This window comes from Urocitellus parryii, chromosome 3 (assembly GCF_045843805.1).
Source record: "Urocitellus parryii isolate mUroPar1 chromosome 3, mUroPar1.hap1, whole genome shotgun sequence".
In the NCBI taxonomy this organism is placed as follows: domain Eukaryota; kingdom Metazoa; phylum Chordata; class Mammalia; order Rodentia; family Sciuridae; genus Urocitellus; species Urocitellus parryii.
This window is the reverse complement of record NC_135533.1, coordinates 200290361-200351308: the sequence shown is the minus strand read 5'-3', so window position 1 is coordinate 200351308 and position 60948 is coordinate 200290361. Positions and strand designations below refer to the sequence as shown.

Genomic DNA, 60948 nt, shown 5'->3' with positions numbered 1-60948 from the left:
AGTAGAGTTGGGGAAGGTATTAGGTGGATAAAGTTTCAGGAGAAATCCATGAGTTGATGTATGCACAGTTGACTTTGAAATGTCACTAGGTGTCCAAGTGCAAATGATTCCACATCTTTGCTCTTTGACTTGATTTATCACTTCCCACTAGAATGAGGAAGCCTGATGTCAGTCCCTTTCAGCTCTCATTTCAGCATCTCTGGTGCGCAGCACAGTGCCTGGACCACAATCATCTCAGAAAATAGCATTTGAGTGAATGGATGAAAAAAAAAATGTATACTGCAGAGGTTCCAATTGAGGCCAAAGTTTGTCTTATTCAAGCTCCAACTCCACACTTGTTTTCCAGTCAGGAAGAGAATAACCATTTGGTTCTGTAAACTGCAGCGTCTAGTGTTCACTGGAAACCCATCTTCCTAGCTCATCACTTGTAAGTTGAAGTCCTTCTTCCCCAAAGTAGAGAGAAACCTCTCAGAGAGAGACACAGGAGCGTTCTGTCCTTCTTTTATAAGTGTGGCCCAGCCTGGATTCTGCTGGAGACTTATTCAGTCAGAAGACAGGGCTTTGACAACATCTCAGCTCTAGGAGGGGCCGAGGGACTGAGGTGGAGCAGGAGATGCCTCCTCCTGGCTTCTTTCTTTGTGTGTGGATGTGCTGTTTGTGTTGTGCCCCCATCTCCTAGGAAACCTGAAGAACATTCTAGAACAAGTTTTCTGGGAGCTTCCCTCTCTGCTCAAGTTCAAATCCAAGTCATTACAGACTGTCTGTTGGACACTTGTCAGGGGACCACAGCCAGGTGCCTCCTTTGCCTGGTGTCCAGCACAGAATAGGAGGAGCCCTTCTGGACACTCTGTACTTTCACCTTAATTCAGCCAGCTCGGCCTTCTGCACCAGTGTGACTCTATAATGAGCTGCCTATCCAGCACCTGACCTCTGGTGTCACCTTCTTCATGGAGGTTTCCTTAACTAAAGATTGCCAAACAAACCTTAAAGCATCACTTGTTGTAAGGTGATCATTAGTTAGTGGCTCATGCCACCTGCAACTCCACCCAAGTGTTCCATGACACTTGAGCGGACCCACATGCTTGGTCATGTGCTTGGACTTCATGACAATGTTAATTGTCCAAAATGCATCTAACCATTTACTCTCAATTTCCCTTCTTATCTCATTGTGGACAGTTTGCAGCCTGACATGAGCCCTCAGACCATTCTTCAGGTAGTGCTGGTGTGGGGACTTCCATGGTATAAAGCACCTTTTTGTTAAATATAATGAATTTCTGGTTAAGTGATGAAGCTTTTAAACATAATTTGTTATTTTTTGCTTCTAGAAAAATCCCCCTCATGGCACAGAGCAGTGGGGAGAAGTTGATGCCTTGGGATGGGCCCTTCGTCTCTTATTTAACCTCAAAACAAACATCATCAGTGAACATTTCCACTTGATGATACAGCCACCCCTCATGCAAAGAAACATAAATGCATGGTTTTCTTCAAACAGAAGTCCAGGATCTATAGGAGATGTCCAGGCCACATCTTGTCCTTCTTGACCCTGACTTGATGAACTAGAATCTGTGGTTGCATTGTAGTGTTAACTGTGGAATTGTTTAAGTAGGGGATGGAAGATTGAAAAAGCAAAAGAGAAAATTGAAAAAGCAATGGTACTGATAACCACGGGAATCAGAGCCCTCAATTCTGTAGGACTGGGGGAGCAAAGGAAATATGTGGCATTGTTTAGACAAACAAAAAATCAGGGGAAAATCTAATGATTAAGTTACTGTCTCTTAGCTCTGAATTCGCCATTATATACCCTGCTGAGGCTTCTGTGTCAGGTGCTGCAGATAGGGAGACCCCTGAGGGCAGGAGGAGAAGCAGGAGACCTGTTTCTTCCTGCCTGTGAGCTGTCTCCCTCAGCAGTGCTTCTCCACCCTGGCAACAGCATCGCTCTCCCTCATCCTAGACCTGCCTCAGCACAACACTCCTTCCTCCTGCTCAGGGAGGGAAGTGGAGACGCACCCTCCCCTCAGAGCTCTGGGTTCCCCTGCTCAGGACCCCCTGCTACGGCCTTCTCAGTTTATTTTATTCTAACCTGTTTCCTTTGCTCCCCAAGTCTTACAGAAGTGGGGGCTCTGATTCCTGTGGTTATCAGCACTATGTTTTCCCAACGTTCCCTTTTGCTTTTTCAATCTTCCATCCCCTTCTTAAGCAATTCCCCATATTCTCTCTGTTGAAAAAAAAAGCCAGTCCTTCCTACTGGTTGATAATTGTGATGACATTCCTCCAGCACCTAGTTCAACTTTGTCCTCTGTTGGTCGGAATTCTTTGTGAGAGTAATGAAAATTTTCATTTTAGCAAGATCCAAACCATATGTGGCCAGGCCTATTAGACGGGCTTTCCAGGGTGGAAAATTCAGAGAAGGAAGGAAATCGTGATGATAAACCATAGCTCTGAGGCCTGTTTAGAAACAAAGATCCTAGCACATTGCTATGATGATGCATATAAACTCTAGAATAGAGGCGGTCATATCAATTGGGGGGCTAGCACAATCATCCAGGAGACGGATAGTTGGTGGCTCCATCCCAGGTGGTGGTGGAGAAAGAGGTGAAGAGAGGGTTAATTCTAAATGCATTTTGAAGCGAATCTGACAAAGAGGTTTGCTGAGGATTAGATGGAAAGTTGAGAGGAGTCAAAGATCGTCCCAGGGCTTTTGACCTAAGCAGCTGGAAGGATGGAGTTGCCATCAGTTGAGTTGGGGAAGGTATTAGGTGGATAAAGTTTCAGGAGAAATCCATGAGTTGAAGTATATGCACAGTTGACTTTGAAATGTCACTAGGTGTCCAAGTGCAAATGATTCCACATCTTTGCTCTTTGACTTGATTTATCACTTCCCACTAGAATGAGGAAGCCTGATGTCAGTCCCTTTCAGCTCTCATTTCAGCATCTCTGGTGCGCAGCACAGTGCCTGGACCACAATCATCTCAGAAAATAGCATTTGAGTGAATGGATGAAAAAAAAAATGTATACTGCAGAGGTTCCTATTGAGGCCAAAGTTTGTCTTATTCAAGCTCCAACTCCACACTTGTTTTCCAGTCAGGAAGAGAATAACCATTTGGTTCTGTAAACTGCAGCGTCTAGTGTTCACTGGAAACCCATCTTCCTAGCTCATCACTTGTTAGTTGAAGTCCTTCTTCCCCAAAGTAGAGAGAAACCTCTCAGAGAGAGACACAGGAGCGTTCTGTCCTTCTTTTATAAGTGTGGCCCAGCCTGGATTCTGCTGGAGACTTATTCAGTCAGAAGACAGGGCTTTGACAACATCTCAGCTCTAGGAGGGGCCGAGGGACTGAGGTGGAGCAGGAGATGCCTCCTCCTGGCTTCTTTCTTTGTGTGTGGATGTGCTGTTTGTGTTGTGCCCCCATCTCCTAGGAAACCTGAGGAACGTTCTAGAACAAGTTCTCTGGGAGCTTCCCTCTCTGCTCAAGTTCAAATCCAAGTCATTACAGACTGTCTGTTGGACACTTGTCAGGGGACCACAGCCAGGTGCCTCCTTTGCCTGGTGTCCAGCACAGAATAGGAGGAGCCCTTCTGGACACTCTGTACTTTCACCTTAATTCAGCCAGCTCGGCCTTCTGCACCAGTGTGACTCTATAATGAGCTGCCTATCCAGCACCTGACCTCTGGTGTCACCTTCTTCATGAAGGTTTTCTTAACTCCCCATTTGAGTTTATGACCTGGGCAGTGCTAGGGGAATTGTGAGTTCTGGGTCATTCTGAAAGCAAATGACAGAATCTGTTACCTGTGGGTTGCACTGAGAGAGAGAGAAGCCCAGAAAACTTTCAGGATTCCTGACAACACTTGATAGACCAGCCTTTTGACTTTAATTACTTCAATGAAGGCATATATGTCACTTTCTTTCTAGCTTACACATGTTCAAATTGGAATTTTTCAAAGTGATTAACCAAATAAACCCTAACAGAATGTCATTAAATTCTTCCAGAAGACTCTAGATGAATCTAGAAAAGACATTGAGCTGATCTTGCCTCCCCACTCCCCTACCCCAGTCTCTGAAGGTGAGCCTGAGTTTGTAGAATGACCCATCTCAGTTGCCCCTAGAATGGGAAGCTTTCTACTCAGGGCCCTGGGAGCAAGGGTCTGTGGTCACCCTATGCCCCAGATAGTTACCCTTTACTCTTCCTGGATCTCCCAGATCCACATGCTGCAAAGCTCTGTGTGATAAGGGGACAGACCCTGAAAAAGATGAATTGACCCAGTGCTGTCATCCTTGTAACATTTCTGAGTCACCACCTTTGAAGGAAGGACATTCATCTTTGTGATTCACAATGTTCATCTGCAGAGACTCCAACACTCCCCACAAAAACACAAGGCAGGAAGGAGCCAAGGTTCTTGGTGGTGTCTCCCATCCCCTGGCTAATTTCTGACAGCTGTGGTCAAGAGACTTGAATTGGCCTGACTTTTCTTTTTCCTTTGTTGTCAACTTCCAAGGAGTCATAGGTAAAGTTGACAATGGTTTAGCATTTAGATTTATTTATGGTTTGATTTTTTTTAAGCAATTAAGTTACCGGATTAAGTTTGTGCAAAAATGAAGATGCTTATCTATGTAGTATCTACACCGTCAACCAAGGGCAACTGGCTGTGTTAGCCATCCTACCCCTGTCCTAGTGGCCATCTGGCAGGCAGGTGTCCTTGAAGAATAGTATCTGAGTGACTTGTGCTGAAAGGGTAGACAGTGCCCTCCCCACAGCTTTACAGGTAGAAGGTGAATCCAGGAAGTTCAAGGACCACCACTGGGTGCATCTTTGAGAAGTTGAACAGAAGCTATCATGCTGACAAACAACTTCTCTTGGAGGTCCGAGGGAGAGAGGGAACTGGTGATGGGACTAAAGTCCCAACCATAAGCACTGGCTTACGTAAAAAGGAAGGGAGCAGCTCCTGGTGGAAAGGAGCCAGGAAACTAGTCATGAGGACTAAAAAGTCACCATAGGCAGTGACCGTTCTTCCTAGGCCCTCCTTACTGAAACCTGCAGCAAATCCACCCCAGCAATGTTATTTGAGGTGAGGCATGCACAGTTACAGTTGAAACTGTAGAAGGGTCAGGCTCAAGATATGTGAATTCAAAAAGGAATTATCTAGGTTGTTAAAATTAATTTAGGGATGGTCTCATTGTTTGAATGACCTAGAGTTCTTTTGAACTTGTTTTCCTGATAAGACTCATCTCTAAAAGCTCATCAGAGGGGGAAGGATGTACTCTGATTTGGCTCTTTTTTTCTCTGTTGGGAATGACAGAACCATTTTGATGTTTGGAATGTGGGAAGCATTTTACTCTGTACATAAATCATCCTCGAGGCTCCAGGTGGCTCTCTGTATACAACCAGTGAGTCACAGGCAGACAGATGAGCCTCGGTGGGAAGACTTGGGGCATCCTCTGTTTGGGGATTTGTATCCATCTGGTCTGGTCTCTGCTTTGGTCCATCATCCACACTTAGCCACAGTCCTGGGATCCACCATTCTCTCCAGGAAAATTTCATAGGGAGAAATTTTGAAAACAAATTGATTAACCCTTTTTCTTAACAACTGGTGTGATGGGCAAACTGGGAAGACTTGTATTTTAGGCACTTTTGTCTAGAGCCTGCTGTCCCATGTCAGGGGTGGGGGGAGTTTTGAGCACTGAAAAAATTTTATTAATATATTTTAATGTGTTATTTGAAGTATCACTTGGTGATTTTTTAAAATCCAATGTCTTTAAAATGATCCATGTTATTGTATTGTAAATAATTTAGATGATTAAAATGGATTGTTTTAAACAATATTTAGATTATAGTTTTACTTTATTTCAGTGACATGTTTTTTGTTCTAATTCACATAAGAAATGCACGTGATTAGAAACAGTCCATATCTTGTCCTGACAGTGTTCTGTATTTTAGATTTTTATGTGTAGGGAAGAGCCTCTATGTGGCAGACGATTAAGAGTTAAGTTCACACAGTTAAGTCAGTAGTTGGCTGGCCGGATGGACCATTCAGGTGAATTATCTTGGATGCCTAGATCCTTAAAGGTGAAGAAAGTGTGAGATTAAAGCTAGGCCCACAGAAGATGTTGCAGGTCAGTCTATTCAGCATTTATACACATGGAGCCCTTTTACCTGGGGAAATATCTGGAATCATGCAGTCCTTGGCATCTGATCTGGTAGTGAGTGACCCTGTGTGTGCTTATGTGTGATATGTTTTCAGAAGAAAAAACCTGCAAGCCAACTACCTACAGTTTGCCAGCGTAGAAGAGTTTGAATAATCGAGGATTAACTGAATTTAAAACTTACCAAATTCTATATCAGCATCAGAATTCAGGGAGAGGAATAGCAATTGAATATAAGAAAAGTCTGGGGCTCTTTATTGGTAAATGTAAATTAATACATTTTAATCCCTGCACATTAATCGCATCTCAGCCTTTTGACTGAGATCAAGTGTAATACCTCCCCCATCCACTGTAGCACCCAGGAACTTTCTGGTCAGGTTGAGAGAGAGGAAGAATTTAAGTAGAGAAAGCATTAATTCTAAGAAGTCCTGTCCTTCATGTCCCCAAAGTGAGCAGCATGAGATGAACCCACATTACCATTCTCTGAAAAGAACTTGTTTAGAGGGGCAGGGGCTTTGGTGTGTGAAATAGTCTTGGTGACTTCCGGAGTGAACCCTCACCCTGAGCCCCTGCTGCCTGCCAAGAAGAAGGTTTTACGTGTCTCTTGGTTTGGGAATCTCCTCTCTTCCTGCACCCAGGGCTGTCGCAAGCATCCCTTTGCTTCTCTGTGGCAAGCAGGAGGAGCTCTGGCAAGCCCATCCCCAGGTGACTCACTGTCTCTGTGTTGTGTCATCCCAAGGAAGGGAGGTGCAGCAGCGGCCAGGCCATCCATGGTGACACGGGAGAGCTCCCGCATCCAGGCATCCCAGTGGTATTTTGGAGGGGCCGAATCTCCCGCTTTGGCACTTTTGACCCTCGTTGATCTTCCTTGGTCTTCTAAAGCTATCCATTGCTCTGGGGAGTGGTGACTTCTGAATTTTTAGCAGCCTTTTCTTATCCCCAAAACCCATTTGTTTAAGATGGGTTTTGCTTCTGTTGATGCAACTGTATCTCTAAAACATCCTTCTTACCCTACCTGTTGTGATCAAAGATCTAATACTTAATGGGGTGGAGGAGAAAGTGTGCATTTGTGACCTTTTCATTTGATCTTCTGGCCATGTGTTTTGATGGGGGTATATTTCTAATGTTAAATTCAGCCTTGCCTTATTTTTTTTTTTTTAATGTTCTCTCTCTTTCAACTGTTTTGTCTTAATTCTACCTGTTGACTGCTTTTCCCCCCTCTCCTTCCTGAATAACCCATCATCCCTGATATTTGGGATGGCTTTTCCAGGCCTTCTGTTGCTTCTGTTTCTAGACCTTATCGCAGCAAGAGAATCGTGATTGTTCGGTTGCCTTCTCTTCATAGCTTCGTCCATTTTTGTTTGGCTTGCAGCAATTTCTCGGTTATCTGAGTTCCTGAACCATTTCATTTATTGCTTGAGGAACAAAGATTCATAAAGCCTATTTTAAATGTTTTTTTCCCCCTCTCCCTCCCATTTGCCTGGAGCTCCCAGTGGCTGTGAGGCTGCTTGCCGTACCAGGCGCCACGGGAGCCTCCTTTGACACACAGAGCCCCACCAGACCACAGTTGGGGCATCGCAGTCTTGCCTTGCTCCTCTGGCCCCGCTCACCATTTTTGTGCTTTGGCTTTGTCCTCACTTCCTTCAATGTATGTGCCTCCCATTTTTTTTTTTTTTGTTTTTTTGGTTATCATTTGTTGTTTGTTTCATCTGGTTCCTGGTTTTCTTTTATGACATAGTCAGCTGTGTGTGGATCTGTAGGGTTTGGGGCACCAATCAGTTATGTTTTGTTTGCCTTTTTCTTTTCTTTTTTTTGTCAAACCCGAGAGAAAACGTCCCATAAGGAGCTAGAAGTTTCTAGTTCACAGCCTTTGGAATCTTCCTGGCCTTTGACTCCTCATGGCCCCTGAGATCCTAATCCGTTTTCTCCCAGGAGGTCTCTGGGGGGCTGAGCTGCTGCAGGGGCACAGGTGGGTGGGGAGGGTCGGGGGATCATCCCAGGACATCATTGTGCATGCTTTTTGGTGCAGCCTCTTTTTTTTTTTTTCTCTTTTTCTTTTTTTTCCCCTAATGCTTGAGTTATGAATGAGGATGACCTCTACAATCATGATGTCTCATGATTACTTGTTCCTTCACCAGCTTTCTGATGCATGGTCTTAATACCTGTGATTTTACTTTGCTCCAGACCACAATCTTTAGCCGCCTCAACAACCACCTGTTAGAACATTAAAAGGAAATAAATTGAGGATCCCTTGTTGCTCTCTCGACTTCACTTGAAATCAGACATCCTAGAAATGGCAAGAAAGGAGCCAGGGGGAGGTGTCAAGGAGGGAGCAGTGATGCCACTTGCACCACTGTGTGTCAGACACTGTCCTGGAGCTGGGGCACCCCAGAGGGCCCTGATCTCTGGAACTCTTGCCAGGTTGCTGTTGAGGCTGCTGAGATGGCCACCTCCCACCATGTCAATCACAGGTGGACAGTAGTGGAGCCAGCTTCCCGCGCCCCTTTTTGTGTGAGCAGAAAAGGGAGCAGCACAAGCCTTGCCTAACTGCCAGGTGCCAAGTGCCTCTCCCCGCCCGCTCCATCCCCTCCCCTGGGCCGAGTTTTGGCACCTGTTTGCCCATGTAAAGCAACAAAAGAAGAAAGCAGATCCTGACCTCTGTGCAGGAAAACCAAATTTACCCCCAAGACCCATTAGCACCTCCCCCTGGAACTGGATCCACTACTGGCCCAGGAATATGATGAGGAACCCTGGCTGGATTGGGCCGGAAGCTGGGATCCGATGTTCTGCAGACCAGTGCTCAAAAATGTGGTCGTTTTTTGAGGGACCACCTTCCTCACCCAGATCCAGTTAACAAGGTAGCTCATCACTTCTTGCATCTGCTCAGGGCTGTGCTGGAGTTTTGTTTTTATCGTGGTATACTTGGATGCAAGGAATATGTTTTGTTCCCCGATTTAGCGCACCAGCCTGGGAAGTGCATGTCACAGACCAACTCCACCTTAAAAAGTATTTTTTGAGACCCTCAGGCTACTCACTGAGCTGAGGATGTTTGAAAAAGTCACTGTGACAGATGCAATGGCTGAAGACATGGAGAAACTGAGGCCCCGACTGAAGAAGGTCCACATCAGGGAATTGGTGCTCGCCATCACAATAATGCCTAAGATGCATAAGCTCATGTTCACCTGTGGGAGAAAGTGTCGCTGCAGCCATGCCCATCCACCTGCAGCTCCCCTTACAGCTCACCCAGGGACATAACTGTGGCAGCCAGACCCCTACTAAGATGGCACCACAGCCCATGGAGACTCAAAACAATCTAGGGCAGATTTTCACTTAACCCTCAGTGGGCAGCAGACCCATCTTCCAGACGGAACAGTCAGAGAAGACTCTTGCTGGCTGTGAAACACTAACCCAGAATTAGTATTTTCCTGTGAACACAGACCTCTCTTACTGGTCCCACAGGAACCAACGCTTGCAGACCACAGGGCCTGGTAGTTATTACTTGGTATGTGCTTATAAGTGTGTGTGTGGGGGAGTCCTTACTTCCCAGGATCAGGTAAGGCACAAATTGGCCATACCTCCCTCCACGAGGCACCCCAATCCCCAAGTTACAAGTTCATTCAGGCCAGCTCCTCAGGGCATTCCTGGGCCTCTTTTGTGCTAAGACTTTACCTGTGCAGGTGTTTTCGGTGCATTCTTGCTTATTCCTTAACTTCATTTTACAGATAAAGAACCAGGGGCACTGCATAACTTGCCTAAAGTGCCTCAGTATGAGAGCCCATAGGATTCAACCCTAGACACTGTAGTTCCACGCTTTTAACCAGGACACAGTCCTGACTGGGGATACACCATCGGAAGTGATGTGAGTCATTCCAAGCATCACTTCAAGGACCTAAAGAATTTTTTCTTTCTTCTTCTTTTTTTTTTTTTTAAAGAAAAAACCTTGAGAGAAAAGGGAATCTTTAGAAGCCTCCTATACAAAACCTATATAGACCTTCTTGCTTGGCTGAGAATAAGGAAACTGCCTGCAGACATGCATGCCTCTTCCATGGATTGGGCCTATCTAGACCTCCTACTTATTTCTCTTAGGTTTACCAGAAGCTAAATATTTGAGAAAAGAGTGCCTTTTTTTTTGGTGGTGGTGGTGTTGGGGATTGAACTCAGGGCTTTGTGCATACAAGGCAAGCACTCTACTAACTGAGAGTGCTTCCTTAGAATTTACACAAGGCATCTTATGGTCCAGTGGCAGCCTGCTGACATACAAGGTTATGAAGGCTGGGTGGCAACTGATAAAGACTAAAAAACTTCCCAGTCCACAGAGTCATTTGTTTTACTTTGGACCACTTACCCCAAGAATCACACTCCACAGTACACCAACTGCAAGCGTGGCAGCTCCCACTGACTTAGCCCTAAACAGACGGTGGGGTTTGAGCCCAACTCTGGGTTGGGGATGCAATGAGACTCCTCTATCAAGCAGAGACTGGGGATGGGAGGCGAAGGGGATGCACCTGAGCCCTGGAGGGAGGCTGCTGGGGGGGAGGGTTCTCAGTTCAGGGGAATTTCCAGACGGTTCTTTCCAGTATCCCCGTATGCCTAGGGTACCCCACACGCCCAATTTTCCTGGCAATAGGGTAGACCGGCCAGAACACCCGATAATGACAGAAGAGCGATGGGCAGCGGGTTTCTCACCTTGGAATCGCGTGCAGAGAAAGTCTGAGGCACAGGGGACTTAAAATGAGAGGTGGGAGGTGGCGGTCTCCCCCAGAGCGGAACTAGCCCAACCGCAGGGAAGGTTTTAGACCTGTCAGGAGGAGGCCTCGTCCGCCGTCTCTTACCGCCCGCGCGGGACCCGGGTCGGCGCGACTCGGGAGGAGGCCGCTCCCGCCTGCCCGGCTCACTGCGGCGCCGGCTGCAGGCCCCCCGCCCGCCCCGGAGCCCGCGGCGCCCGCCCGCCGCCCCCCGCCGCCCGCCCCGGGCTGCACCTCGCTGCCGAAGGCCAGCTTAGCGGCGGCGGCGGCCAGGGCCCCGAACGCGCCGGCGCACAGGCAGTTGAACGCGCCCCAGAAGCGGCGCCGCATCGCGCCGGCCTGCAGGTGCGGGGGCACCTCGGCTGGCGTGTCGGGGTAGGCGGTGGCCGACACGGCGCCCCTAGGGGGCTGCGGCTGTGGCTGCGGCAGCGACCGCGCCGCCATGATGCCTGCCACCCGCTGCCCGCCGCCGGCTGTCAGCCGCGCGCCCGCCCGCCGGAGCCCGAGCGCTGAGGACGTGCCCACGTGACGGTCCACGCTCCGGAGGCGGCCACGTGACGTGCTTACGTGAGCCCGTCGTCCGCAGCTCCCGTCTTACGCAGGGTGGTGCCGGGCCCGCAGTGTAGACGCCAGGTCCGGGGCCCGCGTGGCGGCTGTGGGTGCGGAACGACAGCCGCTTGCAACCTGCGGCCTCAACCCCGGCCACACAGCGCTGCCCTGCACCGACCCCCGCAGCGTATTCATGCCCAGTCCTGACTCGTCGGAACCGCGAGTCACCTGCATTCCCACGCCTCCTGCCCGCTCACCTGTTCTTTCTAGGTCCAGACACGTACAGTGAAGAGCTGCTTCGACAGAGGGCGCTGGACGCCTCCGGACTGAGAAAGGAGGCTGGGGTGGAGAGAGGGTGGTGCGCCCTACGTGGGAAGTTAACCTGAGGGTAGGCAGTGAGAAGTCGTCCGTAGTCACTCTGCTCAGATCAACGTCACCTCTGATCTTCTATGCAATTATGTGTCTTTATAATGTCATTTAAAAATTGCATTTTCTTGAAATCATAGAACTGTTGGAATGTATGCTATTTCCACTCTCCAGGAAAATTAGTACTTTTTCTCTATGCATATTTAGTTATATAGAGTACAAATGTTTAAAGTATTTTATATATGGGATCCCCAGCCCACCCCATCCCCCAGCTTCCATGCTGAGAATTGAATCCCTCGCCTCCTCCTGGCATGCTCAGCAGGTGAGGTGAACTACCTCGCCAGCCTGGGACTTTTCTAAAACACAAATTATTTCACAGCACACATAATGTTCAACAGCATTCTGTTCCCTGTTCTGGGAGTTTTCATGGAAGTCTTTGTGTGCCACCTTGCTTCGCCCATAGAGTGGATTGTGGCTCAAATAAAATCATGGATGATCCCTGTAACTCCTATGAGGTACAGACTGTCCCATTTTGCAGATGAGAAAATTGAAGCTCAGAAAAAATAAAGTAAACCCCCGCTCAAAAAATGTTCCCCTTAAAATTCCTTTCTTTGAATCTTCAAGAAATCAAGTGGTGTCTGCCTGATCAAGACTACATAATGTACAAGGGGTTCTCTTAGAACAAACAATGTCTTTTCTAGGGCTAGCAGTTGAGCATCTTCAAGCCACCTGCTCTGAAATTTTCACCAGTCCTGTGGTGGTTCCTCTGGTTGTCTGTCTGTACTAGCCTGCCAGCTCCTTGAGGATAGTTAATTACACATTCAGTTGTTTTCAGATGTCTAAGGCCTAGTGCAGGGCATTGCATTGAAGCTATCTGGAGCTGGACTGAGGCTCTAACGAGCTCCTCCAAGACAGTAGCAGTGCTACTGGTTAAAGGACCACACTGAGGAGCAAAGCTTTAAGTAACTGTTGTTCTAAGTGCACATGGGCATCCTGCAGCATACATGTCTCCTCACAGGACTTTGTCAGGGCAGAAAAATACATGCCTTTTTCTGTTCCTGCTGCAGCACTGGATAGTGCGACCAACTCATCTGTGACCTTTCTACAGATGTTTGAATACACTGTGGACAAACTTACTAAAAAAACGATGCAAGCCAGAATTGCCTCAACTGGGTAAACGAGGGGAATCTCCCATTCCACATTTACTTAAAAAAAATTAAAACAAAACTTAAAGATGGCTTATAAGCAAAAAAATGATCCATTGAGTTCTGGGAAACCCTAGACTCCTCCTCACCTAGAAGAGCCAGATGTCATAATCTAAAAGGGGGCAAAGAGGGAATTTTAAAGCATGAAGCCCCTGGGGTGATGGTGGGGGCTGTGATGACCTGGGCAATGAGTGCCTTCTGCCACCCTTTTTTCTCCAGCCTTGCCTCAGTGTCGTTTCTTTTCATGGTGTCCATTCCTCTGTGCCTGTCTTTTCTTCTGTTCAAACAAATGAGCACATAATCTGGGCCAGGCCCTTCCTGTTCCAAGCATCATAGTAACCTGGATGCGTAAGACCAGATCCCTGTACTCCTTGGGTTCTCAATCCTAACTCCATGTCCTGAGGACTACCTTGTCTTCTTTCCTTGCTATGAGTGATGTTACGGGTTAAATTGTGTCCCCTAAAAAGATAGGTTAAGGTCTTAACTGCTGGTAGCTGTAAGCGTGACTTTATTTGGAAATAGGGTAATTGCACGTGTAATCGCAGTAATCTAATCCAATATGACTGGGTCCTCATAAGAAAAGCGGTGCAGGGGCGTGTGCAGCTTGGTGGTAGGGTGATTATCTAGCATGCATAAGGTCTTGGGTTTGATAAAAGGCGGGGAGCAGTAGGGAGAACCCCATGATATATGTGATACTGTGAATGGAGTGACACTTCTACAAGCAAAGGAATACAAAGGATTGTTGGCAACACCAGGAACTGAGAGAATGGCATGGGGCATATGCTCTTCCGGGCCAACACACCTTGATTTTGGACTTCTGGCCCCAGAACTGTGAGAAAATAAACTGTTGCTTTAAGTCACCCAGTCTGTCATTTGTTATGGCAGCCCTAGCTAACACAGGTGATAAGACCCAAGCCTCTTCACTACCAATGTCAGTACTCTACCTTCTCCCTCCAAGGCAGTTGCTACCTTTTAAATTCCTTTTACATACCCGGCCCTTAGGGATTTACTACTATTCCTTGAGACTTCAAACATACATTAAATTTAAACTTCTTTCTACAGCTTTATTAAGAGGTATAACTCAAAAACTGTAAAATTCACTTATTTCTTTTCTTTTTGGCAGTATTAGTGATTGAACCCAGGGCTTCTTACAGTCTAGGCAAGTGCTCTTCAACTGAGTTATAGCCCCAATTCTTTAAAAAAATTTTTTAAAATGTATGTGTTTGTTGGTACTTTGGATGAACCTAGGGGTTTTCTAACATTGAGCTTCATCCCCAGCACAATTTTTATTTTGAGATAGGGTCTTGATAAGTTGGCTCATGATGGTCATGAATTTGCAGTCCTCCTACCTCAGCTTCCCAAGGTCAGGGTCGTGGCCGGCAACTCAGGGTCGGGAAAAACTTCGACTTTTCCAAGTCATTTAGAGTTGCATAGCCCATGTGCACAAACTCCCACAGTTTATGCCTGAAATGTTCCCACATGGCATACAGTCTTTCATACTCCAAGCCAAGCAACCAATGATCTGCTTCCTGCTTCCCATTGTTTTGCATTTTCTGAACATTTCACATAAACTGTGGGGAGCCATTCTCACACGTGATCGGGTGCCTCCCGTTAAGGGTCTGAGGCACTTTGGCAAAAGTCGAAGTTTTTCCCGACCCTTTCCTGATGAGAGAGCCCATCCGTGTGCCTGACCACTGACCCCGGGGACCCAATCACTGACCCTGACCTTGGAGTGCAGCCCCCCCTCAACCTTCATTGGATGGAATTCTCCCCTGAATCTCTTGTTCCCTAATAAAAGGCTAGTCCCCAGCATGCTCTCTCTCTCTCTCTCTCTCTCTCTCTCTCTCTCTCCTGCTAGCCCTGAGTAATTCCTGCTGTCCTGCTGGGCAGTTTAGAGGAGCGAACCAGAGAGGGGAGCCATCTCGGACCTAGCAATAGAAATAAGGTAATTGAGTCTTGTGTTTTTATTTCGATCTCTTCTAACTAACGTTATGCCTAGAACCTCATTAATGAAACCACTGAGCAGGCCGCGTGGTAGAATTTCCTGTAGCCAGTAGAGGGCACTTGGAGACAGCAGAAAACTTGAAGGAATTGGCTCTAATGATGGAAGCACAAGATCAGGTATGTGGGGTTTGCTTTCCTAAGAAGAGATCCAGGGCAGGAGCTGAACCTCCCAACCCCTCTACACCACCACCTGCCAGGAAACAGTTTGTCATGGGTGCACGGTGGGAGGAAATGCCAATGGAGGAGACTCGGCCCCTCACATTCCGGATCCTTTCTAGAGCGTCAGTGGTTTCTGGAGGCTACAGTTGCCTGGGGGTAGGTGGGCAATGCCAGACCGGCAAGGACTCCCTAGGTTGCAGGTCTTCCCACCCGATTCAGGGTTCTTCCCACTCTTCCCACTCAGTCATATCTCAGTTCCATGCTCCTCTGGGGATCCAGAGAGGGCCTCCCTGTGCATGGGCAGTTGAACTGGTCATGGGCACATTTGAATGAGTCCCTCTGCTTTGGGGGCAGGAAGTTGGGAGGCCTGGTTGATGTCCTCCAGGTGAAGTGCAGGGAGGCATGTCTGGCCAAGAAGAACACTTACCCACGGGTGTGGATGGAAGAGAAGAAACATCACAGATTGAGAGGAAACCCCTTGCACACCCTCCTGCCATACCAGGATCAAAGGAAAGCATCTTAAAAAATAGTTTACAAAATGCTCTGTGTTATTAGAGTATTTCCCACCTTTTGAAATTAGCCCACCTAATTAATGCATCTTCCTTTTATACCCCCACCCCAAACATTTGCAAATAAGTTACAGGCATTATGACCCTTTTCCTCCTTAAGATTTAAATTTTTTTGTAGTTGTAGATGGATAGAATGCCTTTATTTTATTTATTTTTATGTGATGCTGAGGATGGAACCCAGTGCCTCATGCATGCTAGGCAGGCACTCGACCACGGAACTACAGCCCCAGCCCTCGCCTTAACATTTAGCCTGTATTTTCCAAGCCCCATAAAGCCCAGCACAGTGATTAAATCCAGGACTAAAATGTTTGTTGAATAGTATCTAGTATACACCATGCTAGGCTAATCTTGCTCTGAAGCCCCGAAGAACTTAAACCAGTGAGGGAAATCTGGACCTGTAGCTTAGATCAGCAACTTGGGGACCAGCAGCTCAGCAACGCATAGCAGATGAGACAAATCCAGGAAAAGGAAGCAAGAGAGGAACCTGGAACATGAAAGGCAAGGCAGAATCCACCAAGGTTTCCATGAGTTTCCAGGGAAGCCATTGGAAGAGGAGATTTCTGAACTCCAGCCAAAGGTTTAGGGACCTCTTTTTAGAAGAGAAAGAACAGAAAAGAGAGGTGTTGTTCTTCCACATCCCAAAATATATAAGCCCACAGTCCTCCTCGGGGCCTCTATTACCTGTGACACTAAGGCCTTGAATAGCTGTAGCCATATCCAACCCCTGCCTCTCCTGGGTGCCTGACCCCCAACAGTGGTGTCTCCTGCCACCCTCAGGCCCCAGAAAAAGCAACTGTACTGTATTCTCAGCTGTTCTGGTGTTCTGCAGAAACTGGAACCGACCAGCCAAAGCAGGTAAAGTTGCAGGGCTCAGGAACCAGGTAAGTAGGCCCCTCAGCCCATCAGCTGTGGTCTAGCCCCTGGTCTCTGTCAGTGGCTGTGCTCTCAAGGATGGAATCCCCACCCACCATAATTGTCCCAGGGATGAAGAGGGAAGGCTCAGCCAGATGACAACAGCCAGCCAAGCCTCGGGGGCTTTACAGACATATATGAGTGGTACTTCTCAACTCTCAGTGATAACTGGTTGGTCATATTTTGCATTTTTATCAATTCATCATGAGTCAATATTTTTATAAAATACCATAACACCAAATTATGAGAAAAAATAAAAGCAAAGGAAACTAAAATATAATATCAAATTTTATTGGATTCAACAGACATTAAATTGCATTTTAAAATATAGGAACAAACATAGGGAAAACTAAAAGCATTATGAAGACAGTACCCATTATTCATTGAAAATGTGCCTAGGGCATTTAGCATGGAGACTCGTTGTTAAATTCAACTTTCATAGTTCGGCAGCTATAACTAACCAAATAGTAAAAAGATAGGTAAGTGGTGATTTTCTGTACTAAACACTGAGACCCGCATTTGAATGAATACTGTTTTATCAGTATTAAGGTTTATAATATAATAAATGAGTACGATTCTTTTAATTTTTTTTTCAGCTAGCTCAGGTTGATAACTGTCCCATTTACAAGGGATAATGTATAAGCTTCTCAGCTCTCTTTTACTAACACTCCAGATTGAAGCTGATATATCTAATTTCTTGACAAAAAATTTCCAGTGAGGTTTGTTTTCCAATCTATAATTCAGGCTGAAGGCTACACAATGCAAATTTTTATGCCTCCAAGTTAGATATTAATGTAAAGCTTTAAATTTTGAAAGACTTGATGAGAATTAACTTCATGGTAAAAGAAACAAATTAGAAAAATAAATATACACTTACAGTTGCTCAGATTTTTAGGCATTTTTGGCTAAAGATTGCCAAACAAACCTTAAAGCATCACTTGTGGTAATGTGATCATTAGTTAGTGGCTCATGCCACCTGCAACTCAACCCAAGTGTTCCATGACACTTGAGCGGACCCACATGCTTGGTCATGTGCTTGGACTTCATGACAATGTTAATTGTCCAAAATGCATCTGACCATTTACTCTCAATTTCCCTTCTTATCTCATTGTGGACAGTTTGCAGACTGATGTGGGCCCTCAGACCATTCTTCAGGTAGTGCTGGTGTGGGGACTTCTATGGTATAAAGCACCTTTTTGTTAAATTTAATGAATTTCTGGTTAAGTGTTGAAGCTTTTAAAATAATTTGTTATTTTTCCTTCTAGAAAAATCCCCCTCATGGCACAGATCAGTGGGGAGAAGTTGATGCCTTGGGATGGGCCCTTCTTCTCTTACTTAACCTCAAAACAAACATCATCAGTGAACATTTCCCTTGATGATACAGCCACCCCTCATGCAAAGAAACATAAATGCATGGTTTTCTTCAAACAGAAGTCCAGGATCTATAGGAGATGTCCAGGCCACATCTTGTCCTTCTTGACCCTGACTTGATGAACTAGAATCTGTGGTTGCATTGTAGTGTTAACTGTGGAATTGTTTAAGTAGGGGATGGAAGATTGAAAAAGCAAAAGAGAAAATTGAAAAAGCAATGGTACTGATAACCACGGGAATCAGAGCCCTCAATTCTGTAGGACTGGGGGAGCAAAGGAAATATGTGGCATTGTTTAGACAAACAAAAAATCAGGGGAAAATCTAATGATTAAGTTACTGTCTCTTAGCTCTGAATTCGCCATTATATACCCTGCTGAGGCTTCTGTGTCAGGTGCTGCAGATAGGGAGACACCTGAGGGCAGGAGGAGAAGCAGGAGACCTGTTTCTTCCTGCCTGTGAGCTGTCTCCCTCAGCAGTGCTTCTCCACCCTGGCAACAGCATCGCTCTCCCTCATCCTAGACCTGCCTCAGCACAACACTCCTTCCTCCTGCTCAGGGAGGGAAGTGGAGACGCACCCTCCCCTCAGAGCTCTGGGTTCCCCTGCTCAGGACCCCCTGCTACGGCCTTCTCAGTTTATTTTATTCTAACCTGTTTCCTTTGCTCCCCAAGTCTTACAGAAGTGGGGGCTCTGATTCCTGTGGTTATCAGCACTATGTTTTCCCAACGTTCCCTTTTGCTTTTTCAATCTTCCATCCCCTTCTTAAGCAATTCCCCATATTCCCTCTGTTGAAAAAGAGACAGTCCTTCCTACTGGTTGATAATTGTGATGACATTCCTCCAGCACCTAGTTCAACTTTGTCCTCCATTGGTCGGAATTCTCTGTGAGAGTAATGAAAATTTTCATTTTAGCAAGATCCAAACCATATGTGGCCAGGCCTATTAGATGGGCTTTCCAGGGTCACAAATGCAGTGAAGGAAGGAAACCGTGATGATAAACCATGGTCCTGAGGCCTGTTTAGAAACAAAGACCCCAGCACATTGCTATGATGATGCATATAAACTCTAGAGTAGAGGCAGTCATATCAATTGTGGGGCTAGCACAATCATCCAGGAGATGGATAGTTGGTGGCTCCATCCCAGGTGGTGGTGGAGAAAGAGGTGAAGAGAGGGTTAATTTTTGAAGCGAATCTGACAAAGAGGTTTGCTGAGGATTAGATGGAAAGTTGAGAGGAGTCAAAGATCGTCCCAGGGCTTTTGACCTAAGCAGCTGGAAGGATGGAGTTGCCATCAGTAGAGTTGGGGAAGGTATTAGGTGGATAAAGTTTCAGGAGAAATCCATGAGTTGATGTATGCACAGTTGACTTTGAAATGTCACTAGGTGTCCAAGTGCAAATGATTCCACATCTTTGCTCTTTGACTTGATTTATCACTTCCCACTAGAATGAGGAAGCCTGATGTCAGTCCCTTTCAGCTCTCATTTCAGCATCTCTGGTGCGCAGCACAGTGCCTGGACCACAATCATCTCAGAAAATAGCATTTGAGTGAATGGATGAAAAAAAAAAATGTATACTGCAGAGGTTCCAATTGAGGCCAAAGTTTGTCTTATTCAAGCTCCAACTCCACACTTGTTTTCCAGTCAGGAAGAGAATAACCATTTGGTTCTGTAAACTGCAGCGTCTAGTGTTCACTGGAAACCCATCTTCCTAGCTCATCACTTGTAAGTTGAAGTCCTTCTTCCCCAAAGTAGAGAGAAACCTCTCAGAGAGAGACACAGGAGCGTTCTGTCCTTCTTTTATAAGTGTGGCCCAGCCTGGATTCTGCTGGAGACTTATTCAGTCAGAAGACAGGGCTTTGACAACATCTCAGCTCTAGGAGGGGCCGAGGGACTGAGGTGGAGCAGGAGATGCCTCCTCCTGGCTTCTTTCTTTGTGTGTGGATGTGCTGTTTGTGTTGTGCCCCCATCTCCTAGGAAACCTGAAGAACATTCTAGAACAAGTTTTCTGGGAGCTTCCCTCTCTGCTCAAGTTCAAATCCAAGTCATTACAGACTGTCTGTTGGACACTTGTCAGGGGACCACAGCCAGGTGCCTCCTTTGCCTGGTGTCCAGCACAGAATAGGAGGAGCCCTTCTGGACACTCTGTACTTTCACCTTAATTCAGCCAGCTCGGCCTTCTGCACCAGTGTGACTCTATAATGAGCTGCCTATCCAGCACCTGACCTCTGGTGTCACCTTCTTCATGGAGGTTTCCTTAACTAAAGATTGCCAAACAAACCTTAAAGCATCACTTGTTGTAAGGTGATCATTAGTTAGTGGCTCATGCCACCTGCAACTCCACCCAAGTGTTCCATGACACTTGAGCGGACCCACATGCTTGGTCATGTGCTTGGACTTCATGACAATGTTAATTGTCCAAAATGCATCTAACCATTTACTCTCAATTTCCCTTCTTATCTCATTGTGGACAGTTTGCAGCCTGACATGAGCCCTCAGACCATTCTTCAGGTAGTGCTGGTGTGGGGACTTCCATGGTATAAAGCACCTTTTTGTTAAATATAATGAATTTCTGGTTAAGTGATGAAGCTTTTAAACATAATTTGTTATTTTTTGCTTCTAGAAAAATCCCCCTCATGGCACAGAGCAGTGGGGAGAAGTTGATGCCTTGGGATGGGCCCTTCGTCTCTTATTTAACCTCAAAACAAACATCATCAGTGAACATTTCCACTTGATGATACAGCCACCCCTCATGCAAAGAAACATAAATGCATGGTTTTCTTCAAACAGAAGTCCAGGATCTATAGGAGATGTCCAGGCCACATCTTGTCCTTCTTGACCCTGACTTGATGAACTAGAATCTGTGGTTGCATTGTAGTGTTAACTGTGGAATTGTTTAAGTAGGGGATGGAAGATTGAAAAAGCAAAAGAGAAAATTGAAAAAGCAATGGTACTGATAACCACGGGAATCAGAGCCCTCAATTCTGTAGGACTGGGGGAGCAAAGGAAATATGTGGCATTGTTTAGACAAACAAAAAATCAGGGGAAAATCTAATGATTAAGTTACTGTCTCTTAGCTCTGAATTCGCCATTATATACCCTGCTGAGGCTTCTGTGTCAGGTGCTGCAGATAGGGAGACCCCTGAGGGCAGGAGGAGAAGCAGGAGACCTGTTTCTTCCTGCCTGTGAGCTGTCTCCCTCAGCAGTGCTTCTCCACCCTGGCAACAGCATCGCTCTCCCTCATCCTAGACCTGCCTCAGCACAACACTCCTTCCTCCTGCTCAGGGAGGGAAGTGGAGACGCACCCTCCCCTCAGAGCTCTGGGTTCCCCTGCTCAGGACCCCCTGCTACGGCCTTCTCAGTTTATTTTATTCTAACCTGTTTCCTTTGCTCCCCAAGTCTTACAGAAGTGGGGGCTCTGATTCCTGTGGTTATCAGCACTATGTTTTCCCAACGTTCCCTTTTGCTTTTTCAATCTTCCATCCCCTTCTTAAGCAATTCCCCATATTCTCTCTGTTGAAAAAAAAAGCCAGTCCTTCCTACTGGTTGATAATTGTGATGACATTCCTCCAGCACCTAGTTCAACTTTGTCCTCTGTTGGTCGGAATTCTTTGTGAGAGTAATGAAAATTTTCATTTTAGCAAGATCCAAACCATATGTGGCCAGGCCTATTAGACGGGCTTTCCAGGGTGGAAAATTCAGAGAAGGAAGGAAATCGTGATGATAAACCATAGCTCTGAGGCCTGTTTAGAAACAAAGATCCTAGCACATTGCTATGATGATGCATATAAACTCTAGAATAGAGGCGGTCATATCAATTGGGGGGCTAGCACAATCATCCAGGAGACGGATAGTTGGTGGCTCCATCCCAGGTGGTGGTGGAGAAAGAGGTGAAGAGAGGGTTAATTCTAAATGCATTTTGAAGCGAATCTGACAAAGAGGTTTGCTGAGGATTAGATGGAAAGTTGAGAGGAGTCAAAGATCGTCCCAGGGCTTTTGACCTAAGCAGCTGGAAGGATGGAGTTGCCATCAGTTGAGTTGGGGAAGGTATTAGGTGGATAAAGTTTCAGGAGAAATCCATGAGTTGAAGTATATGCACAGTTGACTTTGAAATGTCACTAGGTGTCCAAGTGCAAATGATTCCACATCTTTGCTCTTTGACTTGATTTATCACTTCCCACTAGAATGAGGAAGCCTGATGTCAGTCCCTTTCAGCTCTCATTTCAGCATCTCTGGTGCGCAGCACAGTGCCTGGACCACAATCATCTCAGAAAATAGCATTTGAGTGAATGGATGAAAAAAAAAATGTATACTGCAGAGGTTCCTATTGAGGCCAAAGTTTGTCTTATTCAAGCTCCAACTCCACACTTGTTTTCCAGTCAGGAAGAGAATAACCATTTGGTTCTGTAAACTGCAGCGTCTAGTGTTCACGGGAAACCCATCTTCCTAGCTCATCACTTGTTAGTTGAAGTCCTTCTTCCCCAAAGTAGAGAGAAACCTCTCAGAGAGAGACACAGGAGCGTTCTGTCCTTCTTTTATAAGTGTGGCCCAGCCTGGATTCTGCTGGAGACTTATTCAGTCAGAAGACAGGGCTTTGACAACATCTCAGCTCTAGGAGGGGCCGAGGGACTGAGGTGGAGCAGGAGATGCCTCCTCCTGGCTTCTTTCTTTGTGTGTGGATGTGCTGTTTGTGTTGTGCCCCCATCTCCTAGGAAACCTGAGGAACGTTCTAGAACAAGTTCTCTGGGAGCTTCCCTCTCTGCTCAAGTTCAAATCCAAGTCATTACAGACTGTCTGTTGGACACTTGTCAGGGGACCACAGCCAGGTGCCTCCTTTGCCTGGTGTCCAGCACAGAATAGGAGGAGCCCTTCTGGACACTCTGTACTTTCACCTTAATTCAGCCAGCTCGGCCTTCTGCACCAGTGTGACTCTATAATGAGCTGCCTATCCAGCACCTGACCTCTGGTGTCACCTTCTTCATGAAGGTTTTCTTAACTCCCCATTTGAGTTTATGACCTGGGCAGTGCTAGGGGAATTGTGAGTTCTGGGTCATTCTGAAAGCAAATGACAGAATCTGTTACCTGTGGGTTGCACTGAGAGAGAGAGAAGCCCAGAAAACTTTCAGGATTCCTGACAACACTTGATAGACCAGCCTTTTGACTTTAATTACTTCAATGAAGGCATATATGTCACTTTCTTTCTAGCTTACACATGTTCAAATTGGAATTTTTCAAAGTGATTAACCAAATAAACCCTAACAGAATGTCATTAAATTCTTCCAGAAGACTCTAGATGAATCTAGAAAAGACATTGAGCTGATCTTGCCTCCCCACTCCCCTACCCCAGTCTCTGAAGGTGAGCCTGAGTTTGTAGAATGACCCATCTCAGTTGCCCCTAGAATGGGAAGCTTTCTACTCAGGGCCCTGGGAGCAAGGGTCTGTGGTCACCCTATGCCCCAGATAGTTACCCTTTACTCTTCCTGGATCTCCCAGATCCACATGCTGCAAAGCTCTGTGTGATAAGGGGACAGACCCTGAAAAAGATGAATTGACCCAGTGCTGTCATCCTTGTAACATTTCTGAGTCACCACCTTTGAAGGAAGGACATTCATCTTTGTGATTCACAATGTTCATCTGCAGAGACTCCAACACTCCCCACAAAAACACAAGGCAGGAAGGAGCCAAGGTTCTTGGTGGTGTCTCCCATCCCCTGGCTAATTTCTGACAGCTGTGGTCAAGAGACTTGAATTGGCCTGACTTTTCTTTTTCCTTTGTTGTCAACTTCCAAGGAGTCATAGGTAAAGTTGACAATGGTTTAGCATTTAGATTTATTTATGGTTTGATTTTTTTTAAGCAATTAAGTTACCGGATTAAGTTTGTGCAAAAATGAAGATGCTTATCTATGTAGTATCTACACCGTCAACCAAGGGCAACTGGCTGTGTTAGCCATCCTACCCCTGTCCTAGTGGCCATCTGGCAGGCAGGTGTCCTTGAAGAATAGTATCTGAGTGACTTGTGCTGAAAGGGTAGACAGTGCCCTCCCCACAGCTTTACAGGTAGAAGGTGAATCCAGGAAGTTCAAGGACCACCACTGGGTGCATCTTTGAGAAGTTGAACAGAAGCTATCATGCTGACAAACAACTTCTCTTGGAGGTCCGAGGGAGAGAGGGAACTGGTGATGGGACTAAAGTCCCAACCATAAGCACTGGCTTACGTAAAAAGGAAGGGAGCAGCTCCTGGTGGAAAGGAGCCAGGAAACTAGTCATGAGGACTAAAAAGTCACCATAGGCAGTGACCGTTCTTCCTAGGCCCTCCTTACTGAAACCTGCAGCAAATCCACCCCAGCAATGTTATTTGAGGTGAGGCATGCACAGTTACAGTTGAAACTGTAGAAGGGTCAGGCTCAAGATATGTGAATTCAAAAAGGAATTATCTAGGTTGTTAAAATTAATTTAGGGATGGTCTCATTGTTTGAATGACCTAGAGTTCTTTTGAACTTGTTTTCCTGATAAGACTCATCTCTAAAAGCTCATCAGAGGGGGAAGGATGTACTCTGATTTGGCTCTTTTTTTCTCTGTTGGGAATGACAGAACCATTTTGATGTTTGGAATGTGGGAAGCATTTTACTCTGTACATAAATCATCCTCGAGGCTCCAGGTGGCTCTCTGTATACAACCAGTGAGTCACAGGCAGACAGATGAGCCTCGGTGGGAAGACTTGGGGCATCCTCTGTTTGGGGATTTGTATCCATCTGGTCTGGTCTCTGCTTTGGTCCATCATCCACACTTAGCCACAGTCCTGGGATCCACCATTCTCTCCAGGAAAATTTCATAGGGAGAAATTTTGAAAACAAATTGATTAACCCTTTTTCTTAACAACTGGTGTGATGGGCAAACTGGGAAGACTTGTATTTTAGGCACTTTTGTCTAGAGCCTGCTGTCCCATGTCAGGGGTGGGGGGAGTTTTGAGCACTGAAAAAATTTTATTAATATATTTTAATGTGTTATTTGAAGTATCACTTGGTGATTTTTTAAAATCCAATGTCTTTAAAATGATCCATGTTATTGTATTGTAAATAATTTAGATGATTAAAATGGATTGTTTTAAACAATATTTAGATTATAGTTTTACTTTATTTCAGTGACATGTTTTTTGTTCTAATTCACATAAGAAATGCACGTGATTAGAAACAGTCCATATCTTGTCCTGACAGTGTTCTGTATTTTAGATTTTTATGTGTAGGGAAGAGCCTCTATGTGGCAGACGATTAAGAGTTAAGTTCACACAGTTAAGTCAGTAGTTGGCTGGCCGGATGGACCATTCAGGTGAATTATCTTGGATGCCTAGATCCTTAAAGGTGAAGAAAGTGTGAGATTAAAGCTAGGCCCACAGAAGATGTTGCAGGTCAGTCTATTCAGCATTTATACACATGGAGCCCTTTTACCTGGGGAAATATCTGGAATCATGCAGTCCTTGGCATCTGATCTGGTAGTGAGTGACCCTGTGTGTGCTTATGTGTGATATGTTTTCAGAAGAAAAAACCTGCAAGCCAACTACCTACAGTTTGCCAGCGTAGAAGAGTTTGAATAATCGAGGATTAACTGAATTTAAAACTTACCAAATTCTATATCAGCATCAGAATTCAGGGAGAGGAATAGCAATTGAATATAAGAAAAGTCTGGGGCTCTTTATTGGTAAATGTAAATTAATACATTTTAATCCCTGCACATTAATCGCATCTCAGCCTTTTGACTGAGATCAAGTGTAATACCTCCCCCATCCACTGTAGCACCCAGGAACTTTCTGGTCAGGTTGAGAGAGAGGAAGAATTTAAGTAGAGAAAGCATTAATTCTAAGAAGTCCTGTCCTTCATGTCCCCAAAGTGAGCAGCATGAGATGAACCCACATTACCATTCTCTGAAAAGAACTTGTTTAGAGGGGCAGGGGCTTTGGTGTGTGAAATAGTCTTGGTGACTTCCGGAGTGAACCCTCACCCTGAGCCCCTGCTGCCTGCCAAGAAGAAGGTTTTACGTGTCTCTTGGTTTGGGAATCTCCTCTCTTCCTGCACCCAGGGCTGTCGCAAGCATCCCTTTGCTTCTCTGTGGCAAGCAGGAGGAGCTCTGGCAAGCCCATCCCCAGGTGACTCACTGTCTCTGTGTTGTGTCATCCCAAGGAAGGGAGGTGCAGCAGCGGCCAGGCCATCCATGGTGACACGGGAGAGCTCCCGCATCCAGGCATCCCAGTGGTATTTTGGAGGGGCCGAATCTCCCGCTTTGGCACTTTTGACCCTCGTTGATCTTCCTTGGTCTTCTAAAGCTATCCATTGCTCTGGGGAGTGGTGACTTCTGAATTTTTAGCAGCCTTTTCTTATCCCCAAAACCCATTTGTTTAAGATGGGTTTTGCTTCTGTTGATGCAACTGTATCTCTAAAACATCCTTCTTACCCTACCTGTTGTGATCAAAGATCTAATACTTAATGGGGTGGAGGAGAAAGTGTGCATTTGTGACCTTTTCATTTGATCTTCTGGCCATGTGTTTTGATGGGGGTATATTTCTAATGTTAAATTCAGCCTTGCCTTATTTTTTTTTTTTTAATGTTCTCTCTCTTTCAACTGTTTTGTCTTAATTCTACCTGTTGACTGCTTTTCCCCCCTCTCCTTCCTGAATAACCCATCATCCCTGATATTTGGGATGGCTTTTCCAGGCCTTCTGTTGCTTCTGTTTCTAGACCTTATCGCAGCAAGAGAATCGTGATTGTTCGGTTGCCTTCTCTTCATAGCTTCGTCCATTTTTGTTTGGCTTGCAGCAATTTCTCGGTTATCTGAGTTCCTGAACCATTTCATTTATTGCTTGAGGAACAAAGATTCATAAAGCCTATTTTAAATGTTTTTTTCCCCCTCTCCCTCCCATTTGCCTGGAGCTCCCAGTGGCTGTGAGGCTGCTTGCCGTACCAGGCGCCACGGGAGCCTCCTTTGACACACAGAGCCCCACCAGACCACAGTTGGGGCATCGCAGTCTTGCCTTGCTCCTCTGGCCCCGCTCACCATTTTTGTGCTTTGGCTTTGTCCTCACTTCCTTCAATGTATGTGCCTCCCATTTTTTTTTTTTTTTGTTTTTTTGGTTATCATTTGTTGTTTGTTTCATCTGGTTCCTGGTTTTCTTTTATGACATAGTCAGCTGTGTGTGGATCTGTAGGGTTTGGGGCACCAATCAGTTATGTTTTGTTTGCCTTTTTCTTTTCTTTTTTTTGTCAAACCCGAGAGAAAACGTCCCATAAGGAGCTAGAAGTTTCTAGTTCACAGCCTTTGGAATCTTCCTGGCCTTTGACTCCTCATGGCCCCTGAGATCCTAATCCGTTTTCTCCCAGGAGGTCTCTGGGGGGCTGAGCTGCTGCAGGGGCACAGGTGGGTGGGGAGGGTCGGGGGATCATCCCAGGACATCATTGTGCATGCTTTTTGGTGCAGCCTCTTTTTTTTTTTTTCTCTTTTTCTTTTTTTTCCCCTAATGCTTGAGTTATGAATGAGGATGACCTCTACAATCATGATGTCTCATGATTACTTGTTCCTTCACCAGCTTTCTGATGCATGGTCTTAATACCTGTGATTTTACTTTGCTCCAGACCACAATCTTTAGCCGCCTCAACAACCACCTGTTAGAACATTAAAAGGAAATAAATTGAGGATCCCTTGTTGCTCTCTCGACTTCACTTGAAATCAGACATCCTAGAAATGGCAAGAAAGGAGCCAGGGGGAGGTGTCAAGGAGGGAGCAGTGATGCCACTTGCACCACTGTGTGTCAGACACTGTCCTGGAGCTGGGGCACCCCAGAGGGCCCTGATCTCTGGAACTCTTGCCAGGTTGCTGTTGAGGCTGCTGAGATGGCCACCTCCCACCATGTCAATCACAGGTGGACAGTAGTGGAGCCAGCTTCCCGCGCCCCTTTTTGTGTGAGCAGAAAAGGGAGCAGCACAAGCCTTGCCTAACTGCCAGGTGCCAAGTGCCTCTCCCCGCCCGCTCCATCCCCTCCCCTGGGCCGAGTTTTGGCACCTGTTTGCCCATGTAAAGCAACAAAAGAAGAAAGCAGATCCTGACCTCTGTGCAGGAAAACCAAATTTACCCCCAAGACCCATTAGCACCTCCCCCTGGAACTGGATCCACTACTGGCCCAGGAATATGATGAGGAACCCTGGCTGGATTGGGCCGGAAGCTGGGATCCGATGTTCTGCAGACCAGTGCTCAAAAATGTGGTCGTTTTTTGAGGGACCACCTTCCTCACCCAGATCCAGTTAACAAGGTAGCTCATCACTTCTTGCATCTGCTCAGGGCTGTGCTGGAGTTTTGTTTTTATCGTGGTATACTTGGATGCAAGGAATATGTTTTGTTCCCCGATTTAGCGCACCAGCCTGGGAAGTGCATGTCACAGACCAACTCCACCTTAAAAAGTATTTTTTGAGACCCTCAGGCTACTCACTGAGCTGAGGATGTTTGAAAAAGTCACTGTGACAGATGCAATGGCTGAAGACATGGAGAAACTGAGGCCCCGACTGAAGAAGGTCCACATCAGGGAATTGGTGCTCGCCATCACAATAATGCCTAAGATGCATAAGCTCATGTTCACCTGTGGGAGAAAGTGTCGCTGCAGCCATGCCCATCCACCTGCAGCTCCCCTTACAGCTCACCCAGGGACATAACTGTGGCAGCCAGACCCCTACTAAGATGGCACCACAGCCCATGGAGACTCAAAACAATCTAGGGCAGATTTTCACTTAACCCTCAGTGGGCAGCAGACCCATCTTCCAGACGGAACAGTCAGAGAAGACTCTTGCTGGCTGTGAAACACTAACCCAGAATTAGTATTTTCCTGTGAACACAGACCTCTCTTACTGGTCCCACAGGAACCAACGCTTGCAGACCACAGGGCCTGGTAGTTATTACTTGGTATGTGCTTATAAGTGTGTGTGTGGGGGAGTCCTTACTTCCCAGGATCAGGTAAGGCACAAATTGGCCATACCTCCCTCCACGAGGCACCCCAATCCCCAAGTTACAAGTTCATTCAGGCCAGCTCCTCAGGGCATTCCTGGGCCTCTTTTGTGCTAAGACTTTACCTGTGCAGGTGTTTTCGGTGCATTCTTGCTTATTCCTTAACTTCATTTTACAGATAAAGAACCAGGGGCACTGCATAACTTGCCTAAAGTGCCTCAGTATGAGAGCCCATAGGATTCAACCCTAGACACTGTAGTTCCACGCTTTTAACCAGGACACAGTCCTGACTGGGGATACACCATCGGAAGTGATGTGAGTCATTCCAAGCATCACTTCAAGGACCTAAAGAATTTTTTCTTTCTTCTTCTTTTTTTTTTTTTTTTTTTAAAGAAAAAACCTTGAGAGAAAAGGGAATCTTTAGAAGCCTCCTATACAAAACCTATATAGACCTTCTTGCTTGGCTGAGAATAAGGAAACTGCCTGCAGACATGCATGCCTCTTCCATGGATTGGGCCTATCTAGACCTCCTACTTATTTCTCTTAGGTTTACCAGAAGCTAAATATTTGAGAAAAGAGTGCCTTTTTTTTTGGTGGTGGTGGTGTTGGGGATTGAACTCAGGGCTTTGTGCATACAAGGCAAGCACTCTACTAACTGAGAGTGCTTCCTTAGAATTTACACAAGGCATCTTATGGTCCAGTGGCAGCCTGCTGACATACAAGGTTATGAAGGCTGGGTGGCAACTGATAAAGACTAAAAAACTTCCCAGTCCACAGAGTCATTTGTTTTACTTTGGACCACTTACCCCAAGAATCACACTCCACAGTACACCAACTGCAAGCGTGGCAGCTCCCACTGACTTAGCCCTAAACAGACGGTGGGGTTTGAGCCCAACTCTGGGTTGGGGATGCAATGAGACTCCTCTATCAAGCAGAGACTGGGGATGGGAGGCGAAGGGGATGCACCTGAGCCCTGGAGGGAGGCTGCTGGGGGGGAGGGTTCTCAGTTCAGGGGAATTTCCAGACGGTTCTTTCCAGTATCCCCGTATGCCTAGGGTACCCCACACGCCCAATTTTCCTGGCAATAGGGTAGACCGGCCAGAACACCCGATAATGACAGAAGAGCGATGGGCAGCGGGTTTCTCACCTTGGAATCGCGTGCAGAGAAAGTCTGAGGCACAGGGGACTTAAAATGAGAGGTGGGAGGTGGCGGTCTCCCCCAGAGCGGAACTAGCCCAACCGCAGGGAAGGTTTTAGACCTGTCAGGAGGAGGCCTCGTCCGCCGTCTCTTACCGCCCGCGCGGGACCCGGGTCGGCGCGACTCGGGAGGAGGCCGCTCCCGCCTGCCCGGCTCACTGCGGCGCCGGCTGCAGGCCCCCCGCCCGCCCCGGAGCCCGCGGCGCCCGCCCGCCGCCCCCCGCCGCCCGCCCCGGGCTGCACCTCGCTGCCGAAGGCCAGCTTAGCGGCGGCGGCGGCCAGGGCCCCGAACGCGCCGGCGCACAGGCAGTTGAACGCGCCCCAGAAGCGGCGCCGCATCGCGCCGGCCTGCAGGTGCGGGGGCACCTCGGCTGGCGTGTCGGGGTAGGCGGTGGCCGACACGGCGCCCCTAGGGGGCTGCGGCTGTGGCTGCGGCAGCGACCGCGCCGCCATGATGCCTGCCACCCGCTGCCCGCCGCCGGCTGTCAGCCGCGCGCCCGCCCGCCGGAGCCCGAGCGCTGAGGACGTGCCCACGTGACGGTCCACGCTCCGGAGGCGGCCACGTGACGTGCTTACGTGAGCCCGTCGTCCGCAGCTCCCGTCTTACGCAGGGTGGTGCCGGGCCCGCAGTGTAGACGCCAGGTCCGGGGCCCGCGTGGCGGCTGTGGGTGCGGAACGACAGCCGCTTGCAACCTGCGGCCTCAACCCCGGCCACACAGCGCTGCCCTGCACCGACCCGCGCAGCGTATTCATGCCCAGTCCTGACTCGTCGGAACCGCGAGTCACCTGCATTCCCACGCCTCCTCCCCGCTCACCTGTTCTTTCTAGGTCCAGACACGTACAGTGAAGAGCTGCTTCGACAGAGGGCGCTGGACGCCTCCGGACTGAGAAAGGAGGCTGGGGTGGAGAGAGGGTGGTGCGCCCTACGTGGGAAGTTAACCTGAGGGTAGGCAGTGAGAAGTCGTCCGTAGTCACTCTGCTCAGATCAACGTCACCTCTGATCTTCTATGCAATTATGTGTCTTTATAATGTCATTTAAAAATTGCATTTTCTTGAAATCATAGAACTGTTGGAATGTATGCTATTTCCACTCTCCAGGAAAATTAGTACTTTTTCTCTATGCATATTTAGTTATATAGAGTACAAATGTTTAAAGTATTTTATATATGGGATCCCCAGCCCACCCCATCCCCCAGCTTCCATGCTGAGAATTGAATCCCTCGCCTCCTCCTGGCATGCTCAGCAGGTGAGGTGAACTACCTCGCCAGCCTGGGACTTTTCTAAAACACAAATTATTTCACAGCACACATAATGTTCAACAGCATTCTGTTCCCTGTTCTGGGAGTTTTCATGGAAGTCTTTGTGTGCCACCTTGCTTCGCCCATAGAGTGGATTGTGGCTCAAATAAAATCATGGATGATCCCTGTAACTCCTATGAGGTACAGACTGTCCCATTTTGCAGATGAGAAAATTGAAGCTCAGAAAAAATAAAGTAAACCCCCGCTCAAAAAATGTTCCCCTTAAAATTCCTTTCTTTGAATCTTCAAGAAATCAAGTGGTGTCTGCCTGATCAAGACTACATAATGTACAAGGGGTTCTCTTAGAACAAACAATGTCTTTTCTAGGGCTAGCAGTTGAGCATCTTCAAGCCACCTGCTCTGAAATTTTCACCAGTCCTGTGGTGGTTCCTCTGGTTGTCTGTCTGTACTAGCCTGCCAGCTCCTTGAGGATAGTTAATTACACATTCAGTTGTTTTCAGATGTCTAAGGCCTAGTGCAGGGCATTGCATTGAAGCTATCTGGAGCTGGACTGAGGCTCTAACGAGCTCCTCCAAGACAGTAGCAGTGCTACTGGTTAAAGGACCACACTGAGGAGCAAAGCTTTAAGTAACTGTTGTTCTAAGTGCACATGGGCATCCTGCAGCATACATGTCTCCTCACAGGACTTTGTCAGGGCAGAAAAATACATGCCTTTTTCTGTTCCTGCTGCAGCACTGGATAGTGCGACCAACTCATCTGTGACCTTTCTACAGATGTTTGAATACACTGTGGACAAACTTACTAAAAAAACGATGCAAGCCAGAATTGCCTCAACTGGGTAAACGAGGGGAATCTCCCATTCCACATTTACTTAAAAAAAATTAAAACAAAACTTAAAGATGGCTTATAAGCAAAAAAATGATCCATTGAGTTCTGGGAAACCCTAGACTCCTCCTCACCTAGAAGAGCCAGATGTCATAATCTAAAAGGGGGCAAAGAGGGAATTTTAAAGCATGAAGCCCCTGGGGTGATGGTGGGGGCTGTGATGACCTGGGCAATGAGTGCCTTCTGCCACCCTTTTTTCTCCAGCCTTGCCTCAGTGTCGTTTCTTTTCATGGTGTCCATTCCTCTGTGCCTGTCTTTTCTTCTGTTCAAACAAATGAGCACATAATCTGGGCCAGGCCCTTCCTGTTCCAAGCATCATAGTAACCTGGATGCGTAAGACCAGATCCCTGTACTCCTTGGGTTCTCAATCCTAACTCCATGTCCTGAGGACTACCTTGTCTTCTTTCCTTGCTATGAGTGATGTTACGGGTTAAATTGTGTCCCCTAAAAAGATAGGTTAAGGTCTTAACTGCTGGTAGCTGTAAGCGTGACTTTATTTGGAAATAGGGTAATTGCACGTGTAATCGCAGTAATCTAATCCAATATGACTGGGTCCTCATAAGAAAAGCGGTGCAGGGGCGTGTGCAGCTTGGTGGTAGGGTGATTATCTAGCATGCATAAGGTCTTGGGTTTGATAAAAGGCGGGGAGCAGTAGGGAGAACCCCATGATATATGTGATACTGTGAATGGAGTGACACTTCTACAAGCAAAGGAATACAAAGGATTGTTGGCAACACCAGGAACTGAGAGAATGGCATGGGGCATATGCTCTTCCGGGCCAACACACCTTGATTTTGGACTTCTGGCCCCAGAACTGTGAGAAAATAAACTGTTGCTTTAAGTCACCCAGTCTGTCATTTGTTATGGCAGCCCTAGCTAACACAGGTGATAAGACCCAAGCCTCTTCACTACCAATGTCAGTACTCTACCTTCTCCCTCCAAGGCAGTTGCTACCTTTTAAATTCCTTTTACATACCCGGCCCTTAGGGATTTACTACTATTCCTTGAGACTTCAAACATACATTAAATTTAAACTTCTTTCTACAGCTTTATTAAGAGGTATAACTCAAAAACTGTAAAATTCACTTATTTCTTTTCTTTTTGGCAGTATTAGTGATTGAACCCAGGGCTTCTTACAGTCTAGGCAAGTGCTCTTCAACTGAGTTATAGCCCCAATTCTTTAAAAAAATTTTTTAAATGTATGTGTTTGTTGGTACTTTGGATGAACCTAGGGGTTTTCTAACATTGAGCTTCATCCCCAGCACAATTTTTATTTTGAGATAGGGTCTTGATAAGTTGGCTCATGATGGTCATGAATTTGCAGTCCTCCTACCTCAGCTTCCCAAGTGTCTGGGTGTGTATGACCATGCTTGGCAAAATTCACTCAAGTGTACAATTCAATCTTTAGTCATTTAGAGTTGCATAGCCATGTCCACAAACTACATTTCTGCCACTTGAAAAAGTTCCCTCATGGCATACAGTCTTTCATACTCCAAGCCAAGCAACCAATGATCTGCTTCCCATTGTTTTGCATTTTCTGAACATTTCACATAAACTGTGGGGAGCCATTCTCACACGTGATCGGGTGCCTCCCGTTAAGGGTCTGAGGCACTTTGGCAAAAGTCGAAGTTTTTCCCGACCCTTTCCTGATGAGAGAGCCCATCCGTGTGCCTGACCACTGACCCCGGGGACCCAATCACTGACCCTGACCTTGGAGTGCAGCCCCCCCTCAACCTTCATTGGATGGAATTCTCCCCTGAATCTCTTGTTCCCTAATAAAAGGCTAGTCCCCAGCATGCTCTCTCTCTCTCTCTCTCTCTCCTGCTAGCCCTGAGTAATTCCTGCTGTCCTGCTGGGCAGTTTAGAGGAGCGAACCAGAGAGGGGAGCCATCTCGGACCTAGCAATAGAAATAAGGTAATTGAGTCTTGTGTTTTTATTTCGATCTCTTCTAACTAATGTTATGCCTAGAACCTCATTAATGAAACCACTGAGCAGGCCGCGTGGTAGAATTTCCTGTAGCCAGTAGAGGGCACTTGGAGACAGCAGAAAACTTGAAGGAATTGGCTCTAATGATGGAAGCACAAGATCAGGTATGTGGGGTTTGCTTTCCTAAGAAGAGATCCAGGGCAGGAGCTGAACCTCCCAACCCCTCTACACCACCACCTGCCAGGAAACAGTTTGTCATGGGTGCACGGTGGGAGGAAATGCCAATGGAGGAGACTCGGCCCCTCACATTCCGGATCCTTTCTAGAGCGTCAGTGGTTTCTGGAGGCTACAGTTGCCTGGGGGTAGGTGGGCAATGCCAGACCGGCAAGGACTCCCTAGGTTGCAGGTCTTCCCACCCGATTCAGGGTTCTTCCCACTCTTCCCACTCAGTCATATCTCAGTTCCATGCTCCTCTGGGGATCCAGAGAGGGCCTCCCTGTGCATGGGCAGTTGAACTGGTCATGGGCACATTTGAATGAGTCCCTCTGCTTTGGGGGCAGGAAGTTGGGAGGCCTGGTTGATGTCCTCCAGGTGAAGTGCAGGGAGGCATGTCTGGCCAAGAAGAACACTTACCCACGGGTGTGGATGGAAGAGAAGAAACATCACAGATTGAGAGGAAACCCCTTGCACACCCTCCTGCCATACCAGGATCAAAGGAAAGCATCTTAAAAAATAGTTTACAAAATGCTCTGTGTTATTAGAGTATTTCCCACCTTTTGAAATTAGCCCACCTAATTAATGCATCTTCCTTTTATACCCCCACCCCAAACATTTGCAAATAAGTTACAGGCATTATGACCCTTTTCCTCCTTAAGATTTAAATTTTTTTGTAGTTGTAGATGGATAGAATGCCTTTATTTTATTTATTTTTATGTGATGCTGAGGATGGAACCCAGTGCCTCATGCATGCTAGGCAGGCACTCGACCACGGAACTACAGCCCCAGCCCTCGCCTTAACATTTAGCCTGTATTTTCCAAGCCCCATAAAGCCCAGCACAGTGATTAAATCCAGGACTAAAATGTTTGTTGAATAGTATCTAGTATACACCATGCTAGGCTAATCTTGCTCTGAAGCCCCGAAGAACTTAAACCAGTGAGGGAAATCTGGACCTGTAGCTTAGATCAGCAACTTGGGGACCAGCAGCTCAGCAACGCATAGCAGATGAGACAAATCCAGGAAAAGGAAGCAAGAGAGGAACCTGGAACATGAAAGGCAAGGCAGAATCCACCAAGGTTTCCATGAGTTTCCAGGGAAGCCATTGGAAGAGGAGATTTCTGAACTCCAGCCAAAGGTTTAGGGACCTCTTTTTAGAAGAGAAAGAACAGAAAAGAGAGGTGTTGTTCTTCCACATCCCAAAATATATAAGCCCACAGTCCTCCTCGGGGCCTCTATTACCTGTGACACTAAGGCCTTGAATAGCTGTAGCCATATCCAACCCCTGCCTCTCCTGGGTGCCTGACCCCCAACAGTGGTGTCTCCTGCCACCCTCAGGCCCCAGAAAAAGCAACTGTACTGTATTCTCAGCTGTTCTGGTGTTCTGCAGAAACTGGAACCGACCAGCCAAAGCAGGTAAAGTTGCAGGGCTCAGGAACCAGGTAAGTAGGCCCCTCAGCCCATCAGCTGTGGTCTAGCCCCTGGTCTCTGTCAGTGGCTGTGCTCTCAAGGATGGAATCCCCACCCACCATAATTGTCCCAGGGATGAAGAGGGAAGGCTCAGCCAGATGACAACAGCCAGCCAAGCCTCGGGGGCTTTACAGACATATATGAGTGGTACTTCTCAACTCTCAGTGATAACTGGTTGGTCATATTTTGCATTTTTATCAATTCATCATGAGTCAATATTTTTATAAAATACCATAACACCAAATTATGAGAAAAAATAAAAGCAAAGGAAACTAAAATATAATATCAAATTTTATTGGATTCAACAGACATTAAATTGCATTTTAAAATATAGGAACAAACATAGGGAAAACTAAAAGCATTATGAAGACAGTACCCATTATTCATTGAAAATGTGCCTAGGGCATTTAGCATGGAGACTCGTTGTTAAATTCAACTTTCATAGTTCGGCAGCTATAACTAACCAAATAGTAAAAAGATAGGTAAGTGGTGATTTTCTGTACTAAACACTGAGACCCGCAATTTGAATGAATACTGTTTTATCAGTATTAAGGTTTATAATATAATAAATGAGTACGATTCTTTTAATTTTTTTTTCAGCTAGCTCAGGTTGATAACTGTCCCATTTACAAGGGATAATGTATAAGCTTCTCAGCTCTCTTTTACTAACACTCCAGATTGAAGCTGATATATCTAATTTCTTGACAAAAAATTTCCAGTGAGGTTTGTTTTCCAATCTATAATTCAGGCTGAAGGCTACACAATGCAAATTTTTATGCCTCCAAGTTAGATATTAATGTAAAGCTTTAAATTTTGAAAGACTTGATGAGAATTAACTTCATGGTAAAAGAAACAAATTAGAAAAATAAATATACACTTACAGTTGCTCAGATTTTTAGGCATTTTTGGCTAAAGATTGCCAAACAAACCTTAAAGCATCACTTGTGGTAATGTGATCATTAGTTAGTGGCTCATGCCACCTGCAACTCAACCCAAGTGTTCCATGACACTTGAGCGGACCCACATGCTTGGTCATGTGCTTGGACTTCATGACAATGTTAATTGTCCAAAATGCATCTGACCATTTACTCTCAATTTCCCTTCTTATCTCATTGTGGACAGTTTGCAGACTGATGTGGGCCCTCAGACCATTCTTCAGGTAGTGCTGGTGTGGGGACTTCTATGGTATAAAGCACCTTTTTGTTAAATTTAATGAATTTCTGGTTAAGTGTTGAAGCTTTTAAAATAATTTGTTATTTTTCCTTCTAGAAAAATCCCCCTCATGGCACAGATCAGTGGGGAGAAGTTGATGCCTTGGGATGGGCCCTTCTTCTCTTACTTAACCTCAAAACAAACATCATCAGTGAACATTTCCCTTGATGATACAGCCACCCCTCATGCAAAGAAACATAAATGCATGGTTTTCTTCAAACAGAAGTCCAGGATCTATAGGAGATGTCCAGGCCACATCTTGTCCTTCTTGACCCTGACTTGATGAACTAGAATCTGTGGTTGCATTGTAGTGTTAACTGTGGAATTGTTTAAGTAGGGGATGGAAGATTGAAAAAGCAAAAGAGAAAATTGAAAAAGCAATGGTACTGATAACCACGGGAATCAGAGCCCTCAATTCTGTAGGACTGGGGGAGCAAAGGAAATATGTGGCATTGTTTAGACAAACAAAAAATCAGGGGAAAATCTAATGATTAAGTTACTGTCTCTTAGCTCTGAATTCGCCATTATATACCCTGCTGAGGCTTCTGTGTCAGGTGCTGCAGATAGGGAGACACCTGAGGGCAGGAGGAGAAGCAGGAGACCTGTTTCTTCCTGCCTGTGAGCTGTCTCCCTCAGCAGCACTTCTCCACCCTGACATCAACATCGCTCTCCCTCATCCTAGACCTGCCTCAGCACAACACTCCTTCCTCCTGCTCAGGGAGGGAAGTGGAGACGCACCCTCCCCTCAGAGCTCTGGGTTCCCCTGCTCAGGACCCCCTGCTACGGCCTTCTCAGTTTATTTTATTCTAACCTGTTTCCTTTGCTCCCCAAGTCTTACAGAAGTGGGGGCTCTGATTCCTGTGGTTATCAGCACTATGTTTTCCCAACGTTCCCTTTTGCTTTTTCAATCTTCCATCCCCTTCTTAAGCAATTCCCCATATTCCCTCTGTTGAAAAAGAGACAGTCCTTCCTACTGGTTGATAATTGTGATGACATTCCTCCAGCACCTAGTTCAACTTTGTCCTCCATTGGTCGGAATTCTCTGTGAGAGTAATGAAAATTTTCATTTTAGCAAGATCCAAACCATATGTGGCCAGGCCTATTAGATGGGCTTTCCAGGGTCACAAATGCAGTGAAGGAAGGAAACCGTGATGATAAACCATGGTCCTGAGGCCTGTTTAGAAACAAAGACCCCAGCACATTGCTATGATGATGCATATAAACTCTAGAGTAGAGGCAGTCATATCAATTGTGGGGCTAGCACAATCATCCAGGAGATGGATAGTTGGTGGCTCCATCCCAGGTGGTGGTGGAGAAAGAGGTGAAGAGAGGGTTAATTTTTGAAGCGAATCTGACAAAGAGGTTTGCTGAGGATTAGATGGAAAGTTGAGAGGAGTCAAAGATCGTCCCAGGGCTTTTGACCTAAGCAGCTGGAAGGATGGAGTTGCCATCAGTAGAGTTGGGGAAGGTATTAGGTGGATAAAGTTTCAGGAGAAATCCATGAGTTGATGTATGCACAGTTGACTTTGAAATGTCACTAGGTGTCCAAGTGCAAATGATTCCACATCTTTGCTCTTTGACTTGATTTATCACTTCCCACTAGAATGAGGAAGCCTGATGTCAGTCCCTTTCAGCTCTCATTTCAGCATCTCTGGTGCGCAGCACAGTGCCTGGAACACAATCATCTCAGAAAATAGCATTTGAGTGAATGGATGAAAAAAAAAATGTATACTGCAGAGGTTCCTATTGAGGCCAAAGTTTGTCTTATTCAAGCTCCAACTCCACACTTGTTTTCCAGTCAGGAAGAGAATAACCATTTGGTTCTGTAAACTGCAGCGTCTAGTGTTCACTGGAAACCCATCTTCCTAGCTCATCACTTGTAAGTTGAAGTCCTTCTTCCCCAAAGTAGAGAGAAACCTCTCAGAGAGAGACACAGGAGCGTTCTGTCCTTCTTTTATAAGTGTGGCCCACCCTGGATTCTGCTGGAGACTTATTCAGTCAGAAGACAGGGCTTTGACAACATCTCAGCTCTAGGAGGGGCCGAGGGACTGAGGTGGAGCAGGAGATGCCTCCTCCTGGCTTCTTTCTTTGTGTGTGGATGTGCTGTTTGTGTTGTGCCCCCATCTCCTAGGAAACCTGAGGAACATTCTAGAACAAGTTTTCTGGGAGCTTCCCTCTCTGCTCAAGTTCAAATCCAAGTCATTACAGACTGTCTGTTGGACACTTGTCAGGGGACCACAGCCAGGTGCCTCCTTTGCCTGGTGTCCAGCACAGAATAGGAGGAGCCCTTCTGGACACTCTGTACTTTCACCTTAATTCAGCCAGCTCGGCCTTCTGCACCAGTGTGACTCTATAATGAGCTGCCTATCCAGCACCTGACCTCTGGTGTCACCTTCTTCATGGAGGTTTCCTTAACTAAAGATTGCCAAACAAACCTTAAAGCATCACTTGTTGTAAGGTGATCATTAGTTAGTGGCTCATGCCACCTGCAACTCCACCCAAGTGTTCCATGACACTTGAGCGGACCCACATGCTTGGTCATGTGCTTGGACTTCATGACAATGTTAATTGTCCAAAATGCATCTAACCATTTACTCTCAATTTCCCTTCTTATCTCATTGTGGACAGTTTGCAGACTGACATGAGCCCTCAGACCATTCTTCAGGTAGTGCTGGTGTGGGGACTTCCATGGTATAAAGCACCTTTTTGTTAAATATAATGAATTTCTGGTTAAGTGATGAAGCTTTTAAACATAATTTGTTATTTTTTGCTTCTAGAAAAATCCCCCTCATGGCACAGAGCAGTGGGGAGAAGTTGATGCCTTGGGATGGGCCCTTCGTCTCTTATTTAACCTCAAAACAAACATCATCAGTGAACATTTCCACTTGATGATACAGCCACCCCTCATGCAAAGAAACATAAATGCATGGTTTTCTTCAAACAGAAGTCCAGGATCTATAGGAGATGTCCAGGCCACATCTTGTCCTTCTTGACCCTGACTTGATGAACTAGAATCTGTGGTTGCATTGTAGTGTTAACTGTGGAATTGTTTAAGTAGGGGATGGAAGATTGAAAAAGCAAAAGAGAAAATTGAGAAAGCAATGGTACTGATAACCACGGGAATCAGAGCCCTCAATTCTGTAGGACTGGGGGAGCAAAGGAAATATGTGGCATTGTTTAGACAAACAAAAAATCAGGGGAAAATCTAATGATTAAGTTACTGTCTCTTAGCTCTGAATTCGCCATTATATACCCTGCTGAGGCTTCTGTGTCAGGTGCTGCAGATAGGGAGACCCCTGAGGGCAGGAGGAGAAGCAGGAGACCTGTTTCTTCCTGCCTGTGAGCTGTCTCCCTCAGCAGTGCTTCTCCACCCTGGCAACAGCATCGCTCTCCCTCATCCTAGACCTGCCTCAGCACAACACTCCTTCCTCCTGCTCAGGGAGGGAAGTGGAGACGCACCCTCCCCTCAGAGCTCTGGGTTCCCCTGCTCAGGACCCCCTGCTACGGCCTTCTCAGTTTATTTTATTCTAACCTGTTTCCTTTGCTCCCCAAGTCTTACAGAAGTGGGGGCTCTGATTCCTGTGGTTATCAGCACTATGTTTTCCCAACGTTCCCTTTTGCTTTTTCAATCTTCCATCCCCTTCTTAAGCAATTCCCCATATTCCCTCTGTTGAAAAAGAGACAGTCCTTCCTACTGGTTGATAATTGTGATGACATTCCTCCAGCACCTAGTTCAACTTTGTCCTCCATTGGTCGGAATTCTCTGTGAGAGTAATGAAAATTTTCATTTTAGCAAGATCCAAACCATATGTGGCCAGGCCTATTAGATGGGCTTTCCAGGGTCACAAATGCAGTGAAGGAAGGAAACCGTGATGATAAACCATGGTCCTGAGGCCTGTTTAGAAACAAAGACCCCAGCACATTGCTATGATGATGCATATAAACTCTAGAGTAGAGGCAGTCATATCAATTGTGGGGCTAGCACAATCATCCAGGAGATGGATAGTTGGTGGCTCCATCCCAGGTGGTGGTGGAGAAAGAGGTGAAGAGAGGGTTAATTTTTGAAGCGAATCTGACAAAGAGGTTTGCTGAGGATTAGATGGAAAGTTGAGAGGAGTCAAAGATCGTCCCAGGGCTTTTGACCTAAGCAGCTGGAAGGATGGAGTTGCCATCAGTAGAGTTGGGGAAGGTATTAGGTGGATAAAGTTTCAGGAGAAATCCATGAGTTGATGTATGCACAGTTGACTTTGAAATGTCACTAGGTGTCCAAGTGCAAATGATTCCACATCTTTGCTCTTTGACTTGATTTATCACTTCCCACTAGAATGAGGAAGCCTGATGTCAGTCCCTTTCAGCTCTCATTTCAGCATCTCTGGTGCGCAGCACAGTGCCTGGACCACAATCATCTCAGAAAATAGCATTTGAGTGAATGGATGAAAAAAAAAATGTATACTGCAGAGGTTCCAATTGAGGCCAAAGTTTGTCTTATTCAAGCTCCAACTCCACACTTGTTTTCCAGTCAGGAAGAGAATAACCATTTGGTTCTGTAAACTGCAGCGTCTAGTGTTCACTGGAAACCCATCTTCCTAGCTCATCACTTGTAAGTTGAAGTCCTTCTTCCCCAAAGTAGAGAGAAACCTCTCAGAGAGAGACACAGGAGCGTTCTGTCCTTCTTTTATAAGTGTGGCCCAGCCTGGATTCTGCTGGAGACTTATTCAGTCAGAAGACAGGGCTTTGACAACATCTCAGCTCTAGGAGGGGCCGAGGGACTGAGGTGGAGCAGGAGATGCCTCCTCCTGGCTTCTTTCTTTGTGTGTGGATGTGCTGTTTGTGTTGTGCCCCCATCTCCTAGGAAACCTGAAGAACATTCTAGAACAAGTTTTCTGGGAGCTTCCCTCTCTGCTCAAGTTCAAATCCAAGTCATTACAGACTGTCTGTTGGACACTTGTCAGGGGACCACAGCCAGGTGCCTCCTTTGCCTGGTGTCCAGCACAGAATAGGAGGAGCCCTTCTGGACACTCTGTACTTTCACCTTAATTCAGCCAGCTCGGCCTTCTGCACCAGTGTGACTCTATAATGAGCTGCCTATCCAGCACCTGACCTCTGGTGTCACCTTCTTCATGGAGGTTTCCTTAACTAAAGATTGCCAAACAAACCTTAAAGCATCACTTGTTGTAAGGTGATCATTAGTTAGTGGCTCATGCCACCTGCAACTCCACCCAAGTGTTCCATGACACTTGAGCGGACCCACATGCTTGGTCATGTGCTTGGACTTCATGACAATGTTAATTGTCCAAAATGCATCTAACCATTTACTCTCAATTTCCCTTCTTATCTCATTGTGGACAGTTTGCAGACTGACATGAGCCCTCAGACCATTCTTCAGGTAGTGCTGGTGTGGGGACTTCCATGGTATAAAGCACCTTTTTGTTAAATATAATGAATTTCTGGTTAAGTGATGAAGCTTTTAAACATAATTTGTTATTTTTTGCTTCTAGAAAAATCCCCCTCATGGCACAGAGCAGTGGGGAGAAGTTGATGCCTTGGGATGGGCCCTTCGTCTCTTATTTAACCTCAAAACAAACATCATCAGTGAACATTTCCACTTGATGATACAGCCACCCCTCATGCAAAGAAACATAAATGCATGGTTTTCTTCAAACAGAAGTCCAGGATCTATAGGAGATGTCCAGGCCACATCTTGTCCTTCTTGACCCTGACTTGATGAACTAGAATCTGTGGTTGCATTGTAGTGTTAACTGTGGAATTGTTTAAGTAGGGGATGGAAGATTGAAAAAGCAAAAGAGAAAATTGAGAAAGCAATGGTACTGATAACCACGGGAATCAGAGCCCTCAATTCTGTAGGACTGGGGGAGCAAAGGAAATATGTGGCATTGTTTAGACAAACAAAAAATCAGGGGAAAATCTAATGATTAAGTTACTGTCTCTTAGCTCTGAATTCGCCATTATATACCCTGCTGAGGCTTCTGTGTCAGGTGCTGCAGATAGGGAGACCCCTGAGGGCAGGAGGAGAAGCAGGAGACCTGTTTCTTCCTGCCTGTGAGCTGTCTCCCTCAGCAGTGCTTCTCCACCCTGGCAACAGCATCGCTCTCCCTCATCCTAGACCTGCCTCAGCACAACACTCCTTCCTCCTGCTCAGGGAGGGAAGTGGAGACGCACCCTCCCCTCAGAGCTCTGGGTTCCCCTGCTCAGGACCCCCTGCTACGGCCTTCTCAGTTTATTTTATTCTAACCTGTTTCCTTTGCTCCCCAAGTCTTACAGAAGTGGGGGCTCTGATTCCTGTGGTTATCAGCACTATGTTTTCCCAACGTTCCCTTTTGCTTTTTCAATCTTCCATCCCCTTCTTAAGCAATTCCCCATATTCTCTCTGTTGAAAAAAAAAGCCAGTCCTTCCTACTGGTTGATAATTGTGATGACATTCCTCCAGCACCTAGTTCAACTTTGTCCTCTGTTGGTCGGAATTCTTTGTGAGAGTAATGAAAATTTTCATTTTAGCAAGATCCAAACCATATGTGGCCAGGCCTATTAGACGGGCTTTCCAGGGTGGAAAATTCAGAGAAGGAAGGAAATCGTGATGATAAACCATAGCTCTGAGGCCTGTTTAGAAACAAAGATCCTAGCACATTGCTATGATGATGCATATAAACTCTAGAATAGAGGCGGTCATATCAATTGGGGGGCTAGCACAATCATCCAGGAGACGGATAGTTGGTGGCTCCATCCCAGGTGGTGGTGGAGAAAGAGGTGAAGAGAGGGTTAATTCTAAATGCATTTTGAAGCGAATCTGACAAAGAGGTTTGCTGAGGATTAGATGGAAAGTTGAGAGGAGTCAAAGATCGTCCCAGGGCTTTTGACCTAAGCAGCTGGAAGGATGGAGTTGCCATCAGTTGAGTTGGGGAAGGTATTAGGTGGATAAAGTTTCAGGAGAAATCCATGAGTTGAAGTATATGCACAGTTGACTTTGAAATGTCACTAGGTGTCCAAGTGCAAATGATTCCACATCTTTGCTCTTTGACTTGATTTATCACTTCCCACTAGAATGAGGAAGCCTGATGTCAGTCCCTTTCAGCTCTCATTTCAGCATCTCTGGTGCGCAGCACAGTGCCTGGACCACAATCATCTCAGAAAATAGCATTTGAGTGAATGGATGAAAAAAAAAATGTATACTGCAGAGGTTCCTATTGAGGCCAAAGTTTGTCTTATTCAAGCTCCAACTCCACACTTGTTTTCCAGTCAGGAAGAGAATAACCATTTGGTTCTGTAAACTGCAGCGTCTAGTGTTCACTGGAAACCCATCTTCCTAGCTCATCACTTGTTAGTTGAAGTCCTTCTTCCCCAAAGTAGAGAGAAACCTCTCAGAGAGAGACACAGGAGCGTTCTGTCCTTCTTTTATAAGTGTGGCCCAGCCTGGATTCTGCTGGAGACTTATTCAGTCAGAAGACAGGGCTTTGACAACATCTCAGCTCTAGGAGGGGCCGAGGGACTGAGGTGGAGCAGGAGATGCCTCCTCCTGGCTTCTTTCTTTGTGTGTGGATATGCTGTTTGTGTTGTGCCCCCATCTCCTAGGAAACCTGAGGAACGTTCTAGAACAAGTTCTCTGGGAGCTTCCCTCTCTGCTCAAGTTCAAATCCAAGTCATTACAGACTGTCTGTTGGACACTTGTCAGGGGACCACAGCCAGGTGCCTCCTTTGCCTGGTGTCCAGCACAGAATAGGAGGAGCCCTTCTGGACACTCTGTACTTTCACCTTAATTCAGCCAGCTCGGCCTTCTGCACCAGTGTGACTCTATAATGAGCTGCCTATCCAGCACCTGACCTCTGGTGTCACCTTCTTCATGGAGGTTTTCTTAACTCCCCATTTGAGTTTATGACCTGGGCAGTGCTAGGGGAATTGTGAGTTCTGGGTCATTCTGAAAGCAAATGACAGAATCTGTTACCTGTGGGTTGCACTGAGAGAGAGAGAAGCCCAGAAAACTTTCAGGATTCCTGACAACACTTGATAGACCAGCCTTTTGACTTTAATTACTTCAATGAAGGCATATATGTCACTTTCTTTCTAGCTTACACATGTTCAAATTGGAATTTTTCAAAGTGATTAACCAAATAAACCCTAACAGAATGTCATTAAATTCTTCCAGAAGACTCTAGATGAATCTAGAAAAGACATTGAGCTGATCTTGCCTCCCCACTCCCCTACCCCAGTCTCTGAAGGTGAGCCTGAGTTTGTAGAATGATTCATCTCAGTTGCCCCTAGAATGGGAAGCTTTCTACTCAGGGCCCTGGGAGCAAGGGTCTGTGGTCACCCTATGCCCCAGATAGTTACCCTTTACTCTTCCTGGATCTCCCAGATCCACATGCTGCAAATCTCTGTGTGATAAGGGGACAGACCCTGAAAAAGATGAATTGACCCAGTGCTGTCATCCTTGTAACATTTCTGAGTCACCACCTTTGAAGGAAGGACATTCATCTTTGTGATTCACAATGTTCATCTGCAGAGACTCCAACACTCCCCACAAAAACACAAGGCAGGAAGGAGCCAAGGTTCTTGGTGGTGTCTCCCATCCCCTGGCTAATTTCTGACAGCTGTGGTCAAGAGACTTGAATTGGCCTGACTTTTCTTTTTCCTTTGTTGTCAACTTCCAAGGAGTCATAGGTAAAGTTGACAATGGTTTAGCATTTAGATTTATTTATGGTTTGATTTTTTTTAAGCAATTAAGTTACCGGATTAAGTTTGTGCAAAAATGAAGATGCTTATCTATGTAGTATCTACACCGTCAACCAAGGGCAACTGGCTGTGTTAGCCATCCTACCCCTGTCCTAGTGGCCATCTGGCAGGCAGGTGTCCTTGAAGAATAGTATCTGAGTGACTTGTGCTGAAAGGGTAGACAGTGCCCTCCCCACAGCTTTACAGGTAGAAGGTGAATCCAGGAAGTTCAAGGACCACCACTGGGTGCATCTTTGAGAAGTTGAACAGAAGCTATCATGCTGACAAACAACTTCTCTTGGAGGTCCGAGGGAGAGAGGGAACTGGTGATGGGACTAAAGTCCCAACCATAAGCACTGGCTTACGTAAAAAGGAAGGGAGCAGCTCCTGGTGGAAAGGAGCCAGGAAACTAGTCATGAGGACTAAAAAGTCACCATAGGCAGTGACCGTTCTTCCTAGGCCCTCCTTACTGAAACCTGCAGCAAATCCACCCCAGCAATGTTATTTGAGGTGAGGCATGCACAGTTACAGTTGAAACTGTAGAAGGGTCAGGCTCAAGATATGTGAATTCAAAAAGGAATTATCTAGGTTGTTAAAATTAATTTAGGGATGGTCTCATTGTTTGAATGACCTAGAGTTCTTTTGAACTTGTTTTCCTGATAAGACTCATCTCTAAAAGCTCATCAGAGGGGGAAGGATGTACTCTGATTTGGCTCTTTTTTTCTCTGTTGGGAATGACAGAACCATTTTGATGTTTGGAATGTGGGAAGCATTTTACTCTGTACATAAATCATCCTCGAGGCTCCAGGTGGCTCTCTGTATACAACCAGTGAGTCACAGGCAGACAGATGAGCCTCGGTGGGAAGACTTGGGGCATCCTCTGTTTGGGGATTTGTATCCATCTGGTCTGGTCTCTGCTTTGGTCCATCATCCACACTTAGCCACAGTCCTGGGATCCACCATTCTCTCCAGGAAAATTTCATAGGGAGAAATTTTGAAAACAAATTGATTAACCCTTTTTCTTAACAACTGGTGTGATGGGCAAACTGGGAAGACTTGTATTTTAGGCACTTTTGTCTAGAGCCTGCTGTCCCATGTCAGGGGTGGGGGGAGTTTTGAGCACTGAAAAAATTTTATTAATATATTTTAATGTGTTATTTGAAGTATCACTTGGTGATTTTTTAAAATCCAATGTCTTTAAAATGATCCATGTTATTGTATTGTAAATAATTTAGATGATTAAAATGGATTGTTTTAAACAATATTTAGATTATAGTTTTACTTTATTTCAGTGACATGTTTTTTGTTCTAATTCACATAAGAAATGCACGTGATTAGAAACAGTCCATATCTTGTCCTGACAGTGTTCTGTATTTTAGATTTTTATGTGTAGGGAAGAGCCTCTATGTGGCAGACGATTAAGAGTTAAGTTCACACAGTTAAGTCAGTAGTTGGCTGGCCGGATGGACCATTCAGGTGAATTATCTTGGATGCCTAGATCCTTAAAGGTGAAGAAAGTGTGAGATTAAAGCTAGGCCCACAGAAGATGTTGCAGGTCAGTCTATTCAGCATTTATACACATGGAGCCCTTTTACCTGGGGAAATATCTGGAATCATGCAGTCCTTGGCATCTGATCTGGTAGTGAGTGACCCTGTGTGTGCTTATGTGTGATATGTTTTCAGAAGAAAAAACCTGCAAGCCAACTACCTACAGTTTGCCAGCGTAGAAGAGTTTGAATAATCGAGGATTAACTGAATTTAAAACTTACCAAATTCTATATCAGCATCAGAATTCAGGGAGAGGAATAGCAATTGAATATAAGAAAAGTCTGGGGCTCTTTATTGGTAAATGTAAATTAATACATTTTAATCCCTGCACATTAATCGCATCTCAGCCTTTTGACTGAGATCAAGTGTAATACCTCCCCCATCCACTGTAGCACCCAGGAACTTTCTGGTCAGGTTGAGAGAGAGGAAGAATTTAAGTAGAGAAAGCATTAATTCTAAGAAGTCCTGTCCTTCATGTCCCCAAAGTGAGCAGCATGAGATGAACCCACATTACCATTCTCTGAAAAGAACTTGTTTAGAGGGGCAGGGGCTTTGGTGTGTGAAATAGTCTTGGTGACTTCCGGAGTGAACCCTCACCCTGAGCCCCTGCTGCCTGCCAAGAAGAAGGTTTTACGTGTCTCTTGGTTTGGGAATCTCCTCTCTTCCTGCACCCAGGGCTGTCGCAAGCATCCCTTTGCTTCTCTGTGGCAAGCACGAGGAGCTCTGGCAAGCCCATCCCCAGGTGACTCACTGTCTCTGTGTTGTGTCATCCCAAGGAAGGGAGGTGCAGCAGCGGCCAGGCCATCCATGGTGACACGGGAGAGCTCCCGCATCCAGGCATCCCAGTGGTATTTTGGAGGGGCCGAATCTCCCGCTTTGGCACTTTTGACCCTCGTTGATCTTCCTTGGTCTTCTAAAGCTATCCATTGCTCTGGGGAGTGGTGACTTCTGAATTTTTAGCAGCCTTTTCTTATCCCCAAAACCCATTTGTTTAAGATGGGTTTTGCTTCTGTTGATGCAACTGTATCTCTAAAACATCCTTCTTACCCTACCTGTTGTGATCAAAGATCTAATACTTAATGGGGTGGAGGAGAAAGTGTGCATTTGTGACCTTTTCATTTGATCTTCTGGCCATGTGTTTTGATGGGGGTATATTTCTAATGTTAAATTCAGCCTTGCCTTATTTTTTTTTTTTTTAATGTTCTCTCTCTTTCAACTGTTTTGTCTTAATTCTACCTGTTGACTGCTTTTCCCCCCTCTCCTTCCTGAATAACCCATCATCCCTGATATTTGGGATGGCTTTTCCAGGCCTTCTGTTGCTTCTGTTTCTAGACCTTATCGCAGCAAGAGAATCGTGATTGTTCGGTTGCCTTCTCTTCATAGCTTCGTCCATTTTTGTTTGGCTTGCAGCAATTTCTCGGTTATCTGAGTTCCTGAACCATTTCATTTATTGCTTGAGGAACAAAGATTCATAAAGCCTATTTTAAATGTTTTTTTCCCCCTCTCCCTCCCATTTGCCTGGAGCTCCCAGTGGCTGTGAGGCTGCTTGCCGTACCAGGCGCCACGGGAGCCTCCTTTGACACACAGAGCCCCACCAGACCACAGTTGGGGCATCGCAGTCTTGCCTTGCTCCTCTGGCCCCGCTCACCATTTTTGTGCTTTGGCTTTGTCCTCACTTCCTTCAATGTATGTGCCTCCCATTTTTTTTTTTTTGTTTTTTTGGTTATCATTTGTTGTTTGTTTCATCTGGTTCCTGGTTTTCTTTTATGACATAGTCAGCTGTGTGTGGATCTGTAGGGTTTGGGGCACCAATCAGTTATGTTTTGTTTGCCTTTTTCTTTTCTTTTTTTTTGTCAAACCCGAGAGAAAACGTCCCATAAGGAGCTAGAAGTTTCTAGTTCACAGCCTTTGGAATCTTCCTGGCCTTTGACTCCTCATGGCCCCTGAGATCCTAATCCGTTTTCTCCCAGGAGGTCTCTGGGGGGCTGAGCTGCTGCAGGGGCACAGGTGGGTGGGGAGGGTCGGGGGATCATCCCAGGACATCATTGTGCATGCTTTTTGGTGCAGCCTCTTTTTTTTTTTTTCTCTTTTTCTTTTTTTTCCCCTAATGCTTGAGTTATGAATGAGGATGACCTCTACAATCATGATGTCTCATGATTACTTGTTCCTTCACCAGCTTTCTGATGCATGGTCTTAATACCTGTGATTTTACTTTGCTCCAGACCACAATCTTTAGCCGCCTCAACAACCACCTGTTAGAACATTAAAAGGAAATAAATTGAGGATCCCTTGTTGCTCTCTCGACTTCACTTGAAATCAGACATCCTAGAAATGGCAAGAAAGGAGCCAGGGGGAGGTGTCAAGGAGGGAGCAGTGATGCCACTTGCACCACTGTGTGTCAGACACTGTCCTGGAGCTGGGGCACCCCAGAGGGCCCTGATCTCTGGAACTCTTGCCAGGTTGCTGTTGAGGCTGCTGAGATGGCCACCTCCCACCATGTCAATCACAGGTGGACAGTAGTGGAGCCAGCTTCCCGCGCCCCTTTTTGTGTGAGCAGAAAAGGGAGCAGCACAAGCCTTGCCTAACTGCCAGGTGCCAAGTGCCTCTCCCCGCCCGCTCCATCCCCTCCCCTGGGCCGAGTTTTGGCACCTGTTTGCCCATGTAAAGCAACAAAAGAAGAAAGCAGATCCTGACCTCTGTGCAGGAAAACCAAATTTACCCCCAAGACCCATTAGCACCTCCCCCTGGAACTGGATCCACTACTGGCCCAGGAATATGATGAGGAACCCTGGCTGGATTGGGCCGGAAGCTGGGATCCGATGTTCTGCAGACCAGTGCTCAAAAATGTGGTCGTTTTTTGAGGGACCACCTTCCTCACCCAGATCCAGTTAACAAGGTAGCTCATCACTTCTTGCATCTGCTCAGGGCTGTGCTGGAGTTTTGTTTTTATCGTGGTATACTTGGATGCAAGGAATATGTTTTGTTCCCCGATTTAGCGCACCAGCCTGGGAAGTGCATGTCACAGACCAACTCCACCTTAAAAAGTATTTTTTGAGACCCTCAGGCTACTCACTGAGCTGAGGATGTTTGAAAAAGTCACTGTGACAGATGCAATGGCTGAAGACATGGAGAAACTGAGGCCCCGACTGAAGAAGGTCCACATCAGGGAATTGGTGCTCGCCATCACAATAATGCCTAAGATGCATAAGCTCATGTTCACCTGTGGGAGAAAGTGTCGCTGCAGCCATGCCCATCCACCTGCAGCTCCCCTTACAGCTCACCCAGGGACATAACTGTGGCAGCCAGACCCCTACTAAGATGGCACCACAGCCCATGGAGACTCAAAACAATCTAGGGCAGATTTTCACTTAACCCTCAGTGGGCAGCAGACCCATCTTCCAGACGGAACAGTCAGAGAAGACTCTTGCTGGCTGTGAAACACTAACCCAGAATTAGTATTTTCCTGTGAACACAGACCTCTCTTACTGGTCCCACAGGAACCAACGCTTGCAGACCACAGGGCCTGGTAGTTATTACTTGGTATGTGCTTATAAGTGTGTGTGTGGGGGAGTCCTTACTTCCCAGGATCAGGTAAGGCACAAATTGGCCATACCTCCCTCCACGAGGCACCCCAATCCCCAAGTTACAAGTTCATTCAGGCCAGCTCCTCAGGGCATTCCTGGGCCTCTTTTGTGCTAAGACTTTACCTGTGCAGGTGTTTTCGGTGCATTCTTGCTTATTCCTTAACTTCATTTTACAGATAAAGAACCAGGGGCACTGCATAACTTGCCTAAAGTGCCTCAGTATGAGAGCCCATAGGATTCAACCCTAGACACTGTAGTTCCACGCTTTTAACCAGGACACAGTCCTGACTGGGGATACACCATCGGAAGTGATGTGAGTCATTCCAAGCATCACTTCAAGGACCTAAAGAATTTTTTCTTTCTTCTTCTTTTTTTTTTTTTTTTTTAAAGAAAAAACCTTGAGAGAAAAGGGAATCTTTAGAAGCCTCCTATACAAAACCTATATAGACCTTCTTGCTTGGCTGAGAATAAGGAAACTGCCTGCAGACATGCATGCCTCTTCCATGGATTGGGCCTATCTAGACCTCCTACTTATTTCTCTTAGGTTTACCAGAAGCTAAATATTTGAGAAAAGAGTGCCTTTTTTTTTGGTGGTGGTGGTGTTGGGGATTGAACTCAGGGCTTTGTGCATACAAGGCAAGCACTCTACTAACTGAGAGTGCTTCCTTAGAATTTACACAAGGCATCTTATGGTCCAGTGGCAGCCTGCTGACATACAAGGTTATGAAGGCTGGGTGGCAACTGATAAAGACTAAAAAACTTCCCAGTCCACAGAGTCATTTGTTTTACTTTGGACCACTTACCCCAAGAATCACACTCCACAGTACACCAACTGCAAGCGTGGCAGCTCCCACTGACTTAGCCCTAAACAGACGGTGGGGTTTGAGCCCAACTCTGGGTTGGGGATGCAATGAGACTCCTCTATCAAGCAGAGACTGGGGATGGGAGGCGAAGGGGATGCACCTGAGCCCTGGAGGGAGGCTGCTGGGGGGGAGGGTTCTCAGTTCAGGGGAATTTCCAGACGGTTCTTTCCAGTATCCCCGTATGCCTAGGGTACCCCACACGCCCAATTTTCCTGGCAATAGGGTAGACCGGCCAGAACACCCGATAATGACAGAAGAGCGATGGGCAGCGGGTTTCTCACCTTGGAATCGCGTGCAGAGAAAGTCTGAGGCACAGGGGACTTAAAATGAGAGGTGGGAGGTGGCGGTCTCCCCCAGAGCGGAACTAGCCCAACCGCAGGGAAGGTTTTAGACCTGTCAGGAGGAGGCCTCGTCCGCCGTCTCTTACCGCCCGCGCGGGACCCGGGTCGGCGCGACTCGGGAGGAGGCCGCTCCCGCCTGCCCGGCTCACTGCGGCGCCGGCTGCAGGCCCCCCGCCCGCCCCGGAGCCCGCGGCGCCCGCCCGCCGCCCCCCGCCGCCCGCCCCGGGCTGCACCTCGCTGCCGAAGGCCAGCTTAGCGGCGGCGGCGGCCAGGGCCCCGAACGCGCCGGCGCACAGGCAGTTGAACGCGCCCCAGAAGCGGCGCCGCATCGCGCCGGCCTGCAGGTGCGGGGGCACCTCGGCTGGCGTGTCGGGGTAGGCGGTGGCCGACACGGCGCCCCTAGGGGGCTGCGGCTGTGGCTGCGGCAGCGACCGCGCCGCCATGATGCCTGCCACCCGCTGCCCGCCGCCGGCTGTCAGCCGCGCGCCCGCCCGCCGGAGCCCGAGCGCTGAGGACGTGCCCACGTGACGGTCCACGCTCCGGAGGCGGCCACGTGACGTGCTTACGTGAGCCCGTCGTCCGCAGCTCCCGTCTTACGCAGGGTGGTGCCGGGCCCGCAGTGTAGACGCCAGGTCCGGGGCCCGCGTGGCGGCTGTGGGTGCGGAACGACAGCCGCTTGCAACCTGCGGCCTCAACCCCGGCCACACAGCGCTGCCCTGCACCGACCCGCGCAGCGTATTCATGCCCAGTCCTGACTCGTCGGAACCGCGAGTCACCTGCATTCCCACGCCTCCTCCCCGCTCACCTGTTCTTTCTAGGTCCAGACACGTACAGTGAAGAGCTGCTTCGACAGAGGGCGCTGGACGCCTCCGGACTGAGAAAGGAGGCTGGGGTGGAGAGAGGGTGGTGCGCCCTACGTGGGAAGTTAACCTGAGGGTAGGCAGTGAGAAGTCGTCCGTAGTCACTCTGCTCAGACCAACGTCACCTCTGATCTTCTATGCAATTATGTGTCTTTATAATGTCATTTAAAAATTGCATTTTCTTGAAATCATAGAACTGTTGGAATGTATGCTATTTCCACTCTCCAGGAAAATTAGTACTTTTTCTCTATGCATATTTAGTTATATAGAGTACAAATGTTTAAAGTATTTTATATATGGGATCCCCAGCCCACCCCATCCCCCAGCTTCCATGCTGAGAATTGAATCCCTCGCCTCCTCCTGGCATGCTCAGCAGGTGAGGTGAACTACCTCGCCAGCCTGGGACTTTTCTAAAACACAAATTATTTCACAGCACACATAATGTTCAACAGCATTCTGTTCCCTGTTCTGGGAGTTTTCATGGAAGTCTTTGTGTGCCACCTTGCTTCGCCCATAGAGTGGATTGTGGCTCAAATAAAATCATGGATGATCCCTGTAACTCCTATGAGGTACAGACTGTCCCATTTTGCAGATGAGAAAATTGAAGCTCAGAAAAAATAAAGTAAACCCCCGCTCAAAAAATGTTCCCCTTAAAATTCCTTTCTTTGAATCTTCAAGAAATCAAGTGGTGTCTGCCTGATCAAGACTACATAATGTACAAGGGGTTCTCTTAGAACAAACAATGTCTTTTCTAGGGCTAGCAGTTGAGCATCTTCAAGCCACCTGCTCTGAAATTTTCACCAGTCCTGTGGTGGTTCCTCTGGTTGTCTGTCTGTACTAGCCTGCCAGCTCCTTGAGGATAGTTAATTACACATTCAGTTGTTTTCAGATGTCTAAGGCCTAGTGCAGGGCATTGCATTGAAGCTATCTGGAGCTGGACTGAGGCTCTAACGAGCTCCTCCAAGACAGTAGCAGTGCTACTGGTTAAAGGACCACACTGAGGAGCAAAGCTTTAAGTAACTGTTGTTCTAAGTGCACATGGGCATCCTGCAGCATACATGTCTCCTCACAGGACTTTGTCAGGGCAGAAAAATACATGCCTTTTTCTGTTCCTGCTGCAGCACTGGATAGTGCGACCAACTCATCTGTGACCTTTCTACAGATGTTTGAATACACTGTGGACAAACTTACTAAAAAAACGATGCAAGCCAGAATTGCCTCAACTGGGTAAACGAGGGGAATCTCCCATTCCACATTTACTTAAAAAAAATTAAAACAAAACTTAAAGATGGCTTATAAGCAAAAAAATGATCCATTGAGTTCTGGGAAACCCTAGACTCCTCCTCACCTAGAAGAGCCAGATGTCATAATCTAAAAGGGGGCAAAGAGGGAATTTTAAAGCATGAAGCCCCTGGGGTGATGGTGGGGGCTGTGATGACCTGGGCAATGAGTGCCTTCTGCCACCCTTTTTTCTCCAGCCTTGCCTCAGTGTCGTTTCTTTTCATGGTGTCCATTCCTCTGTGCCTGTCTTTTCTTCTGTTCAAACAAATGAGCACATAATCTGGGCCAGGCCCTTCCTGTTCCAAGCATCATAGTAACCTGGATGCGTAAGACCAGATCCCTGTACTCCTTGGGTTCTCAATCCTAACTCCATGTCCTGAGGACTACCTTGTCTTCTTTCCTTGCTATGAGTGATGTTACGGGTTAAATTGTGTCCCCTAAAAAGATAGGTTAAGGTCTTAACTGCTGGTAGCTGTAAGCGTGACTTTATTTGGAAATAGGGTAATTGCACGTGTAATCGCAGTAATCTAATCCAATATGACTGGGTCCTCATAAGAAAAGCGGTGCAGGGGCGTGTGCAGCTTGGTGGTAGGGTGATTATCTAGCATGCATAAGGTCTTGGGTTTGATAAAAGGCGGGGAGCAGTAGGGAGAACCCCATGATATATGTGATACTGTGAATGGAGTGACACTTCTACAAGCAAAGGAATACAAAGGATTGTTGGCAACACCAGGAACTGAGAGAATGGCATGGGGCATATGCTCTTCCGGGCCAACACACCTTGATTTTGGACTTCTGGCCCCAGAACTGTGAGAAAATAAACTGTTGCTTTAAGTCACCCAGTCTGTCATTTGTTATGGCAGCCCTAGCTAACACAGGTGATAAGACCCAAGCCTCTTCACTACCAATGTCAGTACTCTACCTTCTCCCTCCAAGGCAGTTGCTACCTTTTAAATTCCTTTTACATACCCGGCCCTTAGGGATTTACTACTATTCCTTGAGACTTCAAACATACATTAAATTTAAACTTCTTTCTACAGCTTTATTAAGAGGTATAACTCAAAAACTGTAAAATTCACTTATTTCTTTTCTTTTTGGCAGTATTAGTGATTGAACCCAGGGCTTCTTACAGTCTAGGCAAGTGCTCTTCAACTGAGTTATAGCCCCAATTCTTTAAAAAAATTTTTTAAATGTATGTGTTTGTTGGTACTTTGGATGAACCTAGGGGTTTTCTAACATTGAGCTTCATCCCCAGCACAATTTTTATTTTGAGATAGGGTCTTGATAAGTTGGCTCATGATGGTCATGAATTTGCAGTCCTCCTACCTCAGCTTCCCAAGTGTCTGGGTGTGTATGACCATGCTTGGCAAAATTCACTCAAGTGTACAATTCAATCTTTAGTCATTTAGAGTTGCATAGCCATGTCCACAAACTACATTTCTGCCACTTGAAAAAGTTCCCTCATGGCATACAGTCTTTCATACTCCAAGCCAAGCAACCAATGATCTGCTTCCCATTGTTTTGCATTTTCTGAACATTTCACATAAACTGTGGGGAGCCATTCTCACACGTGATCGGGTGCCTCCCGTTAAGGGTCTGAGGCACTTTGGCAAAAGTCGAAGTTTTTCCCGACCCTTTCCTGATGAGAGAGCCCATCCGTGTGCCTGACCACTGACCCCGGGGACCCAATCACTGACCCTGACCTTGGAGTGCAGCCCCCCCTCAACCTTCATTGGATGGAATTCTCCCCTGAATCTCTTGTTCCCTAATAAAAGGCTAGTCCCCAGCATGCTCTCTCTCTCTCTCTCTCTCTCCTGCTAGCCCTGAGTAATTCCTGCTGTCCTGCTGGGCAGTTTAGAGGAGCGAACCAGAGAGGGGAGCCATCTCGGACCTAGCAATAGAAATAAGGTAATTGAGTCTTGTGTTTTTATTTCGATCTCTTCTAACTAATGTTATGCCTAGAACCTCATTAATGAAACCACTGAGCAGGCCGCGTGGTAGAATTTCCTGTAGCCAGTAGAGGGCACTTGGAGACAGCAGAAAACTTGAAGGAATTGGCTCTAATGATGGAAGCACAAGATCAGGTATGTGGGGTTTGCTTTCCTAAGAAGAGATCCAGGGCAGGAGCTGAACCTCCCAACCCCTCTACACCACCACCTGCCAGGAAACAGTTTGTCATGGGTGCACGGTGGGAGGAAATGCCAATGGAGGAGACTCGGCCCCTCACATTCCGGATCCTTTCTAGAGCGTCAGTGGTTTCTGGAGGCTACAGTTGCCTGGGGGTAGGTGGGCAATGCCAGACCGGCAAGGACTCCCTAGGTTGCAGGTCTTCCCACCCGATTCAGGGTTCTTCCCACTCTTCCCACTCAGTCATATCTCAGTTCCATGCTCCTCTGGGGATCCAGAGAGGGCCTCCCTGTGCATGGGCAGTTGAACTGGTCATGGGCACATTTGAATGAGTCCCTCTGCTTTGGGGGCAGGAAGTTGGGAGGCCTGGTTGATGTCCTCCAGGTGAAGTGCAGGGAGGCATGTCTGGCCAAGAAGAACACTTACCCACGGGTGTGGATGGAAGAGAAGAAACATCACAGATTGAGAGGAAACCCCTTGCACACCCTCCTGCCATACCAGGATCAAAGGAAAGCATCTTAAAAAATAGTTTACAAAATGCTCTGTGTTATTAGAGTATTTCCCACCTTTTGAAATTAGCCCACCTAATTAATGCATCTTCCTTTTATACCCCCACCCCAAACATTTGCAAATAAGTTACAGGCATTATGACCCTTTTCCTCCTTAAGATTTAAATTTTTTTGTAGTTGTAGATGGATAGAATGCCTTTATTTTATTTATTTTTATGTGATGCTGAGGATGGAACCCAGTGCCTCATGCATGCTAGGCAGGCACTCGACCACGGAACTACAGCCCCAGCCCTCGCCTTAACATTTAGCCTGTATTTTCCAAGCCCCATAAAGCCCAGCACAGTGATTAAATCCAGGACTAAAATGTTTGTTGAATAGTATCTAGTATACACCATGCTAGGCTAATCTTGCTCTGAAGCCCCGAAGAACTTAAACCAGTGAGGGAAATCTGGACCTGTAGCTTAGATCAGCAACTTGGGGACCAGCAGCTCAGCAACGCATAGCAGATGAGACAAATCCAGGAAAAGGAAGCAAGAGAGGAACCTGGAACATGAAAGGCAAGGCAGAATCCACCAAGGTTTCCATGAGTTTCCAGGGAAGCCATTGGAAGAGGAGATTTCTGAACTCCAGCCAAAGGTTTAGGGACCTCTTTTTAGAAGAGAAAGAACAGAAAAGAGAGGTGTTGTTCTTCCACATCCCAAAATATATAAGCCCACAGTCCTCCTCGGGGCCTCTATTACCTGTGACACTAAGGCCTTGAATAGCTGTAGCCATATCCAACCCCTGCCTCTCCTGGGTGCCTGACCCCCAACAGTGGTGTCTCCTGCCACCCTCAGGCCCCAGAAAAAGCAACTGTACTGTATTCTCAGCTGTTCTGGTGTTCTGCAGAAACTGGAACCGACCAGCCAAAGCAGGTAAAGTTGCAGGGCTCAGGAACCAGGTAAGTAGGCCCCTCAGCCCATCAGCTGTGGTCTAGCCCCTGGTCTCTGTCAGTGGCTGTGCTCTCAAGGATGGAATCCCCACCCACCATAATTGTCCCAGGGATGAAGAGGGAAGGCTCAGCCAGATGACAACAGCCAGCCAAGCCTCGGGGGCTTTACAGACATATATGAGTGGTACTTCTCAACTCTCAGTGATAACTGGTTGGTCATATTTTGCATTTTTATCAATTCATCATGAGTCAATATTTTTATAAAATACCATAACACCAAATTATGAGAAAAAATAAAAGCAAAGGAAACTAAAATATAATATCAAATTTTATTGGATTCAACAGACATTAAATTGCATTTTAAAATATAGGAACAAACATAGGGAAAACTAAAAGCATTATGAAGACAGTACCCATTATTCATTGAAAATGTGCCTAGGGCATTTAGCATGGAGACTCGTTGTTAAATTCAACTTTCATAGTTCGGCAGCTATAACTAACCAAATAGTAAAAAGATAGGTAAGTGGTGATTTTCTGTACTAAACACTGAGACCCGCAATTTGAATGAATACTGTTTTATCAGTATTAAGGTTTATAATATAATAAATGAGTACGATTCTTTTAATTTTTTTTTCAGCTAGCTCAGGTTGATAACTGTCCCATTTACAAGGGATAATGTATAAGCTTCTCAGCTCTCTTTTACTAACACTCCAGATTGAAGCTGATATATCTAATTTCTTGACAAAAAATTTCCAGTGAGGTTTGTTTTCCAATCTATAATTCAGGCTGAAGGCTACACAATGCAAATTTTTATGCCTCCAAGTTAGATATTAATGTAAAGCTTTAAATTTTGAAAGACTTGATGAGAATTAACTTCATGGTAAAAGAAACAAATTAGAAAAATAAATATACACTTACAGTTGCTCAGATTTTTAGGCATTTTTGGCTAAAGATTGCCAAACAAACCTTAAAGCATCACTTGTGGTAATGTGATCATTAGTTAGTGGCTCATGCCACCTGCAACTCAACCCAAGTGTTCCATGACACTTGAGCGGACCCACATGCTTGGTCATGTGCTTGGACTTCATGACAATGTTAATTGTCCAAAATGCATCTGACCATTTACTCTCAATTTCCCTTCTTATCTCATTGTGGACAGTTTGCAGACTGATGTGGGCCCTCAGACCATTCTTCAGGTAGTGCTGGTGTGGGGACTTCTATGGTATAAAGCACCTTTTTGTTAAATTTAATGAATTTCTGGTTAAGTGTTGAAGCTTTTAAAATAATTTGTTATTTTTCCTTCTAGAAAAATCCCCCTCATGGCACAGATCAGTGGGGAGAAGTTGATGCCTTGGGATGGGCCCTTCTTCTCTTACTTAACCTCAAAACAAACATCATCAGTGAACATTTCCCTTGATGATACAGCCACCCCTCATGCAAAGAAACATAAATGCATGGTTTTCTTCAAACAGAAGTCCAGGATCTATAGGAGATGTCCAGGCCACATCTTGTCCTTCTTGACCCTGACTTGATGAACTAGAATCTGTGGTTGCATTGTAGTGTTAACTGTGGAATTGTTTAAGTAGGGGATGGAAGATTGAAAAAGCAAAAGAGAAAATTGAAAAAGCAATGGTACTGATAACCACGGGAATCAGAGCCCTCAATTCTGTAGGACTGGGGGAGCAAAGGAAATATGTGGCATTGTTTAGACAAACAAAAAATCAGGGGAAAATCTAATGATTAAGTTACTGTCTCTTAGCTCTGAATTCGCCATTATATACCCTGCTGAGGCTTCTGTGTCAGGTGCTGCAGATAGGGAGACACCTGAGGGCAGGAGGAGAAGCAGGAGACCTGTTTCTTCCTGCCTGTGAGCTGTCTCCCTCTGCAGCACTTCTCCACCCTGACATCAACATCGCTCTCCCTCATCCTAGACCTGCCTCAGCACAACACTCCTTCCTCCTGCTCAGGGAGGGAAGTGGAGACGCACCCTCCCCTCAGAGCTCTGGGTTCCCCTGCTCAGGACCCCCTGCTACGGCCTTCTCAGTTTATTTTATTCTAACCTGTTTCCTTTGCTCCCCAAGTCTTACAGAAGTGGGGGCTCTGATTCCTGTGGTTATCAGCACTATGTTTTCCCAACGTTCCCTTTTGCTTTTTCAATCTTCCATCCCCTTCTTAAGCAATTCCCCATATTCCCTCTGTTGAAAAAGAGACAGTCCTTCCTACTGGTTGATAATTGTGATGACATTCCTCCAGCACCTAGTTCAACTTTGTCCTCCATTGGTCGGAATTCTCTGTGAGAGTAATGAAAATTTTCATTTTAGCAAGATCCAAACCATATGTGGCCAGGCCTATTAGATGGGCTTTCCAGGGTCACAAATGCAGTGAAGGAAGGAAACCGTGATGATAAACCATGGTCCTGAGGCCTGTTTAGAAACAAAGACCCCAGCACATTGCTATGATGATGCATATAAACTCTAGAGTAGAGGCAGTCATATCAATTGTGGGGCTAGCACAATCATCCAGGAGATGGATAGTTGGTGGCTCCATCCCAGGTGGTGGTGGAGAAAGAGGTGAAGAGAGGGTTAATTTTTGAAGCGAATCTGACAAAGAGGTTTGCTGAGGATTAGATGGAAAGTTGAGAGGAGTCAAAGATCGTCCCAGGGCTTTTGACCTAAGCAGCTGGAAGGATGGAGTTGCCATCAGTAGAGTTGGGGAAGGTATTAGGTGGATAAAGTTTCAGGAGAAATCCATGAGTTGATGTATGCACAGTTGACTTTGAAATGTCACTAGGTGTCCAAGTGCAAATGATTCCACATCTTTGCTCTTTGACTTGATTTATCACTTCCCACTAGAATGAGGAAGCCTGATGTCAGTCCCTTTCAGCTCTCATTTCAGCATCTCTGGTGCGCAGCACAGTGCCTGGAACACAATCATCTCAGAAAATAGCATTTGAGTGAATGGATGAAAAAAAAAATGTATACTGCAGAGGTTCCAATTGAGGCCAAAGTTTGTCTTATTCAAGCTCCAAC

The 60948-nt window shown here is 46.3% G+C and overlaps 3 protein-coding genes across 6 annotated transcripts; all 3 read right to left on the bottom strand.

The window, feature by feature from the left end:
* Window positions 1-6368: 6368 nt before the first annotated feature.
* On the bottom strand, window positions 6369-11370 carry LOC144253527 (transmembrane protein 42-like). 2 transcript variants are annotated; one of them, XR_013343304.1, is made up of 3 exons: window positions 10823-11048; window positions 9172-9318; window positions 6369-8350 (listed from the first exon to the last, which is right to left on the bottom strand). XR_013343304.1 is itself a non-coding variant. In XM_077795682.1 (3 exons), exons 1-3 carry the CDS (start codon window positions 11323-11325, stop codon window positions 8240-8242), a joined length of 468 nt encoding a protein of 155 aa, XP_077651808.1. In that variant the 5' UTR covers window positions 11326-11370; the 3' UTR covers window positions 6369-8239. The 2 variants fall into 2 exon arrangements, 1 of the variants encoding a protein (XP_077651808.1); XM_077795682.1 differs by lacking the exon at window positions 10823-11048 and adding an exon at window positions 11116-11370.
* A 14304-nt stretch (window positions 11371-25674) lies between these two features.
* LOC144253526 (transmembrane protein 42-like) lies at window positions 25675-30682 on the bottom strand. Of its 2 annotated transcripts, none has more exons than XR_013343303.1 (3): window positions 30135-30360; window positions 28479-28625; window positions 25675-27657 (listed from the first exon to the last, which is right to left on the bottom strand). XR_013343303.1 is itself a non-coding variant. In XM_077795681.1 (3 exons), exons 1-3 carry the CDS (start codon window positions 30635-30637, stop codon window positions 27547-27549), a joined length of 468 nt encoding a protein of 155 aa, XP_077651807.1. In that variant the 5' UTR covers window positions 30638-30682; the 3' UTR covers window positions 25675-27546. The 2 variants fall into 2 exon arrangements, 1 of the variants encoding a protein (XP_077651807.1); XM_077795681.1 differs by lacking the exon at window positions 30135-30360 and adding an exon at window positions 30428-30682.
* Window positions 30683-47692: 17010 nt separating this feature from the next.
* LOC144253525 (transmembrane protein 42-like) lies at window positions 47693-52699 on the bottom strand. Of its 2 annotated transcripts, none has more exons than XR_013343302.1 (3): window positions 52152-52377; window positions 50497-50643; window positions 47693-49675 (listed from the first exon to the last, which is right to left on the bottom strand). XR_013343302.1 is itself a non-coding variant. In XM_077795680.1 (3 exons), the coding sequence occupies exons 1-3, from the start codon at window positions 52652-52654 to the stop codon at window positions 49565-49567; spliced, it is 468 nt and encodes a 155-aa protein (XP_077651806.1). In that variant the 5' UTR covers window positions 52655-52699; the 3' UTR covers window positions 47693-49564. The 2 variants fall into 2 exon arrangements, 1 of the variants encoding a protein (XP_077651806.1); XM_077795680.1 differs by lacking the exon at window positions 52152-52377 and adding an exon at window positions 52445-52699.
* Between the last annotated feature and the right edge of the window lie 8249 nt (window positions 52700-60948).

What these genes read in the sequence shown, in the direction of transcription:
- LOC144253526 (XM_077795681.1), bottom strand. Translation starts at nt 30,637, where the DNA reads ATGGCGGCGCGGTCGCTGCCGCAGCCACAGCCGCAGCCCCCTAGGGGC. An exon ending in AGCTGGCCTTCGGCAGCGAG is followed by an intron (nt 28,626 to 30,427) that starts GTGCAGCCCGGG and finishes TTTCTCCCACAG; the next exon opens with GTGAACATGAGCTTATGCAT. An exon ending in TTTCAAACATCCTCAGCTCA is followed by an intron (nt 27,658 to 28,478) that starts GTGAGTAGCCTG and finishes ATGTTCTAACAG; the next exon opens with GTGGTTGTTGAGGCGGCTAA.
- LOC144253525 (XM_077795680.1), bottom strand. Translation starts at nt 52,654, where the DNA reads ATGGCGGCGCGGTCGCTGCCGCAGCCACAGCCGCAGCCCCCTAGGGGC. An exon ending in AGCTGGCCTTCGGCAGCGAG is followed by an intron (nt 50,644 to 52,444) that starts GTGCAGCCCGGG and finishes TTTCTCCCACAG; the next exon opens with GTGAACATGAGCTTATGCAT. An exon ending in TTTCAAACATCCTCAGCTCA is followed by an intron (nt 49,676 to 50,496) that starts GTGAGTAGCCTG and finishes ATGTTCTAACAG; the next exon opens with GTGGTTGTTGAGGCGGCTAA.
- LOC144253527 (XM_077795682.1), bottom strand. Translation starts at nt 11,325, where the DNA reads ATGGCGGCGCGGTCGCTGCCGCAGCCACAGCCGCAGCCCCCTAGGGGC. An exon ending in AGCTGGCCTTCGGCAGCGAG is followed by an intron (nt 9,319 to 11,115) that starts GTGCAGCCCGGG and finishes TTTCTCCCACAG; the next exon opens with GTGAACATGAGCTTATGCAT. An exon ending in TTTCAAACATCCTCAGCTCA is followed by an intron (nt 8,351 to 9,171) that starts GTGAGTAGCCTG and finishes ATGTTCTAACAG; the next exon opens with GTGGTTGTTGAGGCGGCTAA.